At 46.3% G+C, this 70,143-nt stretch overlaps 1 protein-coding gene and 1 long non-coding RNA gene across 2 annotated transcripts; one reads left to right on the forward strand and one right to left on the reverse strand.

Moving 5' to 3' along the window:
- Positions 1-22,693: 22,693 nt before the first annotated feature.
- LOC144612151 (histone-lysine N-methyltransferase PRDM7-like) lies at positions 22,694-50,829 on the reverse strand. Its single transcript, XM_078431712.1, has 8 exons — positions 50,776-50,829; positions 49,792-49,915; positions 39,159-39,281; positions 37,921-38,040; positions 31,879-32,150; positions 30,888-30,955; positions 25,896-26,086; positions 22,694-23,433 (listed from the first exon to the last, which is right to left on the reverse strand). The coding sequence occupies exons 1-8, from the start codon at positions 50,827-50,829 to the stop codon at positions 22,694-22,696; spliced, it is 1,692 nt and encodes a 563-aa protein (XP_078287838.1).
- Positions 50,830-61,870: 11,041 nt separating this feature from the next.
- Positions 61,871-65,246, forward strand: LOC144612179 (uncharacterized). Its single transcript, XR_013549639.1, has 3 exons — positions 61,871-61,970; positions 63,062-63,101; positions 64,955-65,246. It is a non-coding gene; the product is annotated as an uncharacterized LOC144612179 (long non-coding RNA).
- Positions 65,247-70,143: the final 4,897 nt, after the last annotated feature.

A 70,143-nucleotide genomic window follows, 5' to 3' on the forward strand; every position in this document is an offset into this window, starting at 1 on the left:
ATTGTGAAAAGAATATGGGAGGCAACAGTAATTGATCGGAGAAATTTGATCCTACTGATAGAGGGAGGGTTGAGGAAAAGAAACAGGTGCTCCAGGAGGGAATGATGCAGATAAGAGAAAACATTGCCAAGGTGATTAAAAAAAGACCACAAGGCACCGGGAAAAGGTAGGAGATCCCATTGTTCTACCGGGATCGCCAGCAGATCTGGTAATAAAAAACAACGGAGATGACCAATGTCCGGTAAATTTTTGCGGTAATCTAGCTGATCGATCAAATGGAGATTGGCCGGATGGGGGAAGTTATAAGCTATCTCTGTCCTCCTCATTTCTAAAAAAGAAATGGTTTGGCGAGATGGGAGCACAATTAATATTTGCAGTGGTAGTGTTATTAGTTATAGTTGGAGTGATGTGTATACCTTTAAAATTGATGGAAATAAAAGAAATTGGCGAGGATGGAGAAAAGACACCAGCCCCTGAAGGAGGGAAAAGCTGTTAAGCTAAAGAGGGAAATGAGGGACCTGTGCCTATAATACCAAAGCAAGTGGCAGCAATATATCCCCGACTCCCTGTGGAGAAGGCACCCCCAGTAGAGGATGATTTTGATGATCTGTTGATGATGGCGGCTGCATTTCGCTCGCGACAACCTGCGTATAACCCGGCCTATATAGAAAGAGAACAGGCCGCTGCCCCGTCAGGTGCTGAGGCTCTGTTTCTACCTTTGGCGTCTCTGGTGGATCAGTCCACCGGTAAAGGAGCCACAGCTCCTCAGGCAGGTCTGGCAGAAGCAGATAGTACCTCTGAGAGGGACCTGATACACGATCTTGGAGATATCAAAAAGATATCATGAAGGATGAGCAAACAAAGTTCCAGATGATGAACGTTCAGGAAGAGTCTGAGTCCGAGTCACTGATGTAGTCCCCCCCCCCCGTACTATGATAGGAGAAGTCCCCGTGTTGAAACCCTGGACCCCAGCTGAAGTTAGAGCCATAGTTGCCGAAGCTCCAGATCCCTTAAGAAAGCCCAATGCATTTCTTAATTGGTTAATGGAGAATGGGAAAATAAGCCATGGGATAACTTGATAACAGCGCTTGTGATCATGGAGAGGGAATGGCTGTTTGCCCAAGCGAGAGAGCCGAAACCAAACCATCGGGCCAGTATTACACGGGGAGAGGGGGCTGGGGAAGAGGAGGAAGTTGTAGAGGTAGGGGCCGAGGAAGGGGACAATGGCAAATAAAAGATACAACACGAGGCAAATGCTGGAGATGTGGTAAGATGGGGCATTGGGCTCGAGATTGCAGATGTTCCCCACAGCAACAGGGAAGGGATCCAGGCCCTGCCCCCTTCTCATTCAGTAACCCCTTCATATCCGGTAATCCCAATCCATCACCACAGGGATGCTGTGGATGTAAGGCGGTACAGGCGGCTGTGATCAGATTGTCTAAATCAGAATAAGAACCCATAGCTGCAGGCAAGATAGGTGACTGCCATTTAGACCTTTTGTTCGATACCGGAGACACAATGTTCTCTGTGCCCCCCTCCGTGGACTTCCCCGTCAGTAATTAAAATATTAATACTATTGGGGTTGCCGGTGTCCCCATGATAGAACCTTTATCAGAACCCACTCGTGTGCAGATAAATGGCAAGCCACTTACTGACACTTTAATAATCTCTAGAACAGCGCCACTCCCGTTACTGGGAAGATAGGTTCTGCAAACTGGGAGCGGTTTTACACTGTACTGCAGTCGGCATGTTTATGGAACCCCCTCAAATGCACACACATCAATTGCTAAATTTAATTAAGGAGGAAGAACAAGGGTAAAAATGCCCATCCGATATTGTTGCCAATTGAGTAGCAATCCGTACAGTCAATTGGTTATTCAAATCCATTGTGCTCTGCAAAGAGTGCAGGATTTAAAAGGCCAGTATTTACAGTATCTTGTCGAAACCATCTAAGAACATAAGCGATCACATTGCACTGCATTATACACGCGCCTCCCTAATCACTGGTACCAGGAAATAGTCTCCCCCTGGTTGAATTCAATCGAACAATTAGCGGTCACCACTTATTTGTTTTTTGGGGTCCCGGGTTTAGTAATAATGGTCCACCTCTCTCAAAACTAAAGGGATCGATTGGAGATGGGAGACACTTCTGAGTCACACCTGACCTCCAGCAACAGCGAAGGAAATAGGAGAAATGATAAAAAGGCTGAAGGACAAACAGTCAATTCATGTTTTAAAGTTACCAATGGCAAAAGGAGAGGTCCAGATTGACTTCTTTAATGAAACAGAAGGAACGATCTCATGGGTCAGAAAGGAATGGGACACTATTTTTGAAAAGCAAAAACGGCCTACTGAGGATCCGTCAAGATTCCCAATGGCTCTGGTCCAAGTACCCTCTGAACTACGGGCAAAGCATAAGAATCATGTGGGGCAAGTGTGTTCAGCCCCTGAACATAAAGTGACTTTAAAAAAGGGTACCACAAAATGCTGGAGTAACTCAGCGGGTCAGGCAGCATCTCAGGAGAGCAGGAATAGGTGACATTTCGGGTTGAGACCCTTCTTCAGACTCATGTCAGGGGAGGGGCGGGGAAAAGAAAGGATGTAGTTGGAGGCAGGAAGAGAGCGGGAGAGTTGGGAAGGGGAGGTGAAAGAGAAGGACAGAGGAGCTATCTAAAGTTAGAGAAATCAATGTTCATACAGCTTTAAAAAGGGTGCTGCTTTGCCATGTTTAAAACAGTATCGACTGTCCCCGGAGACTTAAGAAGGGACAGTTATAGTCATCATTTCTTTATTACAACAAGAAGTATTAGTGAAAACGCAAAGTCCGTGTAATACTTCCATTCTGCCAACCAAGGCCTGAGAACTACTAACAGAATGGTGATCCATATTGCTCCTTTAGTACCTGACACCAATATTATTCTGTCATCTATACCGGCGGAAGCCGACACCTTTACAGTAATTGGCCTATGTTCAGTCTTTTTCTCCATACCCTGCATAAAGACAACCAGTTCCTGTTTGCTTTTACCTACAAAGATCAACAATACACCTGGACTAGGCTACCCCAGGGGTATACTGAAAGCCTGGCCGTATGTGCAGCTTTATAATCTTGAGGAATGTCAATTAGCAGCAAGGTCTACTTTGATCCAGTAAGTCAATTACCTTTTGGTAGCCTCCGTGACAGGTCCTGATTGTAAAGAAGACTCAATTAAATTGCTGCAACATTTAGCAGAAAGAGGGCATAAATTATCCCTGGAAAAATTACAGTTCTGTCAGCCTAGAGGACAATATCTGGGATTTCAGCTGCAGGAAGGCAGAAGGAGATTTGAAAAAGATAGAATAAAGGCAATAGAGAACGTCCCGGTCCTGAAAACAAAGAAGGACATTCTCTCCTTCTTTGGCATGGTGGGTTACTGTGGGATCCATGACTACAGGGAACTAGATACAGCATTACGTTCAGCCACCTTGCTCACTGGGCCCTCCGGAGTAGTATGGACTGCAGAAAGTGACCATTCATCTAGAAATCTAAAGAACGATATGGTTACTGCTCTGACCCTTGGATTGCAAAATTATAAAAAGCCCTTTCAACTTTATGTAAATGAATCAAAGGGGTTTGCGACTGGGGTCCTGATTCAAGAACATTTTGGGGGGAAAAGACGGGTAGCCTATTATTCCGTGGCTTTACAAGCTGCAGTAAATGCCATGCCAGCCTGCTCGAGAGCTGTAGCGGCAACGGCTATGATAGAAAACACAATCCCCATCGTTCTTGATCACCCGTGTGTAGTGATTGTTCCTCATGCCATGATGTTATTATTGAACTCTGCACGCAAACAGCATTTCACAGCCGCTAGAAGAACAGGATATGAAGTTATCCGTTTATCACACCCCAACTATACTTATCAGCAATCAACTGCTATAAATCCAGCTACCTTTGTACCACTGGCAGAAGAAGAATGTGACCATGATTGTCTATTGGTTGCAGAAGCCACTGCCACTCTCCGGCTGGACTTGCAGAGTCATCCGATTGATAATCCTGACCTGGTCCTATTTACTGATGGCTCTTCACACCGACCTAGCGATGACAGATTATTAGCAGGATATGCGGTGGTCACACCACACCAAGTGCTGGAGGCATATGCTTCACCATCCGGAACGTCTGCTCAGGTAACTGAGCTGTATGCCCTGACTCGTGCCTGCATATTGGCAAAAGATAAAAGTGCTAATATGTACACCGATTCTCACTAATGCATTTGGGGTTGTACGTAACTTTGGGCAGTTATGGAAAAATATAGGATTCATTACATTAACAAGAAAGACTATTAAGCATGATAAACAGGTCTTAAATTTATGGGATTCTATTCAATTGCCACGGCAGATTACATTTATTAAATGCGAGGCTCATACCATCGGATGATGATGCATCAAAGGGAAACAGATCAGCTGATTATGTAGCCAGATTGCCCTCAGGCAAACCCCGCAATTATAAGCGGCTAAAATTAAGTCTGCAGCACAAAGGATGCTCCCGGTTAGCATTGATGTAGCCCAGTTACAGGATGCCCAGAGCCTAGCATCATTCCAGGATAAGAATTCCTGGAGCAAAGCAGGGTGTTATCAAGACCCTATTGTCTGGGTCCACCCTGATGGTCGTGTAGTTTGCCCCAGGAGCATATTTTTGCCCCTGTCTCGCCTAGCCCATGGACAGGCTCACATGGGAAAAGGGGGGGGGGTGGTGGCATATGCATTGTCCCAACAATGGTATGTACCTTGGATAACAGTCATAATTGATAAAGTTGCAAGAACATGCCTGGTGTGTCAACAAAATAATAGAGGGAAGACGCCTGCAAAATTTGAACACATACCACAACCTGAAATGCCTTTTGAGAATTTACAAATTGATTTTGTACATACGCCCGCAGCAAAGGGTTTTAAGTGCATTCTGGTCATAGCTGATATGTTCTCCAGATGGATGGAAGCACCCCCCACATGGAGGGATGATGCAAATCTGTAGTCAATATTTTAATGAAAGAAATAATACCAAGATCCGGGATACCCATGAGTATGAACAGTGACAGAGGAACTCATTTCACAAGTAAATCAGTTCAGAACTTGTCGAAGGCTCTTGGGTTCTGTAAAAGGACGTCCCTCGTATGCAGAGTCTTTTACTGAATATGTTTATTAATTGCACTACACACATTATGCCCTAGCTGTCCGTGGTCATCACTGGAACTAGAGAGCGAGCTGGAGGTGGGGAAGCTACAGTTATACAAGAGACCATGGGGAGTGGTTAGTAGTGGTGAGGTCACTATGTTAAAGGAACATGCACTGATCTACATCCTTCCTCTTGGAAACAAAAGCGACCACGGCTCATACGCTAGACTTAAACTATAAGCAGGGAGCAGATAGAATGCAGCACCACACAGACTACTCGTACCCACCGTACCGGACAGGCGGATTGACCAGTCGCCCAGAGCGGGTGCGCAACCCCCCATCCCCTTCGGCCGAAGGAAGAGCAGGGACGGGTGCGGGTACCGAGGCAGGGGAACCAGGGGAAGGAGGAGAACGGGGCGGCGATACCCGCAAACGCGCAGGCGAAGGAGGGGAAGGGGGCTGGGGCGAGCCGGGCACAGACAGCCGAGACGGCGAAGGTTGGGGCACGCGAGGATGGACGGGAGCAGGAGGCACATCAGGCACCGGGGACTGGACGGGAGGTGAATACGGGACCGCGGGAGGCGGTGCAGGCTCGTTGACCAGCATCAGGTGCTGGCGGGTACGACGGTACACGGTGCCCTCGTAATTAACCAGGTACGACCGTGGAGAGTCAGCATTGCCGACGACCACGGCCAGCCGGTGGTGACCAGAGGCGGACTCCATCCGGACAACCTGGCCAGCGAACAGAGGGGGAAGGGGACGGGACGATTTGTCAAAGGAGCGCTTCTGAATGACTTGCTTTTCGATGATGCGCTCCTTGACAGCGGCAGGGCTGCGAGCCGTTGGTGTCAGGGATTGCTGGGAGACGGGGATGGGGGGTCTAGTGGTGCGGGACATGAGGCGCTGGGCAGGGGAACCGAGCGCGGGGTCCCGGGAGATGTTGCGGAGGTTGAGGAGGGCAAGGTACAAGTCAGAACTGGTAAGCCGACAACGTTCCATCAGTTCCTTCGCGCTGCGGACAGCGCGCTCTGCAAGTCCATTGCTTTGCGGGTACTCGGGGCTGCTGGTGATGTGGCGAAAGTTCCACAGGGTGGCGAAAGCGGCAAACTCCGCGCTGGTAAACTGGCTGCCGTTGTCGGACTGGAGAGATACCGGGGAACCAAAGGTAGAGAAGTGGCGGCGAAGCTTCCCGATGACGGCAGCAGACGTGAGGGACGGCAGCAGGTCCACCTCGAACCAGGTAGTGTTTGCCACGCCACTCGAAAATGTCGGCGGCAACAGTCATCCACGGCAGCTCGGGAGCCGGCTGCTGCAGGAGAGGCTGGCGCTGCTGATGAGGTAGTAGGCGGTTGCAGGCAGCGCAGGCGGAGACCCTGTCCCGGATGTCCCGAACCATGCCAGGCCAGTAAAATTGTGCTTGGGCCTGGGATAAAGTGGCCTCCACCCCGGGGTGTCCGTTGTGGGCAGTCTGAAAGTAGTGATCTCGCAGCGCGGCCGGCACCACGACCTTGTGACCCTTCACCACCACGCCCGCGTGCAGCACCAGTTCATCCTGAACCAGGAAGTAGGGCACGGCACCAGCCGGCAGGGAAGACCGTCGGTCAGGCCAGCCACGGCGGATGACGCTCTCAAGCTGTTGCAGGGCAGGATCAGCGGCAGTGTGTGTGACCAGGGACTGCATCTGCCAAGATGGAACGATGTTGACGTTCAACACCATCAGGTCAGCCGATTCGTACGGATGGCGGGAAATGGAAGGTAGTGGGGCACGGGACAAAGTGTCTGCCACGAACATCTCCTTGCCCTTGCGGTACACGATATCAAAGGTAAAGCGCTGAAGCTGCAGCATCATTCGCTGCAAACGGGACGAGGCTGCGTGGATGGGCTTGTTCAAGATAGAGACCAGCGGTTGGTGGTCAGTTTCGATGGTGAAGGTGTTGCCCAGAACGTAGTCTTTGAATTTGGAGCACGCGAATACCACGGCAAGGAGCTCCTTTTCAATTTGGGCGTAGTGCTGTTCAGCAGGGGTCATTGTGCGAGAGGCATAGGAGACGGGCAGCTGCCGGTCGTCATAGAGCTGCAGGCAGGCAGCACCAAGGCCGAACCGAGATGCATCGCAGGTGAGGACGATTGGCCTGTTCAGGTCGAAAAACTGCAAAGTGGGGGTCCTTGCGAGTCTGGACTTCAGGGCCATGAAGGTCGACTGGTGGTGCGGGAGCCAGACCCAGGCATAGTCCTTCTTGGCCAGCTCCCTCAGGGGGGCACTCAGTTCGCTGAGGTCGGGTATGAACTTGCCTAAGTAGTTGACCATGCCCAGGAAGCGCTGCAGGCCGGGCACGTCAGTGGGAGCGGGCATTTCGGTGATCGCCGCCGTCTTCTCGGGGTCTGGCTTCAGGCCCCCCGCCGTGAAAACATGGCCAACGTAGGTGACTTCCTCAACGCGGAATCGACACTTCCGTTGATTAAGTTTGAGATTGATCTCACGAGCCCTGTCCAGGACTTGGCGGAGGTGTCGGTCGTGCTCAGCGACGCCCCTCCCGTACACCAGGATGTCATCCACAATGATGGCGCAGGGCAACCCGGCAAACAGCTGCTCCATTGTACGCTGGAAAACCTCGCTTGCTGAGTTGATCCCAAAAGGCATGCGGAGGAAACGGAACCTGCCAAAAGGTGTGCTGAAGGTGGTCAGGAAGGAGGAACGTGCATCCAAAGGGATCTGCCAAAAGGAGCTCTTGGCATCTAGGACCGAGAAAACTGTGGCTGGACCAACCTGTGCCGCGACGTCCTCCACCGTCCGCATGGGGTAGTGCGGGCGTTTGATAGCCAGGTTCAGGTCTTTTGGGTTGATGCAGATCCTGATCTCGCTCGCATCTTTCTTGGCAGCGACCACCATGGTGGAGACCCACTGGGTGGGGGCACTCACCTCCTTGAGGATGCCCATGTCCACCATGCCACGTAGTGTGGACTCCACGCGGCCCTTCATGGCAAAAGACACACGGTGGGCCGGTCTAACCACCGGGTTGACCCCCGGGTCAACAACGATCTTGTAGGCACAGGGCAGCTTCCCCAGGACGTCATCAAATCGGTCGGGATACTCGATCAGGGGGTCCATGGGGGCCTGCACCAGGTGGATGTCGCGGTGGAATGAAACCAAGCCAAAGTCCTGGCATGCACGGGCGCCCAGCAGGGTGACGTTGTCAGATGCTAGCAGGAGGAACGTGAGGGGCCGAGAGGTCTCCAGAACAGTACAGATAACCGTTGCCTTCCCCACGGCAACCAGAACACCTCCCCCATAGGCATGAAGGCGGGAGTCGTCAGGAGTAACCCTCTCCCCCGAGCTTATCTGCTCGAAGAGGCCAACAGACATAACATTTGCAAAAGCACCAGTATCGACCTTCGCAGGGAAGGAGTGTCCATTGACAGTAACATGCACGGAAGGATCCGTTATCAACGCAGGTGCACCCAAAAGCGAAAACACTGTATCTGGATCGGGGAGTTCCTCGTGTTGGTACTGGGAACCGGTTGCGCTATCACTGTTCGCAAGGTTGTGTAGACTCCTTCTAGGAGCAGGGACAGGTCTCCCACGAGAACGACAAGCTGCAGAAAAGTGGTTCAGTTTCCCGCAGGAATTACAAGTTTTGCCCAGCGCTGGGCAAACGTTAAACTGGTGTGACGAGAAGTTGCAGTTTGGGCATCGGCGAGGGGTGACCGTAGTGGGCGCGGAGGGGGCGACCCTGGCCGGCGGGGCATTTAGCCGCCGGCTGCCGGTGAAATTTATGTCATGGGACGCCGGCCGAGATACTGAGGCAACAGCAGAGGCCATGCGTGCGGCATGCACGGCGTCCTTTAGCGACAGGTCAGGCTTCATCAGGAGCTCGTCACGCAGCTTGGAGTTTAGGAGACCGTTGACCAGGACGTCCCTGATCATCTCGTCGGGTGTGATCGTTTCAAGGCGGCACCGCCGAGCCATATGCCTCAAAGAAGCAATGAAGGCGTCAACGTGCTCCCCTGGAGTCTGACGACGCGTGAAAAAGTTAAAACGCTCAATAATGTTATTGGTGGGTATATCACACAGGGCAGTGAACTTGGCCATGAGACATACCGGGTCGTTGCGGTCCTCCGGAGGGACGAAATCGAACGAAGCATAGCGTTCCATTGCCTCCGGACCAGCCAGGTTGAGGAGCAGGTGGGCCCGTACTGCAGGATTTGCATCAGGATGGGCAATCGCGACATAGTGTTCGTAGTCCCGCTGGAAGACAGTCCAGCGGTGCACTATGTCCCCATCAAAAACGAGCGTGTCCGGACGACGACACGAGGGAGCCATGGCAAAGTGGAAGGAGGGGACACAACTGGGAGGAACAAATAATAAAATAAAACCGATCAACAGGAGACGCAAGTCTACCGCTCTGACACCATGTAAAAGGACGTCCCTCGTACGCAGAGTCTTTTACTGAATATGTTTATTAATTGCACTACACACATTATGCCCTAGCTGTCCGTGGTCATCACTGGAACTAGAGAGCGAGCTGGAGGTGGGGAAGCTACAGTTATACAAGAGACCATGGGGAGTGGTTAGTAGTGGTGAGGTCACTATGTTAAAGGAACATGCACTGATCTACAGGTTCCAATAGAAATCGCACATACCATATCAACCACAGTCCTCATGGATGGTAGAAAGAGTAAATTGAGAGATAAAAGTTACTTTAGCAAAATATGCCAGCTAAAATTGAGGAAGGATATTCTTGTATTGAGGGGGTGCAGCGTAGGTTTACTAGGTTAATTCCCGGAATGGCGGAACTGTCATATGTTGAAAGACTGGAGCGACTGGGCTTGCATACTGGAATTTAGAAGGTTGAAAGGGTATCTTATCGAAACATATAAGATTATTAAGGGGTTGGACACTTTAGAGGCAGGAAACACATTCCCAATGTTGGGGGAGTTCAGAACCAGGGGCCACAGTTTAAGAATAAGGGGTAGGCCATTTAGAACGGAGATGAGGAAAAAAAATTTCAGTCAGAATGTTGTAAATCTGTGGAATTCTCTGCCTCAGAAGGCAGTGGAGGCCAATTCTCTGAATGCATTCAAAAGAGAGCTGGATAGAGCTCTTAAGGATAGCGGAGTCGGGGGGGTATGGGGAGAAGGCAGGAACGGGGTACTGATTGAGAATGATCAGCCATGATCACATTGAATGGCGGTGCTGGCTCGACGGGCCGAATGGCCTACTCCTGCACCTATTGTCTATTGTCTAAAATAGATTGTTGTGGCCAGACGCCATGGCCCATTGTGATGTGTGTCCTGAGAAATCAGAAAAATGGAAACACGGGCCTAACACCTCACGAGATTTTGATGGGGCGACCTATGACAACAGAAACACGACCACCGATGACTCCTGAGCAGGTAGCACTAATTTCGATAAGAAATGCTCAAGCCATGTGTGATACGATTGATAAAATCTAAGAGAAAAGCAGCCGTTTAAATCCGGAGATCAGATTTATGTACGAGCAATAAACAAAGATTCTTTCTCTCCTAGATGGAAAGGACAATATGTGGTGCTGCTAACAACATGAACAGCAGTAAAAGTAAAACCTGATTGGATACATGCCACCAGATGTAAACTGCATCACTCAGACAGAACCCTCCAGGAGAAGGAAACGCAAGAACCGTAAAATTTTGCAGTGATAAAAAAAAATGTCGAAATGTAGACATGTTCTTTATTAACTGTCTTTAGAGTATTAAATACTTATGAATATAGTAACATTATATGGGGTCGTAGAGGACATGAGAGCGAAGAGAGGCATCTAGTTATGAGAAACAGGATGAAGGTAGAAGTTGGAGTATGAAATTCAACTAACAACTTTCACACAGAACACAGTGAACTCGCACCTGCAAGAAAACTGGCTTCCTTATCTGATTAGAATGTTGGGTTTGTGCTCATATCCCTTCGCCTGCAGAAGAAGGAATCCCTTTGCAAGCTCAAGGACGGGTTCCAACCAAAATTATATTCGGACACGTATGCCTCCATTTTTGCAACTGATTAATGAGAGAAAATATTAAAATCCTTTCTTATAATAATATAAGTGTTGATCATAAAGATCAACAAGGAAGGAACTGTGGAAGAAAATATTAATATCCTTTCTTACTTAATTTTGATTGGAATTGAACAAAGAAACGAAAGGGTGCTTGGATGTGACAATTGGCAACTCTCGTTGACCAGGTGCAGAAGAGGTTCGTGGGTTTCGGCAAAGTAAAATTAGACGTGTCTAGGAATATGTTGAAGGGTGGATGGTAAATGTAAATATGAAATAGTAGACGGAGATAAGAAAGCTTGTTTCTCTCAGCAGTGTGTTACAGTAGATTACCCGCCCCCCCCCCCCCCCCCCCCACCGCTAGTAGCATAGAAATGTTACTGTAAATAGGGGGCCTATGATTGGCTCGGAGAGGGGAAGGTGGCGCGGTCCGCCTAAAGAATAATGCCAAGATGCCCTTTTATTGTGTTTGACTTGTATTAACCATCTGTTGTTGAATAAGATTAACATAAACATAAAGTATGTTATGACGAATGAAATAATTGGTACCCATGTAGTAGATAGTATATTTTCCTAAAGTTGTATCTAACAAAAAAAACAAAATTTGCTTACTGTTCAGTATAACTGTCGGCTAATTCTGCTGTGAAGTCAAAGAACTGGTGAGCAGCTTACTGCCGCCATCTCTCCATGATATTATGCAATAAAGTCTCTTGAAGCAAACCTGCGAAGTCTGTTGCTTTTCATTTTCCTTTAATTTCCCTTTAAATTAATTTCTCCACACCACTGGTTCTTTCTTCATGACCCTTTGTTCAGCGTTCACACCCACCGCTGTGGTCGGGGCCAAGCAGGGGCCGGGCTCCGCGGTTTCCCTCAACCGGTTCTGCAGCAGGCGAGCCAGGCGTGCTGTCGGGGGTGAGGGATCAACTTCGTACCGATGTCAGCTCTTTTCCAGCTTCCACCACGCGCTACAATCAGTCTGAAGGGTCCCAACCAGAAACGTCACCTCCCAATGTTCCCAGATTGCTGGCTCACTTATTACTCCAGCAATTAGTGTCTATTTTTCCCAAGACATAGTAAATCTATTTTGTTTGATATGTTCTTCATAACGGTAGTTTGACAATGCATAAGCAATAAAAATATATATTTTCCGTAAATCAAAATCCCAACTATTGAGAATTTGTACACATGTTATTTCCTCTAGTGTGTCAAAACATCCAATTCTTCTTAATAATAATAATAATAATAATATATTTATTTTATATAGCGCCTTAACACATGCACAAAGCGCTTTACAAATACAATTAACATAGAAACAAACAGACAAACAGACAAACTATCCTGACGGAAAAGCAAACTTTTCTAGTTTTGCTGAATTTGGAAACGGATTCTTTTAAAAATGCAGGATTTGACTGGCAGTGGAAGCTATAGAGCATTTTTAAAAATCGTAGCCAAACGAACTTGCACGATAGTACGGCTTCAGCATGTATATAGAAACAAGCACGGGTTTTCAGTGCATGCTGTTGCCAGTGTGGGTCGGCTTTACTTCACAAAGGTACACTGCGCGTACTCACACATATTCACGAGACTGATAAAATATAGAACATATCGCATGACGCAAATCATATCATTCTAGTACAGTTCTTTTTTTTTGATAAATATTTTTATTAAACATATGTACATATTAATAAAATTTACTTATCACATACATTCGTAATATTATTAATATTAACAATTATGTCTTACATATTTCTATACTTTTTTTCCAGAGAGGGAAAGATAGAGAAAAATAAAATAAAAATAAGAAATCCAAATTGGAGAAATGAATGGAGTATTAAAAAAGTTATCTATCATTGGAGATATATCCATGATTTATTATACATAATTCTTCCTCCATTCCATTATTCAGGCCACGGTCAGGTCCTCGCACCAAGCCATTTTGACCCTTTAGATATGCAATAAATGGAGACCATATTCCTCTGAAAAGATTCAACCTGTCCATTAGTACAAGTCTCAATCTTTCCAGATGAAGTGTCTCCGACATTCCTGTAATCCACATTTTAATTGTGGGGGATGTAGGACCTTTCCAGAATTTCAGTATTATTTTTTTCCCAATTATTAAACTATAATCAATAAAAATTCTTTGATTCATTGTTATTAATTGATCTGTTTCTAATATTCCCAGTATTATTAAGTTTGAGTCAGGGATCAGCTTCATATTAACAACATTCGAAATTATTTTAAATATTTCTGTCCAGAATTTAGTGATTTTTTCACAGTTTGTGAATATGTGCGTTAAGTTAGCTTCCAATTGCTGACATTTATCACAAATGGCAGATATATTTGGAAAAATACTATGTAATTTAGCTTTTGAATAATGTAGTCTATGTAATATTTTAAATTGTATAAGAGAGTGTCTAGCATTTAGCGAACAGTGATGTATGTGTTGTAAACTTTCATCCCATATATCAGGTCTAATAATTTGACCTAATTCATTTTCCCATGATTGTCTATATATTTCTGTCCTTGGAGCGTCGTTTTCCAGTAAAATATTATAAATATATGATATCAATTTTTCTGTATTTGGGTGTTTATTCAGACATTCATCTAAAATCTCTGTCTTTCTATTTCTAATTTCATGTGTATTTGCTTTTACATAATCTCTAATTTGTAAATATCTAAAGTAATCTTTTGAATGTAATCCATAAATTTGTTGTAATTCTTGAAATGAAAGGAAATTTTTTTCCCTATAGAGATCTCCCATCTTATTAATTCCACAGTTTTTCCATTGTAAAAAACCTTTATCTATCATTGAAGGTTTAAATGTGATGTTATTTACAATAGTAAGAGCTAGTGGTATACATTCCAATTTTAATGTACAGTTCTCAAAGTTACAGTTACCATTATATGCACTGCACTGCTCTCCCCTTAGAAAGTGAACTAACTTGTAAATTAGACAAACAAGAATAATTTTAGAAATTTAATCTAACGACTGGTTTACACACTCTTTCTGATCGCCTGAGTAGTTTAGGGGGAGTGTCAGGTTGTGGTTCTAAAGGAAAGTCAAGTTCAGGATCATTTATCTTTGTCTCTATTTTCTTTGGAGATGCTGATTTTACTTCTGAACGGAATAATATCAAAGTCTGACAGATCTACTTCGCCTAGGCTTTGCTCTCGTCTATCCCATCCCTTGTTGGGATCATGTGGTTTATGTGCACACTTCTAACACGTCCTCCAATTTCTACCAAGTGCCTCCTAGTACCACATACTTCAACTGCTGTTCCCACCTCCCATTTGTTTGCTTTGTAAGGGGGGCTGAGAACACAAACCTGATCAAGGGTATTGAGCCTACTTTTTTTTTAACTTCCACCATAATGACGTTTCTGATCAGATTATTTGTTCAACCTTAGGAGATAGGTTAGGTAGAACCGAACAGTCTAGTTCTGAACCTTCTTTTCATAAGTTCAGCTGGCATATACCCTGTGGTAGATTGTGGCATGCTACGATATTTCAGTAAGAAACTAGCTAGCCGCTGTGACATACTGAATATTGAATCCACTTCAAGAACATGTTTCTGGAGAGCTCCTTTGACTTTCCCAACTGACGTTGCGGCTGCACCTATAGATGCCGGATGATAAGTTGATACCATTTAGCTCCATGAAAGTTTGGAACAGTGCAGCATGAAATTGGGGGCCCTTGTTAGAGACAAGCTCTTCAGGTAATCCATGACATGCAAAGATAGACCACAATGCGTCTATTGTTCTTTCTGTTGTTGCGTTTGTACCCAAATGTACCACCTCAATCCACTTTGAGTGGCAATCTACCAAAAAAAGAAAATTATCATTCCCGTGTTCACAGAAATCCACATGAACCCTCTGAAAGAGTCTAGTAGGCCAAGATCATGTTGACAAATGGATTTGGGCAGGCCTACTTCTACACAACTGACGGGTACTACATTTGCTTGCCATTGCTTCTATGTCATTGTCCAATCCTGGCCAATACATGCAACCTCTGGCTGAGGACTTCATTCCCACAATACGTGTGTGTTCACTATGGAGTTCTATAAGTAATCTTTGTCTTAAAGAATTGGGTACTACTACTCTGTGACACGATTTAATACACCCTTGCTCACATGACAGTTCATGCCGTCTATTGTGATCAGTTTTTAGTTCATTTGTACATGGTTTTATTTCTGACCATCCACACAAAGTTCAAGGTTCAAGTTTTCAAGGTCAGTTTATTGTCATATGTACCAGTTAAGGTACAGTGAAATTTGAATTACCATACAGCCATACTAAACAAAACACAACAAGACACACATCTAAATAAAAGTTAACATAAACATAAGTTAACATAAAGTTTGTTCATAGACTTGTTTTAGCACGGTGTCCTTTTGAGTTTCAGCAGCAATTTCAGCTGCTGTGACTGGAAAGTCATAGTCCTCTGCTTCTGTGATGTAGATAGCACCTTCAGTGCCCACATCTGATTCCTCATGAGGCAAACGCGACAATGCATCAGCGATAGATTTTCTTTTGAGCTCTAGTTATAGTGTGACAGGAGAACTGCCCATCGCTGCATCCTCGAGGCTGCCATTGCTAACTTTAACTCATGATTTGTAACGTAGTAAACAGGTAATGCATCACTGGTCAAGTTCTTCTTAAATGCATCATAAGCATTTTGTTGCTGTTTGGACCATTGCCATTTTTTATCCTTGTTCAACAACTTGTGAAGAGGAGCTAGCTTTGTGGCTCACTCGGGTAAGAAGCATGAGTAATACTGTACCATACCCAGGAAGGAGCGGAGTTGAGACACATTCTGTGGTGTTGGTGCATTTGCTGCAGCTTCAATCTTTTCCTTCACTGGTTCCAGAGACGTAAATGAGTTTGCGGAAGTGGTTACGGACTTCATTGCCACAATAGCCGATACCATCATCCCCACGGTAAGGGTCAGTATCTTCCCTAACCAAAAACCCTGGGTGGACAGGTCTATTCGCGTGGCCTTGAATGCTCGCACCGCTGCTTACAACTCCGGCCTGGCATCCGGCAACATGGACGACTACAAGGGAGAGTCCTACCGACTGCGAGGGGCAGTGAAGGATGCAAAAAAGAGGTACCGGGACAAGATGGAGTCACAGATGGAGCAGCAGGACACCAGGCGCCTTTGGCAGGGGCTACGGACTATAACTAGCTACAGGTCCAGCACCCCCTCAACCGGAAGTGCCGGCTCCTCCTTAGCTGATGACCTGAACTCTTTTTACGCACGGTTTGAGACGGGTAACACCACCAGCTCGCCGTCTAAAAACAGCACCGAAGGGGCACTGGCTAGCGAGGCTGGAGGGGGATCCACCGCCGGGGATGTGCACACATTCTCGGTGTCCGAGCATGAGGTGAGGTGGGCTCTGACGCGTGTGAACACAAGGAAAGCTGGAGGCCCAGATGGTATATCTGGGCGAGTACTAAAGTCTTGTGCAACTCAGCTTGCTCCAGTGCTCACCACAATATTCAACCTCTCCTTGGCAAAGTCCGTGGTCCCTGCATGCTTCAAAAGATCCATCATTGTACCGGTGCCAAAGAATGCCTCTCCAGCGTGTTTAAATGACTACCGACCGGTGGCCCTCACCTCGGTTGTCATGAAATGCTTTGAGAGGCTAGTTAAGAAGCACATCTGCGCCCTCCTTCCTTCCTTGCAACATGGACCCACTACAGTTCGCATACCGTCCGAACAGGTCCACGGATGATGCGGTCTCCCAGGTTCTACACACCGCTCTCTCTCATCTGGACAGCCAGGGGGGCTATGTGAGGATGCTGTTCATTGACTTTAGTTCAGCATTCAACACAATAGTCCCCAGCAGATTGGTTGAGAAGCTGCTGGAACTGGGGCTTAGCACCCCTCTGTGTGCCTGGGTCCTGGACTTTCTCACTGCCAGGCCCCAAGTGGTCAGGATGGGGGAACACACATCTAGCTCCCTCACCCTGAACATAGGATCCCCCCAGGGCTGCGTCCTTAGCCCCCTACTGTACTCCCTGTACACACATGACTGTGGGGCCAGGTTCAGCTCAAACTCCATCATCAAGTTTGCTGATGACACTGTGGTCACTGACGACGCTCTATGTTCCAACAGTATAGGTCCCGACACTCTAGGTTTCCGACATTTTCGCTCCGGACAGTGTAGGTCTGGAGGCCCGGGCGACCGCCATTGGTGGAGCTGGAGCACGTGGCCGCCGCTGGCTGGGTGATGTCACGTGGGGCGCGGGGCGGTGACGTCATCGTGTCCTGTATTTGGGAGTGAGATAGTTGGCAACCCTACGATACACCCAGTCCTTTCCCCATTCACTCCCATGTATCAATGGGTCCCCAGAATTCCCCCTCCACAGAGTTTCAGTGGAGCCAAACCCCTTCCCAGAGAGATGATCCGAGGACAATTACAATGGGAGAAAAGGTGAATAAGGTCATAAGTGACAGGAGGATTATGAGGCCATTCGGCCCATCAAGTTCACTCCACCATTCAATCATGGGTGATCTATCTCTCACTCCTAACCCCATTCTCCTGCCTTCTCCCCGTAACCTCTGACACCCGTATTAATCAATGGGAAAAGACATGGAAAAGAGGAGAAGGAGGGAAGTGGAAGCTGTGTGTCAGAGAATTAATGAGGGAGGGAGGGAGGGATGGAGGGAGGGATTGAGGCACGATGGTGTGAAAGAGGTTGAATGAGAAAGACGGATACGGGGAAAGAATGATGAAAGGAATGAGGAAGAGTGAGAGGGAGAGAGAAGGATGAATGAAAGAATTCCCGAAGAAAGAGAGAAGGGAGACAGAGGCAAAGAGGAAAGTGAGCGGTCTGAATAAAATTTTGTCTTCCAGAAAGTTCCGTGGCACATCCGAAGGAGCAGAGAGCTGAAGATGGGCCGGTGGAGTCGCCCTATCAGGTTGGCACTGTTGTGGCAAAGAGGCAGGTCGGCGTTTGTCTCCTTGTTGTCCCTCCACACCAGCACTGCCCCTCAGATACTAACTCCATGACCGCGGCCATCTGCACCTCACGCTGCCTCAGCAAGGCCAGCAGCACAATCAAGGACCAGTCTCACCCCGGCCACTCCCTCTTCACCCCTCTCCCATCAGGCAAGAGGTACAGAAGTGTGAAAACGCACACCTCCTGATTCAGGGACAGTTTCTTCCCGGCTGTTATCAGGCAACTGAACCATCCTACTACAACCAGAGGGCAGTGCTGAACTACTATCTACCTCATTGGTGACCCTCGGACTATCCTTGCTGGCTTTACCTTGCACTAAACATTATTCCCTTATCATGCGTCTATACACAGTAAATGGCTCGATTGTCATCATGCATTGTCTTTCCGCTGACTGGTTAGCACGAAACAAAAGCCTTTCACCGTACCTCAGTACTCGTGACAATAAACTAAACTGAACTAAATTCTCTCCCCCCTCCCAGTGTTGGGCACCAACCACCTCCCCCACTCCTGCCCACCGAACCCACGCCTCCCAAATCACCGTCCCCACCCCCCCGTCACCGTCTGCCCCAGGATACTGACCCCCGCACCCACCACCACCACACTGAATCCTTACGTCACATCCCACTCTGCCCACTGAGACTGGCCCACGGTGTTCATAAGTGATGGGAGCAGAATTAGTCCATTCGGCCCATCAAGTCCACTCTGCCGTTCAGTCATGGCTGATCTATGTCTCACTCCTAACCCCATTCTCCTGCCTTCTCCCCGTAACCCCTGACACGCGCACTAGTCAAGAAATAATTTAAAATGTCCACTGATTTGGCCTCCACAGCCTTCTGAGGCAATTATTCCCACAGATTCACCACCCTCTGACAAAAGAAATTCCTCCTCATCTCGTTCCTGAAGGAACGTCCTTTAATTCTGAGGCTGTGGCCTCTGGTCCCAGACTCCCCCACTAGTGGAAACATCCTCGTAACCCACTCCCCCGCTCCGTCCCGTTCCACGTACTGAACATCACCAACCCTGTCCCTGCCCCACTCCCCCGCGGCTAGAACCTTATCCTGTGCCTCCACACCCCAACATTCACTCCCCTGTAAACCTCCCCCCCCCCCCTTAGCTCAGTGAAAGTCCATCCACCCCCAGACTGTGTAACCACCTCTGTCCCCTACACCCCTCCCTGTCTCTGTAACCCCCTCCCCTCCGGCCCCTACACCCCTCCCTGTCTCTGTAACCCCCTCCCCTCCGGCCCCTACACCCCTCCCTGTCTCTGTAACTCCCTCCCCTCCGGCCCCTACACCCCTCCCTGTCTCTGTAACCCCCTCCCCTCCGGCCCCTACACCCCTCCCTGTCTCTGTAACCCCTTCCCCTCCGTCCCCGACACCGTGGGCTGTTTATTCTGTTCCTGTAACCGGTGTTTCTCTCCTCACAGGAGCTGGGTCTCGGCGAGCGGGATCTGTACAGCGACCTCAACCTCAGACACAAATGAGCCGCTGCTCAACCCCTCTCAGTGTGTACCCTGCCTCCACCCACTTTTTCTGTTGTTTCTCTCTGCCCATCTCTCTCTCTCTCTCTCTCTCTCTCTCTCTGTCTCTCTCTCTCTCTCTCTCTTCCCTCACTTTCTCCAACCAACCTCCCTTCCATTGACTTAAGGAGACGAACAGGGAAAGTTTTCTTTACACAGAGAGTGGGTGTCCAGAACGTGCTGTCAGGGGTGCACGGTGATGCAGCGGTAGAGTCGCTGCCTTACAGCGAATGCAGCGCCGGAGACCCGGCTTCGATCACAACTAAGGGGGCTGTCTGTATGGAGTTTGTACGTTCTCCCCGTGACCTGTGTAGGTTCTCTCCGGTTTACTCCGACACTCCAAAGACATACAGGTTTGTAGGTTAATTGCTTGGTAAATGTAAAAAGTGTCCCTAGCGTGTGTATGATAGTGTTAGTGTGTGGGGATCGCTGGTCGGCGCGAACTCGGTGGGCCGAAGGGCCTGTTTCTGCGCTGTATCTATAAACTAAATTAAGCTAAAAGGTGGTGGTGGAAGCAGACACCAGTAGTGACATTTAAGAAGCTTTTTACGTGGATATGGAGGGATACGAGTTGTTCAGGTAGAGATTAGTTTAACTTGGTATCATGTTCAGCACGGGCATTGTGGGCCAAAGGGCCTGTTCCTGTGCGGCACTGTTTTACGTTCTATGAGTGCATGCGTCTCCACAGACGCTGCCTGACCCGCTGAGTTGCAGCATTTAGTGTTTTTATTTCAGATTTCCAGAGTCTGCAGTTTGTTGATGTTTGATTTGCATCTTATTCAGAGTTTAATCCCCAGCTGGGCTACACAAGTGGCCCACAGACCGTACCCCATCCAGCAGCGCTCCCTGTTCACACACGGGACGCCAGCCAACACCGCAGAGCCTCAGTGACCCAGATACTGACCCGTCGGGGTGACCGAGAAATCCGTGCCGGGTTATCGCAGTTTCACTGTGTGTGGGAGGGGAAAGGGGCAAGTCAAGAATTTAGGGCCAGAATGATCTGCAAAGTGGCACAGAGTCAGAGAGCATCGTTACTGCTCCCTCCCCGTCTTCCCCCTCTCCCCCGTGTACTGTCACTCCCACTCCCCCTCTCTCTGTGCACTGTTACCCCCACTCCCCCACTCGCCCTGTTCTGTTACTCTCACTCCCCCTCTCCCCCTGTACTGTTATTGTGGGAAGAACTGACCTGTTGTGTCTTTTGATGAACATGGGCAGCACGGTACTGTGGGAATAGAGTGGCACGGTGGCGCGGTGGTAGAGTTGCTGCCTCACAGATAACTTCTGCGGTGAGGAAGAGACCGTGTACCATTTGTACTTACGGTGTGAGAGGTTGCAGCCCGTGTTCGAGTGTCTAAAGGGGCTGCTCCCCAAGTTTTGGCTCCATTTTAGTCCTGTGCTCCTGATATTTGGGCACCCGGTACAGAGGGGGGGAGGGTCGGGAGGGACGGTGGGGTCTCCCTGTCGGTCTGCTCCTGGGTCTGGCCAAGATGGCCATTTGCGGGTCCAGGCAGCGGGTAGTCGACGGCCGCACCGGGGTCGGCTGCCTGCCCATCTTCTGGGCTAACGTCCGTGCCCGTGTGTCCCTGGAGAGGGAACACGTGGTGTCCACGGGGTCGCTGGAGGCCTTCCGTGAAGGCTGGTCACCGCGGGACGTCGAGTGTATTATTGATAAAGTTGGCGATGTATTAGTTTGATATTTGTTTGTTTGTAAACTGCCAATATCGGCAGCCTTTGATCGTGTTACCCTTTTGTATGTTTGTTTTGTTTTCTGAATAAAAGCTTTTGTATATATTTTAAAAAAGAGACCCGGGTTTGATCCTGACTACAGGTGCTGTCTGTACGGGGTTTATACGCTATCTCTGTGACCGCGTGGGTTTTCTCCGGGTGCTCCGGTTTCCTCCCACACTCCAAAAACATGCAGGTTTGTAGGTTAATTGGCTGCAGTAAATTGCCCCTCATGGTGTAGGATAGTGTTTGTGTGTGGGGTGATACATGGTGATCGCTGGTCAGCGTGGACTCGTTGAGACAAAGGGCCTGTTTCCACGCTCCATCTCTAAAGCCTAAAATAAAGATGACTTAATTCCAGTGAAGTTTCCTATCAGTGCAAGACTAAACTGTTTAAATGTTGGGATAGTACCTGCCTCAACTACCTCCTCTGGCAGCTTGTTCCACACATCCGTGGGCTGAATGGCCTAATTCTGCTCCTATCACTTATGACCATCGTCAGCTTGACGGCAGCTGAATCCAATCCCCTCCATTAGAGTCGGAAGACGGGTCCCGACCCGAACCGTCGCCTATCCATGTCCCCCACAGATGCTGCCTGACCCGCTGAGTTACTCCGGCGCTGTGTATTTTATTTGTAATCCAGCATCTGCAGTTCCTTGTGTCTCCCCTCCATTTCCCGACGCTGCCCTCGCCCTCCCTCCCGCCCGCACTCACCAGGGTCCCACACACACACACACGCACTCGTCGCCCACCGCGGGAACCTCACGGCGGCCGGAGGAGCAGGGACCAGGTCACAAGCGCATCGGACACAGACTGGGGAAACAGCTTGCATGAGCCGCGTGTGTATTGATGCAGCGCTGCAGAGGGTGAAGCCGGCCGGCTGAACAAAGAGCATAAATACTGGACGGTGCATGTGTGCAGGCGCTGCAGCGGCAGGGGTGGAGCGCCGAGCGCTGGGAAGGTTTGATGATGAGGCAGGAGGGGATTACACAGTGACCAGCGCCGTGCTTCCACTGAGCCGCTGCACTTCCCATCAGCAACAACAGGGAACATGATGCACGGAGCTCTCAGGTAGTTGGTGCAACCGCCATTAAAAATACAATCACATTGATTCACAACACAATTACTTTAATAACATGAGAATAACATGAACAGATTTAGCCGGGACAACGCGGGTGCTGGTCAATCGCCTCACACAGAAATATTTTAAATACAACGCCGAATAATACAAATAAAAACACATTTCGGGTAATAATTGAAATAATATAAAATAAAATAATATAAAGGAAATGATAACACTGATAATTGGTGAACTTTTACTGTTCCACACAGGCTCTCAGGTGAACAGTGAAAGCTGCTGTGTCCTTAAAAACATTCCCACACACGGGGCACGTTTCACGGCAGGTGTGAGCTTTCTGCTGAGAGAGATTAAAAAAGCTCTTCCCACAGACAGAACATGTGTACGGCCTCTCTCCGGTGTGGGTCCGCTGGTGTTTCCGGAGGTCCCCTGAGTATGCAAAGCCCTTCCCACAGTCTGAACATGTGTACGGCCTCTCTCCGGTGTGGGTCCGCTGGTGTCGGTGGAGGTTCCCTGCCAGTGTAAAGCCCTTCCCACAGACAGAACATGTGTACGGCCTCTCTCCGGTGTGGGTCCGCTGGTGTCGGTGGAGAGTCCCTGAGTGTGCAAAGCCCTTCCCACAGACAGAACATGTGTACGGCCTCTCTCCGGTGTGGGTCCGCTGGTGTTGGTGGAGGTTCCCTGCCCGCGTGAAACACTTCCCACATTCAGCACATTCATGCCGTCTCTCCGTTATTCGTCCTGGAATATCACCTGACTTCCATATTGCCCTCCTTCCGTCAGATGGTGTCAACGGACTCTGCTCACGTTTACTTTGTGGATCTGTGTCCACTCTGGGAGTAGAAGGTTGACCAGCTGGCGTTGGTATGGAGGCTTCAGGATGCCTTCTTAAGTGTCTTGTAAGGTACTCCACCGTGGTGAATGCTATAGTGCAGTGAGGGCAGGGATGACAGTCTCCTTGGGTCACGCCATCTACCGCTGGAGAAGGAAACAGAAATGATCACATTCAGCAAACAATCCACGCTCTGATTTGGAAGACAGATTAGTAAATGCTTCAGTGTTAATGGAGCTGCTCGGAGATGTTAATTGAAATAATTTACAGGCGTGACTAGTGAAAGATTGTGGGGAGGAGGGATTTATCAATCACCAGATGATTCTGATAAAGACTCGAGGGGGATGGATTCTGTCTTTGATATCCCCCAAGGAACAAGGTACACGTCAGTAAGCTTTTAAGAATTCTTCTAACCCAGTGTGATAACTGGTTTGTTAAAATGGGCAAGTGAAAAGCAAAGTGCAGATGTCAAATAACATCATGAGCTGGGAGTTGCTGAGGACGACAGCAGGGCAAAGGGGCTGACTGCATCTTTGTAAATGCTCAGTGATTCAGCGTGAGTTGCTCCAAGGATGTTTTGAATAAAATCAGTGCATCCACGAAGTTTTTGTGCTGACACCTGCGACATCATTCAGCACAATTCTCTGCACTTCACTATTCTGCAAATTTCTCATCCTTACTACAACTGCTGCTTTGTTTTTGATCACAGTTTCTGACGTGCCACTTTAAACATCCGTAATTATTTTACAGTAAATTAGTTAAAGTTTGATTGTGTTGAACAATCCCTGTTCCAGGCGTACACTGGCCCTATCCCTGACCTCTATCTCCGTCACATTGACAAGTGCATCGGTACTACCTCCTGCACCCATCCAGAACTCATGGACTTCATTAACTTCACCACCAATTTCCATCCTGCACTCAAATTCACTTGGACCATCTTTGACACCACCCTCGCCTTTCTTGATCTCAGTCTCCATCACAGGCTGACATCTATTACAAACCCACTGACAGTCCACAACTACCTTGTCTACACTTCTTCCCACCCTGCTTCCTGCAAAGACTCCATCCCCTACTCCTAATTCCTTCGTCTACGCCACATCAAGATGAGGGGTTCCCTACCAGGACATCTGACATGTCCTGATTCTTTAGGGAATGGAGGTTCCCCTCTCCCATCAGAGATGAGGCCTCACTGCTGTTTCCTCGGTACCCCACAGCTCTGCCTTCCTCCCCCTCTCCCTATTCGTAACAGAGACAGAGTCCCGCTAAATATGAGGTCCTGTTCCTCTAATTTCCGGTGGGCCTCACTATGGCACTGGAGGAGGCCCATGACAGGGCGGCACGGTAGCGCAGCGGTAGAGTTGCTGCTTTACAGCGAATGCAGCGCCGGAGACTCAGGTTCGATCCTGACTACGGGTGCTGCACTGTAAGGAGTTTGTACGTTCTCCCCTTGACCTGCATGGGTTTTCTCCGAGATCTTCGGTTTCCTCCCACACTCCAAAGACGTACAGGTATGTAGGTTAATTGGCTGGGTAAATGTAAAAAATTGTCCCTAGTGGGTGTAGGATAGTGTTAATGTACGGGGATCGCTGGGCGGCGCGGGCTTGGTGGGCCGAAAAGGCCTGTTTCCGCGCTGTATATATATGATATGATGATGATGACAGAAAGGTCATACTGGAAGTGGAAGTTGAAGTGCTCAGCCACCGGGAGATCAGGTTGGTTAAGGCGGACTGAGTGAAGGTGTTGAATGAAACGATCGCCGATCCTGCGTTCGGTTTCGCCAATGTAAAGAAATTGACATTTAGAGCAGCGGATGCAATGGATGAGGTTGGAGGAAGTGCAGGTGAACCTCTGTCTCACCTGGAAAGACTGTTTCGGTCCTTGGATGGAGTTGAGGGGGGAGGTAAAGGGATAGGTGTTGCATCTCCTGCGGTTGCAGGGGAAAATGCCTGGGGATGGGGTGGTTTGGGTAGGAAGGGACGAGTGGACCAGGGAGTTACGGAGGGAACGGTCTCTGTGGAACGCAGAAAGGGGAGGGGATGGGAAGATGTGGCCAGTAGTGGGGTCCCGTTGGAGGTGACGGAAATGTTGGAGGATGATTTGTTGGATACTCTGGCTGATGGGGTGGGACATCTCTGATGTCCTAGTGTGAAACACCTCATCCCAGGCGCAGATGCAGCGTAGACGGAGGAATTGGGAGTAGGGGATAGGCTTTTTGCAGGAGACAGGGTGGGATGAAGTGTAGTCCAGATAGCTGTGCGAGTCAGTCACTAGTCTGTCTCCTGTGATGGAGATGGTGAGGTCCAGAAACGGTAGGGAGATGTCGGAGATAGTCCAGAAATGGTAGGTTTCCTTTATTATTTTTACTTTTTTGCATATCTTTCATTCATTGTTCTTTATCTCTCCACATCGTTGTTTAATATCTCTCGTTTCCCTCTTCCCTAACTAGTCGGAAGGGTCTCGACCCAAAACATCACCCATCCCTTCTCTCACGAGATGCTGCCTGTACCGCTGAGTAAATCCAGCATTTTATGTCTATCTGCAGCATCTGCAGTTCCTTCCCACACAATTAAAGTTGCCTGCAGTTCCCCGATTTGTGCAGAATCCTCACGTTTTGGGTCTTGGTTTGACATCCACATTGTGGTCCATGTGATTCCCAGCTCCTTGGCATAGTCATCACCGTACCAGACCAACAACTCGCAGAGAGGAGGAACCGGCTTGCAGGTCCTGTAGTAAATGTTGCCCCGGTGCTGGAAGGCAACAAGGTTCTGTTCCTCCTCCTTTCTGGCACAGTTCACAAATCTGCAACACAACAAGCACAGATAGAAGGTACAACAGTCACTTAAAATTATAAGTGAACACAGAACGTAAAGTATATCAGCAAAGTCTGTTGAATGGGAGATGTCCCCAGCCATGGCCCAAATTCAACCTGAAATATTGTACACCCTTTCTCAGCACACTGCTGAAGGAAACTTGAACTTTGTTTCCCTTCCCACAGATGCGGCCTGACCTACGCAGTATTTCCAGTCTTTTCTGTTTTTATGTCTACCTGGTATTACTGTTGTTGGTATTGTATTGATTACTTTCTATTTATCTGCATGTTATTGCGTTAACAGACTTGTTAAGCTGCAGGAAGTTAGAATTTCATTGTGGAACAATTAAACACTGTTGACCCTGGCTGTGTTATTTACAGGGAGGCAAAGACAGAGCAGCTGTGATGCAGCGTGGCGTGAATTGAGTTATTCTTCTCTTGGAATATTGGTTTCACGGAGATACCCCAGATTTTAACATCAAGACCTGATTTTAAACTGTGGCATCAGTGCCCCATGACAGGCTGAATATTTGATGCAAAGTTTTGCAGCATCAGGTGACATTCCAAGAGCACGAGGCTTGAGATAAGAGTTGTGGGTCATGGAGTGATTCAAGGAGAAAGGCTGGTTTAGGCAAGGAAAGCATCGCCCAGACAGAATGCTGATTCTTTCTGGATTAATGAGTAAAATGGACCATTTTCCTTCCCCGACTCATGTATTTCCCATTCATCCCCTCTTTTAAACTAAATAGTGGGGGGAGGGGGGATGTCAAATGGGATAAACAAAGATGGAGTTGAAGGGAAAGAGAGTATAGGAAAAGTTAAGACCCCAGAATTAACGGGACAGAAAGCTCACGAAAGGATAGGAGAGAATGGCCAAGTGTAATAGGAATCGATGTGAAAGGTGAGATGAGTAATGGATTAAAAGTGTTATATATGAATGTGCAAAGTATAAGAAGTAAAGAGGATGAGCTTGAGGCTCAGTTAGAGATTGGTAGATATGACATTGTGGGGATTACAGAGACATGGCTGCAGTAGGATCGCGACTGGGAACTGAATATTCAGGGTTATACGTCCTATAGAAAGGACAGGCAGGTGGGCAGAGGAGGTGGGGTAGCTCTGTTGGGAAGGGATGAAATTGAGTCCTTTGTGAGAGATGACATAGGGTCTGACGATATAGAGTCACTGTGGATAGAGTTGAGGAATTGTAAAGGTAAGAAGACACTAATGGGAGTTATCTACAGACCCCCAAACAATAGCGTAGATATAGGGTTTAAGTTGCAGCAGGTGTTAAAACTGGCATGTAACAAAGGTTTGTGGTTATGGGAGATTTCAATATGCAGGCAGACAATAGACAATAGGTGCAGGATGAGGCCATTCGGCCCTTTGAGCCAGCACCGCCATTCAATGTGATCATGGCTGATTATTCTCAATCAGTACCCCATTCTGATTATTCTCAATCAGTACCCCGTTCCTGCCCGTTCCTGCCTTCTCCCCATACCCCCTGACTCTGCTATCCTTAAGAGCTCTATCTAGCTCTCTCTTGAATGCATTCAGAGCATTGGCCGCCACTGCCTTCTGAGGCAGAGAATTCCACAGATTTACAACTCTGACTGATTTTTTTTTTTCCTCATCTCAGTTCTAAATGGCCTACCCCTTATTCTTAAACTGTGGCCCCTTGTTCTGGACTCCCCCAACATTGGGAACATGTTTCCTGCCTCTAACGTGTCCAACCCCTTAATAATCTTATACGTTTCGATAAGACCTCCTCTCATCCTTCTAAATTCCAGTGTATACAAGCCTAGTCGATCCAGTCTTTCAACATACGACAGTCCCGCCATTCCGGGAATTAACCTAGCAATTAAATACCAATAATATCCTTCCTCAAATTTGGAGACCAAAACTGCACACAGTACTCCAGGTGCGGTCGCACTAGGGCCCTGTACAACTGCAGAAGGACCTCTTTGCTCCTATACTCAACTCCTCTTGTTATGAAGGCCAACATTCCATTGGCTTTCTTCACTGCCTGCTGTACCTGCATGCTTCCTTTCAGTGACTGATGCACTAGGACACCCAGATCTCGTTGTACGTCCCCTTTTCCTAACTTGACACCATTCAGATAATACTCTGCCTTCCTATTCTTACCACCAACGTGGATAACCTCACACTTATCCACATTAAACTACATCTGCCATGCATCCACCCACTCACACAACCTGTCCAAGTCACCCTGCAACCTCATTGCACCTTCCTCACAGTTCACAGGGAGACAGGGAAAATCAGGTTGGTTCTGGACCCCAAGAAAGGGAGTTTGTAGTGTGCCTTCGAGATGGATTCTTAGAGCAGTTTGTACTCCAGCCTACCAGAGAGATGGCAATTCTGGATTCAGTGTTGTCCAACAAACCAGATTTAATAAGGGAACTCGAGGAAAAGGAACCGCTTGGAGGTAGTGACCATAATATGAATAGTTTTAATCTGCAATTTGAGAGGGAGAAGGTTAAATCAGAAATGTCAGTGTTGCAGTTGAACAAAGGGGACGATGAAGGCATGATAGAGGAGCTGGCCAAGGTCGAATGGAAAAGGATCCTAGCAGGAATGTCGGTGGAACAGCAATGGCAGGAATTTCTGGGCATAATCCAGAAGATGCAGGATCATTTCTTTCCAAAGAAGAAGAAAGATTCTAAGGGGAGTAAGCCAAAGGTTTGGGGAACTTTCAAAGGATAACAGAAGGTAACAAAAAGGGCAATACGGGCTGAAAAGATGAAGTACGAGGGGAAGCTGGCCAGGAATATAAAGAAGGCCAGTAAAAGCTTCTTTCAGTATGTTAAGAGAAAGAGATTAGTTGGGACAAATGTGGGTCCGTTGAAGGCAGAAACGGGTGAAATTATTGTGGGTAACAAGGAAATGGTGGAAGAGTTGAACAGGTACTTCGGATCTGTCTTCACTAAGGAAGACGTAAACAATCTCCCACATGTACTAGAGGACAGAGGATCTAGGGAGACAGAGGAATTGAAAGAAATTTGCATTAGGCGAGAAATAGTATTGCGTAGACTGATGGGACTGAAGGTTGATAAATCCCCAGGGCATGATGGTCTGCAACCCAGGGTATTCAAGGAGGCGGCTCGAGAAATCGTGGACGTATTGGTGACCATTTTCCAATGTTCAATAGATTCACGATCAGTTCCTGTGGATTGGAGGGTCGCTAATGTTATCCCACTTTTCAAGAAAGGAGCGGGAGAGAAAACGGGGAATTGTAGACCAGTTAGCCTGAGTCAATTATTAAAATGCTTGAGTCAATTATTAAAGAGGCAATAACGGCACATTTGACAATAATGGCAGTAAAAGGATAAGTCCAAGTCAGCATGGATTTATGAAGGGGAAATCTTGCTTGACTAATCTTCTGGAATTCTTTGATGTGACAAGTAAAATGGATGAAGGAGAGCCAGTGGATGTAGTGTACGTAGACTTTCAGAAAGCTTTTGATAAGGTCCCACACGGGAGGTTGGTGAGCAAAATTAGAGCACACAGTATTGGGGGTAGGGTACTGACATGGATAGAGAATTGGAAGGCAGACAGGAAGCAAAGAGTAGGAATAAACGGGTCCTTTTCGGAATGGCAGGCAGTTGCGAGTGGAGTGCCGCAAGGCTCAGTGTTGGGGCCGCAACTATTCACCATATAAATTAATGGTTTGGATGATGGAATTACAAGTAACACTAGCAAGTTTACAGATGACACAAAGCATGAGGTTATCCACTTTAGTGGCAAAAACAAGGCGGCAGATTATTATCTCAATGGTGTCAGATTAGGTAAAGGGGAAGTGCAGCGAGACCTGGGTGTCTTTGTACACCAGGCACTGAAAGTAAGTGTGCAGGTACAGCAAGCAGTGAAGAAACCCAATGGCATGTTGGTCTTCATAACGAGAAGATTTAAGTATAGGAGCAAAGAGGTCCTTTTGCAGTTGTATAGGGCCCTGGTAAAACCACACTGGAGTATTATGTGCAGTTTTGGTCTCCTAATTTGAGGAAGGACGTCCTTGCTATTGAGGCAGCGCAGCGTAGATTCACCAGGTTAATCCCTGGGATGGCGGGACTGTCATATGAGGAAAGATTGGAAAGATTGGACCTGTATTCACTGGAGTTTAGAAAGATGAGAGGGGATCTTATAGAGACGTATAAAATTATAAAAGGACTGTACAAGTTAGATACAGGAAAAATGTTCCCAATGTTGGGGATGTCCAGAACCAGGGACTACAATCTAAGAATAAAGGAGAGGCCATTTAAAACTGAGGTGAGAAGAAGCATTTTCACCCTGAGAGTTGTGAATTTGTGGAATTCTCCGACACAGAAGGCAGTGGAGGCCAATTCACTGGATGGATTTAAAAGAGTCAGATAGAGCTCTTGGGGCTAGTGGAATCAAGGGATATGGGGAGAAGGCAGGCACAGGTTACTGATTGTGGATGATCAGCCATGATCACAGTGCATGGCGGTGCCGGCTCAAAGGGCCAAATGGCCTCCTCCTGCACCTATTTTCTATGTTTCTTTCCCCTCACTTGCCCACCTTTGTCCCACCCCACCTCTCGTTTCCAGCTTTATTCCCTTGTACTCCATCAGTCTGAAAAAAGTCCCACCCGAAACGTTGTCTGTCGATTCCCTGCACAGATGCTGCCTGACCCACTGAATTCCTCTCACACTTTGCTTTTACTCCAAGAATCCAGCATCTGCAGTCTCTTGTGTCTCCTTTCTTAAATAACCCAGTTATTGCTTATTATTATGATAAGCATTAGTCTTTCCTTACCTCATCCAGTTCGATTTAGATTCATCCTGTGCATCAATGTATTCAGTGTCATTGTTTGCCTTACAGATCTATAAAAGAGATATTTGGTTAAAAAAAAACACATTGATAAAGAAAACAAACGTGAAGCTTACAGTTCCCAGTTCCCTTCAACTAACTACCACTTCACCTATTTTACTTGATTACACTTTTATATCAGAGCACTCGAAAATCCCTGCGAATTAAATCACATGGCAAAGAAACCCCAAGAATATAATAAACATTTTGCACAATTTTAAGGAGCTTTGTCGGGTTGTAATAGTTTCTTTAATTTTGGTAATGTCACTGTGCTAATGATTTCTGATTAGTCAGAAACATTCAATGTATTCTCAAACAAGGAGGTCGGAAATCAGGGTGAAAGTCAAGTCAAGTCAATTTTATTTGTATAGCACATTTAAAAACAACCCACGTTGACCAAAATGCTGTACATCTGATTAGGTACTAAGGAAAAAAAATTTTTTTTAAATGAAACATACAGTAGCACGCAAGCAGTTCACAGCGCCTCCTCAGGGGCAGCAGAGCAGGAAGGAGATGGGGCACTGAGTCAGCTCAGAGATTGGGTGAGGGAGAGGGATGCCAGTCTGAGCAGTGAAGTGGGAATCACTGGAACAGAAGAGAAAGACAAAGAGCACAGACCCTTCAGTCTCTAATCACATTGACAACCAAATTAAAATGGAAACATGTAATTAAGAATCTAAGTTACAGAAATTATTTTCAGTTAGCTTAAAACTGTTTCTTTATTGGTAAGAAACTTGATGACTTTGATTAGAATATAAAATAATTCAGCTACAAAAAAATTGTAATAAAAACAAGAGAATTCAGGACATACCCAGCAAGGCAGGCAGCATTCGTGGAGGATAAAACACAGCTCACATTTCAGGATGATGATCTTTCTTCAACAAATGTTATCAAACCTGCTGAGCATTTTCCATGATGAACTATTGGAACCACTTACCGCCCATGAATAACCACTGATAGCAGCTTCTTCTTCATTTGAAACTTCTCCTTCATAGGGTCCAAAATGAATGCCCCTGGGAATAACCTTCCCTTCATTCCAGACACCAAGACCGGCTTTACGAATTTTGGACGTGGCAATGCTGAGGCCCTCTGGTAGAGTTAAATGAGCTCTATCGGTGCGATTGCAATCAATGACAGTGTCCTTCATGAAGATTGGTGGGCCATGCACAGGGCATTCTTCAATAAAAAATGTCTCACAGGCTTCACAAACTATAACGGAAAATATAAAATTAAGAAATGATCAGGGTGTTGGCGTTATTGAAAATGGCTGCACTTGGTACTGAAAATGCTTGTTGATCCACAAAAGATGTTATCTTATTAAAAGTATTTCAGAATATAATACGACCATGATGTAGATGTTGTGCAGAAGATCTTGGAAAAATCACTCTTTCCAAAATTACTCTTCTGAGGAAGCATTGAAAATGTGAAAGATTAATAGTGGCCGATTTGTGAAGAATCCCTTCGTGATGTTTGTCGGTCACCATGAATATCTTCGGGGTAAGATGCCGCTATTTAATTCAAAATGGCTGCCGTGTTGAACTGTATGGATATTTATAAACATCAAGAGAAAAATCATGACCATGGAATATAATTTTGCATTTAGTAATACCAAGCATGATGTAATACAGAGTATGTTTAACGGTAACAAGTGACCGTGCTGTAGTGCATGGAGTCAACTCCAAGAAAAGTGTTTTGAAGGATAAAAGTAACAGTCTATTATGTGAACTTATGAAGCATTTGTAACAAGGCAGATGAATTAAGACCATTGACATAGGTGCAGGAGTAAGCCATTCGGCCCTTCAAGCCAGCACCACCATTCGATGTGATCATGGCTAATCATCCACAATCAGTTCCCTGTTCCTGCCTTCTCCCCATATCCCTCGATTCCGCTAGCCCCAAGAGCTCTATCTAACTCTCTTTTGAATGCAGCCAGTGAATTGGCCTCCACTGCCTTCTGAGGCAGAGAATTACACAAATTCACAACTCTCTGGGTGAAAATGTTTTTCCTCATCTCGGTTCTAAATGGCCTACCCCTTATTCTTAAACTGTGGTCCCTGGTTTTGGACTCCCCCAACATCATAGAAACATCTAAAATAGGTGCAGGAGGAGGCCATTTGGCCCTTCGAGCCATTTGGCCCTTCACAGTGCTCATGGCTGATCATCCACAATCAGTAACCTGTACCTGCCTTCTCCCCATATCTCTGGATTCCACTAGCTCCAAGAGCTCTACCGAACTCTTAAATTCATTCAGTGAATTGGCCTCCATTGCCTGCTGTGGCAGAGAATTCTACAAATTCACAATTCTGGGTGAAAAAGTTACTTCTCACCTCAGTTTTAAATGGCCTCCCCTTTATTCTTAGAATGTGTCCCCTGGTTCTGGACTCCCCCAACATTGGGAATATTTTTCCTGCATCTGCCTTGTCCAGTCCCTTTATAATTTTATGTCTCTATAAGATCCCCTCTCATCATTCTAAACTCCAGTGAATATAACCATAGTCTTTCCAATCTTTCCTCATATGACAGTCCCTTCATCCCAGGGATTAACCTCGTGAATCTACACTGCACTGCCTAAATAGCAAGGTCGTCCTACCTCACATTAGGAGACAAAAACGGCACACAATACTCCAAATGTGGTCTCACCAGGGCCTTATACAACTGCATAAAGACCTCTTTACTCTTATACTCAAATCCTGTTGTTATGAAGGCTTTCTTCACAGCCTGCTGTACCTGCACGCTTACTTTCAGTGACTGGTGTACAAGGATACCAAGGTCTCGTTGCACTTCCCCTTTACCTAATCTGACACCATTGATATAATAATCTGCTTCCTTATTTTTGCCGCCAAAGTGGATAACCTCACAGTTATCTACATTATACTGCATCTGCCATGCACCTGCCCACTCGCTCAACCTGTCCAATTCACCTAGCAACCTCCTAACATTATCCTCACAGTTCCCACTGCCACCCAGCTTTGTGTCATCCTCAAACGTGCTAGTGTTACTTCTACTTCCATCATCCAAATCACTTATATCGTAAATAGTTGCGGCCCCAGCACTGAGCCTTGCGGCACTCCACTCTCCACTGCCTGCCATTCTGAAAAGGACCCGTTTATTCGTACTTTTGCTTCCTGTCTGCCAACCAATTCTCTATCCATGTCCATACCCTACCATGTGATTTAATTTTGCTCACCAACCTCCCGTGTGGTACCTAATCAAACAACGGCTTTCTGAAAGTCTAGAAACACTACATCCACTTGCTCTCCTTCATCCATTTTACTTGTCATGTCCTCAAAAAATTCCAGATGATTAGTCAAGCAGGATTTCCCCTTCATAAATCCATGCTGACTTGGACCAATCGTTTTACCACTATCCAGATGTGCCGTTATTACCTATTTAATAATTGACTCCAGCATCTTCCCCACCACCAGGCTAACTGGTCTATAATTCCCCGTTTCCTCTCTCGCTCCTTTCTTGAAAAGTGGGATAACATTAGCTACCCTCCAATCCACAGGAACTGATCCTGAATATATTGAACATTGGAAAATAATCACTAATGCGTCCACGATTTCTAGAGCCATCTCCTTGAGTACCCTGGGATGCAGACCATCAGGCCCTGGGGATTTATCAGCCTTCAGTCCCATCAGTTTACCCAATCCTATTTCTCGCCTAATGCAAATTTCTTTTAGTTCCTCCGACTCCCTTGATACTCTGTCCACTTGTGCATCTGGAAGATTGTTAGTGCCTTCATTAGTGAAGACAGGTCCATTAGTGAAGACAGTTCTGCAATTTCCTTGTTACCCATAATCATTTCACCCGTTTCTGCCTTCAAGGGACCCACATTTGTCTTTACTAATCTTTTTCCCTTAACATACCTAAAGAAGCTTTTACTATCCTTCTTTATATTCTTGGCCAGCTTCGCTTCCTACCTCATCTTTTCAGCCCGTATTGCCCTTTTTGCCATCTTCTGTTGTCCTTTGAAAGTTGCCCACTCCTCTGGCTTCCCGCTACTCTTTGCTATCTTATACATCTTTTCTTTTCGTTTTATTCCATCTCTAACTTCCCTTGTCAGCTACGGTTGCCTCCTACTCCCCTTAGAATCTATCTTCGCCTTTGGAATGAAATGATCCTGCATCCTCTGGATTATGCCCAGAAATTCCTGCCATTGCTGTTCCACCGTCATTCCTGCTAGGATCCCTTTCTATTTCACCTTGGCCAGCTCTTCTCTCATGCCTTCATAGTCCCCTTTGGTCAACTGTAACACTGACACTTCTGATTTAACCTTCTCCCGCTCAAATTGCATATTAAAACTAATTATATTACAGTCACTACCTCCAAGCGGTTCCTTTACCTTGAGTTCCCTTATTAAATCTGGTTCAATGGACAACACGAAATCCAGAATTGCCTTCTTCCTGGTAGGCTCCAATACAAGCTGTTCAAAAAATCCATCTTGGAGGCAATCTACAAACTCCCTTTCTTGGGGTCCTGTATCATACTGATTTTCCCAGTCTGCCTGCACATTGAAATCTCTTTAACCACCCTAGCATTACCTTTGTTACATGCCAATATTAACTCCTGATGCAACTTGCACCCTATATCCAGGCTACTGTACCTTTATTACTTGCCAATTTTAACTCCTGATGCAACTTGCACGCTATAACTATGCAAAAAGAAAAGAGATTTAATAAAGTATACAATGTAGAAAAGTAATTGCATGGTTTGTATCTAAACTGAACTTTACCAAATGCAAGACAAAATTGAGTTGGCCGGACTAATATAATTTTACATGAGTGCAACTGTGATGAACAGATTTGGCTCAGGGAATGATGTGGTGGAATAAGAGAGAAGGTTAATCAAAAATGTCAAAGAAAGAGAGCATTTCACAAAAGGGAAATCAAATATTTGTGTTGTCAAATTCAATCTTCATATAGAAAGGGAAAAAATGCTGAATTCGTGGGAAAATGAATTTGAAACTGAAATGAGTCTGGAAATGTTCTATCCAAGACAAATGCTGGTAATCCCAGCAAGTCAGAGAAGAATTATGGAAATAAAAACAGTGTTAGCATCTCACATTGAAGTTCCAACAAAGGGTCTTCCTCCTCAAACATTAGTTGTGTTTCTCTTTCCACAGATGATGCTGGATATCTTGTGCAGCATGACAGAATTAACTGGTAGCTTTGCAATAAAGAATCCTTTGGGACTCCTTGTTTAAATGACAGGAACGTACATTGATCTTATGAGTGATGAAGTGAAAACAGAACATAGAGAATTATATTAAGCCATTTACTGATATATTAAGGTCAGATTACTTAGATTAGGAAATTAGATGGAAAGTTATGACAGTTGCCAAATTGTAACTATTTAAAGGCAAGGATTAGTCAAAGATAATATCTTAGAACAAGGCACCTGCAATGTTTCCACGATTATTGCTGACAAGAAGGTAGATGGCAAAATAACTCACAAAATGACATAGATACCCACAAAATGACATAGATAGATAGATAGCTTTATTTGTCATCCAATATTGGACGAAATTCGGTCACCCACAGTCCAACAATAAAAGCATTAAATAGGCATTCAAATTACACAACCCCAAAAACCCCCAAAACACAGTCCAACAATAAAAGCATTAAATAGGCATTAAAATTACCCAACCCCAAAAACACACAAAAAAAGAAACATCCATCAAAGAAACATCCATCACAGTGAGTCTCCTCCAGTCCTCTCCTCACTGTGATGGAAGGCCACAATGTCTTTCCCTTCTCCTGCCGTCCTCGCCCGCAGTCAGGTTGTTGTGGTTGCAGGCCGCGCCGGACGGTCCGCAGCGGGCCGAGCCTAAGGCGAGTCGCAGCCGCTCCCGCAGCCGCTCCCGCAGCCTCCGAAGACGGCCGGCTCCGCCGATGATAAGTCCGATCCGGGGCGGGCGAACACGCTGCCGCTGTTGCTGCACGTCGGGGCGGTCGTGGCTCCCGACATTGAAGCCCCCGCCCAGCAGAGAAATATCCCGCGGCATATCTTAGGCCGAGCCGGACGGTGAAATGTCCTCGACCCAAGCCCCGCGACCCGGGGCGGTCGAACCCGCTGCCGCTGCTGGAGCTCCCGATGTCGGCATCCACGCAGCCCGAGCCTAAGGCGAGTCGCAGCTGCTCCCGCAGCCTCGGAAGACGGCCGGCTCCGGTGATGGTAAGTCCGATCCGCGGGCTCTGCGAACCAGAGCCCTGGTGGCCGACAGCTCCAGGAGTTGGGCCGATGGTAGGCCGCAGCAGGAACGGAGACACGGCCCAGAACACAAAGGTCGGGTCTCCGTTCGGAAGGGATACATATTTACAATGTTACAGTTCCCCCCCTCCCCCCCACATACACACATAGTACACAAACACAAAAACACGACATCACAACTACAATTAAGACAAAAAAAAACAACAAAAACACAAAGACAAATGGACCGCAGGTGAGCCGCAGCTGCTAGGGCAGCGCCGCCATTTTGCAAGGAAAGTTAAAAGACAAGAAGATAAAGAAAGATTAACAATTCATTGCTCTTCCCACAATGTATCACAACAGTTTGATTAATATTTTTGGTAACGTCAGTTGGTCATACTGCACATAGCCCTATATTAATAATACACAAAGCAATACTCTTACATTCACATCCTTTATGATGCCCACAGTTACCAGGAATGTGCCTACATAAATTGGACATGAACCACACTTTCTTTAAACAGTCACTGTCAGTTTACTGGGGAATCAATGTCAGATTCCAATGTCTGACAAAATTCCAGAAGTTAACATCAAATGGTACGGAAAGTACCAGTGATTAATGTTAAAATAAAAAATTTCTTCATGAGTGAACACAATTTTGTGCTCTTGAACCAAAGCCCGCATTGTTCCACCATTGCACTGGCTACCAATGCACCATGCCATCACTTCAATGCTCCTAATGAAATATGGTTGCTTTGAAGAAATAAATTGGTTCCTTTGGACATACACAGGTAATCGTCATCATGGAGCTCCTGTTCTTCCGTATAGATGATCCTCTCTTTATTTCGTAAATTATAAATTATTTTGCCTGTCTGTTTGGTCGGTTCCTCGCTTGTAGATCCCAAAACTGAAAATAGAAAGCCAAAAATAACCTAATTACATTGTTTCAAGTCAGGTAAGTGGTTGAACTGTAAAATATAGAAGTTAGTTACATAATATGCAACATGTTCTATGAATTGAATTTACATGGTGGTAGTCAGATGGTCATTATATCATCTCCATCATTTACTGGAATGCACAGGAGTTACTCATTTTGAGTTTTACTTTTACAAACAGAATTACCTGTTGCTCTTTTGATTCTTTTCACCAACACTGTGCCTTCCTTCGTTTCCTCAGTGGCTCCTCCCAAATCTCTTTTGCCCTCCCCTGTATATGACATGACCTGTAATGAGACATTTTGGTGCAAACTGTGATTCATAAGGACACAAATAGATTGGCTCTACTTCTTCTCGATTATTTCTTCCATCGCATTATTAACTGGGATACTCAACTAAGCTACTAATAAAAGCAGTAACTGCCTTGTGTGCAATATTTCAGTGAACTCTCGTCTTTCGTACTCTACTCTAAAAGGAAGTATGATATTGTCAGCAAATATGGGAAAATGTGGGAACAATTGTTCCTCTTTCAACAATAAAAACTTATTTGCGAATGTTAGCACCTGACTCCAACAGCAGTGACGAAGATTTGTCTAAAAAGCAGTAATTTCTATCTTGTAGAAAATAAAATGCCAATGTAGAGCCACTCTGTTAATTCTCACTTGTCCTTTATCCTGGGAATAATTTCTGTTCTTACCTTTACGACGGGCTTTCTTTTCGTATTCTTGCCATTTTCATTCTTAAAAGGAGGCCTAAAGATTTTGACTCCTTCGGAAAAAAAGTGCCACATCAGTGCTGCTTTGGAAAAGCACAGACTGTATCTCAATAGTTTGGCAATTCTGGATATATCTAATGTTTTTGAGTTAAAAATGGAAGCAACATATCACAAAAGTAAAAATTAGGAAAAGTAAATTTACACTTCATAAATAACATATTGGGAAAAACATTTCCATTTTAACGAGTATCCTACCACTCCAAAGATAAGAATAAAATCACCCTTGCACCAGATTCCATAGGCTAATGGCCCAATTGATTAGAATCAATTATAGTTGAAAAACTGCATTTAATATTTCAAACAGATTTAAATTACGTTTTGCATTTTTTGTCAGAAGTTTAGGTGTCCAATCCTCATCTGATTCGCTAGATTCGTAGACTTGGGTTTGACGCCTTCTCCTCCGATTTGTCATGAATTCTGGCTTTGGTACATCCAATCCTGTGAAAAATAAAAATGCTCATCATCTGTTATGGCCAACCTCAAGTATTTATCTTCACTGAACTTAACTGCAAATATCTGTGGAAATATCACTTTGCAATGTTATCATTATTTCCTCCAGAGTATTCATGCTATTATTCAATTGTCACGTCTATTTGACAAAGACAGCAACGAACCTTACAATTATTTTTCAGTTAAAGAAAAATCAACCAGCATGAAGAATATGACGGATGAGAATGTGTATATTTCCAGGTCATAAATCGCAAGGACCACTCGTCCATGTGGTAAGTGAAATCGATCAGAATTCTTCTTTCCATTCCTCCAGGTTTAAAGTAATGGCTTATTCTAGCTGCCTGTACTCACAGTGACACTTTGTGCCATGGTTGAGTAAATGGATTGAATAATGAACAACTAGGGCAACCCACCTCTTCATTAATGGGAACATTGACCTTTGCCCAATTTCTGATTTCAGGACTGTGACAAGTTGCAACATCAAAAAGCATAACTGTGCCCCAATGTCTATGGGTTTCTGCTATCCATGGTCACCATCTTCTAAATGACATAAAGCTTTGGTATTGATTGTAAAGTTAGTTCAATTTGAAATCACTGATGGAATTTTTGAATGTTGGTAAGGAACCTCTCCTGGAGGAAATAGTCATTAAAAGCAAAACTGTACATATCCTGCTGCCAATAATCTGGGACTAATCACAAGTCTGCTGGGTGTACTCATTTCATCAAAAGTCATAAGACAAATCTTACGGTTTGGCACACGTAACCTGCCTGATATATTATTATTAACTCCTGCCTGATATATTAATGCCTTGCAAAGTCAATAAATTTGCAAGGCATTAATATATCAGGCAGGAGTTTCTCCCTTGGGACCTTTCAAATTTTCCAATGACCAGTGGGCACAGCGGTTAAGTTGCTGCCTTACAGCGAATGCAGCGCCGGAGACTCGGGTTCGATCCTGACTACAGGTGGTGTCTGTACGGAATTTGTACGTTCTCCCCGTGACCTGCGTGGGTTTTCTCCAAGATCTTCAGTTTCCTCCCACACTCCAAAGATGTCCAGGTATGTAGGTTAACTGGCTTGGTAAATGTAAAAAGAAATTGTTCCTAGAAGTGTATAGGATAGTGTTAATGTGGGGATCGCTGGTCGGCACGGACCCAGTGGGCCGAAAGGGCCTGTTTCCGCACTGTATCTCAAAAACTAACTAAAAAAGTGTGTGTGCACATAAAAATGAGGGCAGGAACAGATTCCGCAACATTTAATTCTAAACATTATCTTTCAGACATTTGTTTATTGATTGAAAGAATGAGGGCATCACAGGCAGAGCTGGCATTTCTTGTTCTTTGCAAATTGCCCCTTGTGTGACATGGTGCAGAATGTGGAGGTTGTGGTGCTCCCAAGCACCCATTGCCCTCAACCTTTATGATGTAGAGGCTGCAGGTTTGGGACATGTTGTTATAGAAGTCTTACACGACTTCCGGTGGCGCTATGCTCTGATAAAGCCACGCGTCAACTAGCTCCGAAGAAAATCCGATCTTAAAAGGGGAAAGAACGGGACGGGTCCACTGAAATTTGCCGATAATTTTCAACGAAGGGTGAGTGAAGTAATCAGACCGTGACTCCTACCGTTTATATGTCGATAAGTCGCACTCCCCCATTAAAAATTGCTGCAAAACGAGCTGGCAAGCCCAGGCTGCCGGAAGAGGAATCAGGCCCGATGGAAGCATCAGCCTCAGCCTCAATTCCAGTGTCGACCCAAGAAGAAATTCCCAAACAGTCCCAAAAGCCACAGCCTAAAAAAATTGGATTGGAGGAATTTCGAACCATAGTTGGTGAGGAGCTTTCAAGTATGAAGGACGATTTTCAGGAAATGAAAGATGAATTAATATCGTTGAAAGGATTGAAGGGAGAAATATCATCTATCATCAGTGAGAAGTTATCATCAGCAAAGAAACGAATATGTGATAGTATGAACGAACATATGGTGGAAGTAAACTCTAAACTACAAAAGCTGGATTGCGACTTTACCAGTAAGTTGGAGCATATTACTACTACGGTACATCAACATGACGAGGCTATACGCGAGTTGGAAGTTCTAGCTGAGACAAGCATTGAAACAACAAAAAGGGTATTAACGGAGACTCAACGCCTATCTGATCTACTAGCGAAAGTAACCAAAAAATGCATTGACTTAGAGGGTCGCTCTAAACGTCAGAACCTAAGGATTGTTGGAGTTAAAGAAGGCCAAGAGAAAGATAAAAACCTCTGATTTCACTGCTGAACTCCTCCGTGATGTTTTGAAACTGGACACAAAACCTTTGCTGGATCGAGCCCACAGAGCACTGAGAGCTCGGCCAGCTGCTGGCGCTCCCCCAAGGCATCTGATATTAAAGGTACACTACTCTCACGTCTTAGAAGATATTTTGTCGAGAATCGCTATCAACAGAAACTTATCATTCCAAGACGACAATATCCGTATTTTTAGAGATTATCCTGCTGAGGTGGTTAAGAAAAGAGCACTTTTTAATGAGATAAGATCAATTTTGAGGAAGATCCCATCGCTCAGATTCGGAATGTTGTACCCGGCCAAACTGCGAGTCACCTACAAGCAGACAGAAACCTTTTATACTGATCACAATAAAGCATTCGAATTCGCACAAGAGATTGAAAACTCGCTGAAAGGATGAATACCACTCCACGGCTGTAATCACTGGCAGAGAACTGATTGGGCTATAGGGCGTTATAATTTAATGTTCCAAGACCAGTGAATAAGCTATATGACTATTAATCTTTACTACTACTAATAAAAAATATTATTAATCACTACCAATAAGAAGTTCAAGTAACACCTGACTCATGTAAATTTTACTTTTAACATTTAACTAATAAACCCTAGGGGGGAAAACTGGCCTATTTTGGATTAAATTGATTTGGGCTTCCCCTGTTTATTTCCCCTTGCTTCTAAAAATATATATATTTAAAAACTGGAGCTAGTATTAATTTTGTCACAAGCTACGGAAGTCCTTCATTTTTTTGCCACCATAGGGTGGCTTTCACTAACTGCACTAATTGTAGTTGTAGTTTTAGATGTTTCTTTTCTTTTCCTGCTCTCTTTTAACTCTCTACGTTCTTATCTTACTTCTAATTTTTTTCACTATGTTATTATTAAGTATTTATATCATTTTGGGAGATACTTTCGGGTGAAAGGCAAATGGATTGACAAATTATTTCATTCATCATTCTCCTTTAAATCAAGAGGTGTAGCCATTTTAATCCGTAAGTATACCATTCAAACATACCTCTTCTATTGTTGATACTGAAGGTAGATATGTCATATTAGTGGGTGAACTGTATTCTACAAAACTGATATTGGTGAATATCTATGCACCAAACTTTGACAACCCGCTATTTTTTAAGAAAATATTTAATACTATTCCAGAATTTGGACAATACAATTTGATAATTGGAGGAGATATAAATTATACATTAGATCCTTATTTGGATAGATCGTCAACTCAAAGGAAAATAAAATCCAAGTCATGTGAATTATTAAATTCATATATAAACAGTGCAAATATAAAAGACGTTTGGAGAATTGAAAACCCCTCAGGCCGTGAGTATTCTTTTTATTCACCAGTGCACAAAACATATTCAAGAATGTACTACTTCTTAGTGGACTCCAAACTCATTCCTTATACGTATAATTCAAAATATCATAACATTATTATATCCGATCATTCCCCTCTAACATTTAGGGTAAAACTACAAGGAGTAACGGAGAAACAGACTAATTGGAGATTCAACCCACAAATCTTAAACGAAACAGCATGTTACGACTATCTCAACTTGCAGATTAAAACCTTTTTTCAGACAAATGACCTCCCTGAAACATCTGCCTCCCTGCTCTGGGAAACATTCAAAGCGTTTGTGAGAGGATGTATTATTGCCTTTCAGGCTTCCCAAAACAAGAAGAACCGAGCTGGACAACATGAGCTAGAAAAACAGATAAAACAGCTAGACACAACAAACGCGATCGCTCCTTCTATTACAATACATAATAAAATTGCTGCTCTTAAATATAGGTTAAATCATACTTTCAACTCAAATCTTAAGGCTTTTTCAGCATACTAAACAAATACATTTTGAATTTGGAGATAAGCCACAGAAATTGCTAGCTCGACAACTCCGTAAATTAGAAGACAAATCCACAATTCATAAAATCAGATCAGAAAACGGAGACTTGCTTAAATTACCCAAGGACATTAACGAGAGATTTTTGCAATTTTATCAGGCATTATACTCATCAAACATAATAGATAGCCCTGTGAATATGCAAAACTTTCTGCAGAAATGTAACCTCTCTGGTTTAAATGACGATGAGAGAAATTTACTGGGCGCAGAAATAACTACGAATGACATTGAAGAGGTCAATAAGTCCTTGAAAAATGGGAAGACTCCTGGTCCTGATGGCTTAAATAATGAATTTTATAAAAAATTTAGTGACTTGATCTCCCCACGCTTACAAACTGTATATAGTTACGCCTTTAAACAACAGATATTACCACAAACTTTGACTGAATCAACAATAATACTTATCGCTAAAAAAGATAAGGATTCTGAAGATCCTGGTTCGTATAGAGCCATAACTCTTTTAAATACTGATCAGAAGATATTAGCTAAAGTTTTAGCCCACAGATTAAGTTTAGTCATTGATAAATTAATACACCCTGACCAATCAGACTTTATATCTAAACGATATTCTTTCTATAACCTAAGACGCTTGTTCAATATAATATACTCAAATAGAATATTAAACGAAAACTTAGCAATCATTTCGCTAGATGCTGAAAAAGCATTTGATCAAGTGGAATGGCCCTATCTTTTCTCCGTGATGGAAAAATTCCAACTCGGTGAAAACTTTTGCTCATGGGTGAAACTTTTATATAAAACTCCAACAGCTAGAATACTGACAAACCAAATGTTGTCACCAAAATTTCACTTATCCAGAGGTTGTAGACAAGGATGTCCATTATCTCCGCTCTTTTTGCCCTCGTTATAGAACCACTCGCCGAGAGTATCAGATCACACCCAGACATTCACGGCTATAACACTAAACATACAATTAACAAAATTTCCTTATATGCGGATGATGTACATCACAAATCCTGAAATTAGCATTCCGAATTTACTAAATCTCATAACTCAATTTGGCTCATTCACCGGATATAGAATTAATTGGTACAAAAGCGAAATCATGCCAATTACAGAACAAAATCCGGCTATACTTCAACAATTCACTTTTAAAATTGCCTATGAAAAGTTCAAATACCTTGGAATCTACGTGACTAGGAAATATACTTCTTTATTTAAATCAAATTTTCCTTCTTTAGTTACTAAATTACATAGAAATATCCAATTTTGGAAAACACTCCTCATTTCACTAGCTGGTCGAATTAACGCTATAAAGATTATCTTCCTCCCACAGCTACTATACTTATTTCAAGCAATCCCGATACACCTTCCAAAAAATTTTTTCAAAAAAATTGATTCAATTATTGCTAATTTTATTTGGGATTATAATACCCATAGAATAAATAAAAGACATTGATGCAAGTCTAAAACTAATGGAGGATTCGCTTTACCAAACTTCCTATTTTATTACTGGGCGGTTAATATAAAAAATATAACCTTCTGGCTGGACGACATTGATCGGCAACCAGATTGGTTAAGGTTGGAGAAGGAGGATTGCTTACCATTTGACATTGGTGCGATCTTATTCGCCCCAATAACTTTGAATAAAAAAACATATGGAGGAAAACCGATTATACATAGTGTTATCCGTATTTGGAAACAATTAAAACTCACTTTAAAATTGAGTAATTTATCGTTCTTCCTACCCATTGCAAATAACCCTTCTTTCAAACCGTCTGTCTCAGATAGAGGATTCATTCAATGGAAAAGTTATGGAATTAAAATGGTGGAAGACCTCTATCATAAGGGAACTTTTCTCTGTTTTCAGGAATTACAACAGAAGTATGGATTACATGCTAATAATTTTTTTAGATATTTACAACTCAGAGATTATGTAAAATCACATACGCAAGAATATAGATTTAGAGGCCCAGGAATTCTTGATGAATGCTTGAACCGTCACTACAATACAAATAAATTAATATCTTATATTTATAACACTCTTTTAGATACTGACATTCCGTCATCAGAATCATATAGACAAGGACCAATTGGCTCAACCCATAACGCAAGACATATGGGACGAAAGTTTACAACACGTACATCAATGCTCGTTAAACACTAGACACTCATTAATACAATTTAAAATATTACACAGACTACATTATTCGAAGACAAAATGAAACAGGATCTTCCCAAGTATCTCTCCTATTTGTGATAAATGTCAATTTTAAGAAGCCAATTTAACTCACACTTTTGTGACTTGTACAAATATGCAAAATTTTTGGATCGATATTTTAAAAATAATTTCCAAAGTTATCGATAACCAACTGGATTTAGATCCAAAATTAATAATTTTAGGATTATCAGAACACATTACAAACTTTACGTTAAGTCAGAGACGCTTTCTTGACTACAGTCGAAAAAATTAACACTTAAATTTTGGAAAAAAACAGTAACCCCCACAACTAAAATGTGGATTACGGAAATGACTGAGACCTTGCATTTGGAAAAAAATAAGGTTTGCCTTAATTAACAAACCAGATCTATTTTTTTAAATATGGTCTCCATTTATTGAATTTTTAAAAAAGTAAATGGGTTTGTCACAAAACTAAAATTAAAACTTGAGTTTAGGGTTGGATATACAACTATACTCACTAACTCCCAGATCTATCCCCATAATTTTTATGTTTGTAATTCTCTTTTTTCTTTGCTTTCTCTCTATTAGTTTAGTCTTTTTTTTTCAGTCTCTTTTCATCTTTATTTTTTCTTTAAAAATTTAAAATTGAAGTTATGTAAGAACTCTATAACCAGTTTGTCGTTTATTATTATTTGTACATATGCTTTAAATTTTTTTTTTTTTAAATAAAATAAAAATAAAAAGAAGTCTTACCACAAAGACTCCAGTGCATTATGGAGAGAGTAAACAGTGCATTTCAGGTTAGGAAACCAAAACTGCACACAATACTCCAGGTGCGGTCTCACCAAGGCCCTGTACAACTGCAGCAGAACCTCCCTGCTGCTAAACTCAAATCCTCTTGCTATGAATGCCAAAATACCATTCGCTTTCTTCACTGCCTGCTGCACCTGCATGCTTGCTTTCAATGACTGGTGCACCATGACACCCAGGTCTCGTTGCATCTCCCCTTCTCCCAATCGGTCACCATTCAGGTAATACTCTGCTTTCCTGTTCTTGCCACCAAAGTGGATAACCTCACATTTATCCACATTATATTGCATCTGCCATGCATTTGCCCACTCGCCTAATCTATCCAAGTCACACGTGTTGTTATAGAAGTCTTACCACAAAGACTCCAGTGCATTATGGAGAGAGTAAACAGTGCATTTCAGGTTGGAGAAACCAGTGTACTTTGGAATGAAGAGTGCCAGGCTTCTTGAGTGTTGTGGATGATCTCTTCCAGGGATGTTGAGATATATTTCAATGTCCACATTGATATCCCTTGTTTATTGGCAATCCCTTGTTGTAGAGGATCACTACTCCCATTCCAGCTCTGTCAGTTTTGAGAGAATTGATTCTGTAGGTCTTTGAGTAAGCTAAAGATTCTGCTGCTGATGTGTATATGAGTGAATGGCTTATGAGGTTGGGATCATGATATTTTTGAGACTCTTTGATTTCCTGAAGAGGTCAAAAGGCCTTCCAGGTTGTTCTCCTCCATCTTGAACAGCCACATATCAAGGATTCCCACAAATTAATTATGCTGTTACATTTTCACAAAGGGCAGCCATAAAGCATTTTCTGCATTCTGCAAGATCTGGAGCCTTGATGCCACTTTGTTCATCTGGGAGAAACCAATGCCTATGGTTTACGTAATCCTGTCAATTAATTTGCAGAATTTTACAAAGAGAGCAGTTGGTTTATGTTTATTGTTGTCACGTGTTTGCAATACTGGGAAAAGCTTTAACTTGCATGCTATCCAATCAAATCACATAATACATCACAAGTAGAAAAGGTAGAGTGAAGGGAAAGATGGCAGACTGCAAAATATATTTCTCAGTATTGTCATGCAACAGTTCCAGAGAAAATGAACTAGGTTGGAGAATCGGGACTGTATCTAGCTTATCGAAGGACCATTCAGTAGTCTGTTAACTGTGGGAAACAGTGGCTGTTGTTTCAATGAGATTGGTCCACAAAGAATTGTTGGTAATCTTACGCCCAAGAATCATTTGAACTTTGGCACTATTGATGATGATTGGGGCATGTATTCTATCCTGAAGTCGTGAACTAGCTTTTCATCTTGTGACATTGAAGGGGATGTTGTTAATTTGACACTAAGTTACAAGGTACTCTTTCTCCTTCCTGTACTCTGTCTCCTCATTGTTCATGACCAGACAGCGGTGTCATCTGCAAACTTATAGATGCGTCATTAATGACACATTTGATTAAGCATCTACAAACTTGTGGAGCCTGTTGCAAGTAGTACCTGTCTCTGAGACATTAAGGAGGGCAGGAATTACTGTTGCACAGTGGACCAAACAGTTAGTCTCAGATTGGAGTTTGTATCTTCAATTACTCATTCCTTCACACAACAGAAATCACTGCCTGTGTTTTCCTCCAATGGGTTTTTCCACATATGGTAATATATTCCCATTTTCCAAGGCTCATTATGGAAATGTTTTGCAGGAGTGTGCTGTACTTGAGGGAGTACATGTTAAGAGAGGAACTTCAAGGATAAAACACAAAGTGTTGGAATAACTCAGTCTCTGGCATGCACAAGTGATGACACAGGTTTGTTTGATCCCGATCCCAATTTTTCCAAATTATGTCAAGTTTATTGTTGTATGCATGTACGATGTAGATACAATGAAAGGCTACTTTGCAGAAGCATAACAGGTTTAGAGACGGATATACATAAAACTAATTATGTAGAAATTCTGTAAGACTGCTGCGAGAAGACTGTGCAACTCTACAAGACATCAGTCAAATTACGTTGTTATGAAAAGTCTATGGTTGTGCAATAGGAATCACGGTTGCATTAGGATTGCACATATGGTTTCAAGAATATAGTTGTCAGAAAGTAGCAGATCCTGATCCTGGTGGTGAGACTTCAGGCTTCAGTGTCTCCTACCTGATTGTAGCAGCAAGATGAGAGAACAGCCCGGATGAATGGGAACCTTGATGACCGATGCCGCCTTCTTGAGGTGGGTTCTCATGTAGATGCTATTGATGGTGGGGAGGTGTGTGCCTGTGATGGACTGGGTCGAGTCCACCACACCATGCAGCCTCTTGCATTCCTCTGCATTGGATTGCCTTAGCAGGCCATGATGCAACCAGTCAGGATACTTTCTACAGTACATCTGCACAAGTTTGTTAAGAGTTCAGCTAGAGGTTATTGTTGCAGCACCACTCAACCAATTTCCCTCTCTCTCACATCCAGTTGCAAAGGAAGGCACAGAGAACCAGGTACTGGGCCTTACTGGTAATTTGGAGGGGATGATAGTGTTGAATGCCAAGCTGTAGTTGATGAATAACTGTCTGACATGTATTCTCGATGGTCTACAGCAGAGTGCAGAGCCAGTGAGATAGCATCTACTGTTGACCAGCTTTGACAGTTCACAAACTGAAGTGGATCCAAGTCGCAGAACATAGAAAATAGATGCAGGAGGAGGCCATTTGGCCCTTCGAGCCAGCACCACCATTCATTGTGATCATGGCTGATCATCTACAATCAGTAACCTGTGCCTGCCTTCTCCCCATATCCCTTGATTCCACTATCCCCTAGAGCTCTGTCTAACATTTGTGAGGCAAGTGGATTTGCACCCTAGCCAACCTCTGTAGGCACTTTATTACCGTGAATCTAAGTGCTACCAGATGGAAGTCAGTGAGGTAGATCACAGTGGCCTTCTTAAACATGGGAACGATAAATACAATGTTGGATCAGGTGGGAACCTTGAGCACAGATGCAAGAGGTTGAGGATATTCCTGAATTCTCAAAGTAGTTACTCAACACAGGTTTTTCGTACTCAGCCATGAACACTGTCTGGACTGGATGCTTGATGTGAACTCACTTTCTTGAAGGAAAATCTGCCAATGACTTCAGAGACCAAGATCACAAGGAAGAAGCCAACAGCAAGTATGTTATCAAAGAACAGGAATGTTCAATATCCTCAGACATATTGTCAAAGTATACCTGTGGAGTGAAATGGTGAAAAGGAAGGATCTCACCAAGGACCTGGTCTCAGAAACCACAGATCTATTTAGTTTTCATGTGGGGAAAAAAACCTCATGTCAGAATGCATCATTAGAAAAGGGCAAAAAGGAAAAAAAAAGTAGACAAAATTTTGTACAAACCAACAGCAAGCATGGCTTCATAATTCCGCTTCACATTCTTATAACGGAGCTTCTCCCAGTCACTTATTTCTTGAAACTCTTCCTTGGAAAAATAGCCAGCAATGTCTTTGAACTTGTCAGCATCCTGGAAAAACAAACATTGTATCTGAGACACTTTGGTGCATAATCTGTAATCATCAGATATTAATTCCAAAACAGATTTGAAAATATAATTTTTTTACTTATTACAGGACAATTCCAGGATAAAGAATCACAACTTAAAATTAAACGGTAACTTCTTCAGGATAGAAGTGACATATTTCTTCACTCAGAATATAGTGTTTTTTTCTACAGTTGAAAGAAATCAGCTGTTAATTACATTCCAGCAACATCAACACATTATTTATTCAAAGAAGTAATAAACCATATCACAGTAAGAGAGGAAACTGCATTTAGAGTGCAGGTCTGGCATGATCTGCCTGAAAGGTCCAGACCCAAAATGTTGCCTGTCAAGATTCAAGATTGCAGCTTCCAGCCAACAGACATCAGTGTCTACATTTCTGGCAATGAAGACAGTGACAATCATGGACTTCCCCCACACTGAAGTCAGGAGCAGCACACAGTGGCTCCTGTAAAAACACTGTTGTAAAAAAATAAATTGCCCGAGATAATAATCAGCAAGCCAGGCAGCATCTGTGGAGGTAGAAACAGAGTGAATGTTTCAGGTTAATATTCTTTCCTCACATCTGGGGAAAGTTTGCCAGATGGAGACAGACAACTAGAAGGATGAGGGAGATGGTCTGAATGGCCTTCCAGACCAATTATTAATGTCTGTGATCCACTTCAGAGACCAAGGATCTCATCCGATTCTCATTGACACCAATTCCTGGGGTGGTGATGGTCTGAGAAGGAGCAGCAGCATTTTCCCCGTTCCCAGGCCCCTGAGAGGACATTTATCCGGCATCTTCTGCCCACTCTCCATGTCAAAGCTCCCTGGAGTCTCACCTCTGAGCCCTGCATCCCAGACATGGTCTCGTCTCCTTCAACAGCGTCACCCATCCTGAGCTCAGCCACTCACTTCACACCTAATCTCGACTAAATCTCACCTCGGCAACACCCCACCTCGACTAAACCCTTCCTTCACTAAACCCCACCTCGACTAAACCCCACCTTGACTAAACCCCACCTCGATGAAACCCCACCTCGACTAAACCTGACACCTCGACTAAATCCTCGCCTTGACTAAACTTTACCTCAATAAACGTCGCCCCTCAACTAAACACACCTCACTACTATATTTCACCTCACACCTAAACCCCTCACCTCCACTAAATCTCACACCTCACGACTAATCTACTTCTCACTCTTAAACCTCGCCTCGACTAAACCTCATCTCGACTAAACCCTTGCCTCGACTAAACTTTACCTCAAACCCCACTAAACCCTACCTCACTAAACCGCCTTGGCTAAACCCCTCACCTCAACTAAACCTCACCTTGTCTAAACCTCGCCTCAACTAAATCTCAATTAACTAAATTTCACTAAACCTCAAAACTCACTGAATCTCACCTCACTAAACTGCACAAGACTAAACTTTACCTCAACTAAACCTCCCACCTCACGACTAAACTTTACCTCAACTAAACCTCCCGCCTCACGACTAAACTTTAACTCAACTAAATCTCACCTCAACCCAAACCTCACCTTGACTCAACCCCACACCTCAACAAAACCCTCTCCTCCACTAAACTTTACCTCAACTAAACCTCACCTCACTAAACCGCCTTGGCTAAACCCCATCTCACCTCAACTAAACCTCCCACCTCACGACTAAAATTTACCTCAACTAAACCTCACCTCGTCTAATCCTCACCTCAACTAAATCTCAATTAACTAAATTTCATTAATGCGCAAAACTCACTGAATCTCACCTCACTAAACTGAGCAAGACTAAACTTTACCTCAACTAAACCTCCCACCTCACCACTAAACTCCACCTCACACCTAATCCCCGCCTCACCACTAAACTCCGCCTCACCACTAAACTCCGCCTCACCACTAAACTCCGCCTCACCACTAAACTCCGCCTCACCACTAAACTCCGCCTCACCACTAAACTCCGCCTCACCACTAAACTCCGCCTCACCACTAAACTCCGCCTCACCACTAAACTCCGCCTCACCACTAAACTCCGCCTCACCACTAAACTCCGCCTCACCACTAAACTCCGCCTCACCACTAAACTCCGCCTCACCACTAAACTCCGCCTCACCACTAAACTCCGCCTCACCACTAAACTCCGCCTCACCACTAAACTCCGCCTCACCACTAAACTCCCCCTCACCACTAAACTCCCCCTCACCACTAAACTCCACCTCACCACTAAACTCCGCCTCACCACTAAACTCCACCTCACACCTAATCCCCGCCTCGACAAATCGCCGCCTCTCTCCCGCTCCCGCTATTTATAGCCCCCCCCCCCCCCCACCGGCCGTTGGCGGCGCGTCACGTGAGTGGCTCCAACCAGAGCGCGGGTCACGTGGACAGCTCGAGCCCTCGCCGGCAAAAGCCGTTGCGAGTCGCCCGCCGTCCTCGCTTTCCCGCCGCCGAGAGAGAGGGGGGGGGGGGCTGCAGCCGCGGGCGGGCGGGCGGCGCGGCAGGGGCTCGACGTCATCGTTAGCGTCAGCGCACTGCGCCCCTCCCCCCCGGCTCTCTCGGGGAGTGCGCCTGCGCCGCTCTCCGCGCTCGCCCCGCACCCCACTGCTCCGCCCGCGGCCGCAGCCACTCCTCCCCCCACCGGCGGCGCGGCGTCGGCGGGAAAGCGAGGACAGCGGGCGACCTGTGACGGATTTTGGCGTCTTTTGCAGCCGAGGGCTCGAGCTGTCCACGTGACCCGCGCTCTGTTTGGAGCCGCTCCGCTCACGTGACGCGCCGCCAACGGCCCCCGGGGGGGGGGCTATAAATAGCGGGAGCGGGAGAGAGGCGGCGATTAGTGGAGAGGTTCAGTCCCCGAGACGGGAGGTTCGGTCGGGATCAAAGATACTGGAGGAACAAGATGAACCACTCCGTTGAAATCGCCCGTACTGAAGTGTAGTGCGCAAAGGGGCCATTTTAGTGGGCACCCCCGCCCCCCCCCCCGCTCTGCCTCTCGCAGTGTAATCAGTGTTGTGGGGGAACAGTGTGTGTGATGATACCATTAAAATGCAGAATATGTCTCATCTATCAATGCACAGATTTTTGATATTTTTCTTTTTAAATGATTTCCGCAAGTTTCTGCCCACTAAAATGGCGTCATGACGTACTACGGTTTTTAGGGTCGAGTGGTCAACCTTGTTCCTCTAGTATCTTTGGTTGAGGTAACGTTCAGTGGAGGCTAGGATTGGGTGTGAGGTGAACATTAGTTGAGGCTGTGGTTTAGTCGAGGTGAGGGGTTTAGTCAAGGTGTGGGGTTTAGTCGAGGCGAGGGAATTAGTCAAGGCGAGGGGTTTAGATGAGGTTGGGGTTTAGTCGAGGCGAGGGGTTTAGTCGAGGAGGGGTTTAGTCAAGGCGGGTTTAGACGAGGCGAAGGGGCTTGGTCAAGGTGAGGAATTTAGTCAAGGCGAGGGGTTTAGATGAGGCGAGGGGTTTAGTCGAGGCGAGGGGTTTAGTCAAGGCGAGGGGTTTAGACGAGGCGAGGGGTTTAGTGGAGGCGAGGGGCTTAATCGAGGCGAGGGGTTTAGTCGAGGCGAGGGGCTTAGTCGAGGCGAGGGGTTTAGTCGAGGCGAGGGGTTTAGTCGAGGCGAGGGGTTTAGTCGAGGCGAGGGGTTTAGTCGAGGCGCGGGGTTTAGTCGAGGCGCGGGGTTTAGTCGAGGCGAGGGGTTTAGTCGAGGCGAGGGGCTTAATCGAGGTGGTTTAGGTTGAGGCGAGGTTTAGGAGTGAGGAGAAGTTTAGTCGTGAAGTGTGGTTTAGTGGAGGTGAAAGGTTTAGTTGGTTTAGGTATGAGGTGTATATAGTAGTGAGGTGTGTTTAGTTGAGGGGTGACGTTTAGTGAGGTAAAGTTTAGTTGAGGTGAGGATTTAGTTGAGATGTGAGATTTAGTCGAGTTGTGAGATTTAGTCGAGTTGTGAGGTTTAGTCGAGGTGTGAGGTTTAGCTGAGGTGAGGTTTAGTCATGAGGTAGGAGGTTTAGTCGAGGCGGGGATTAGATGTGAGGTGTAATTTAGTCGAGTTTAAGGTTTAGTGGGTTGTAAAATTTAGCTGAGTTGGGAGGTTTAACTGAGGTGAGGTTTGGTCAAGGGGAAGGGTTTCGGTGTGAGGTGGTTTGGTAGTAAAGTCATGTTTAGTTGAGGGGCGAAGTTTAGTTGAGGGGAGGTTTAGTTGTGTGAAATTTAGCTGAGGCAAGGTTTAGTTGAGGTGAGGGGTTTAGTCAAGGCAAAGTGTTTTGTCGAGGGGAGGTTTAGTCGAGCCGAGGTTTAGTTGAGGTGAGGTTTAAGTCGTGAGGCGAAGGGTTTAGTCGAGGTGTGAGCTTTAGTCGTGGCAAAGTTCAGGTGTGAGGTGGTTTGGTTGTGAGGTGGGAGGTTTAGTGAAATTTAGTTAATTGAGTTTTAGTTGAGGTGCGGTTTAGTCATGCGGTTTAGGTGTGAGGTGAATTTTAGTCAAGGCAAGGGTTTATCGTTGAGGGGCGAGTTTTTGTTGAGGTAAAGTTTAGTTGTGGTAAGATTTATGTTGAGACGAGGTTTAGGAGTGAGAAGTTTAGTCGTGAGGTGTGAGGTTTAGTCCAGGCAAGGGGTTTTGTTGGTTTAGGTGTGAAATTTAGTAGTGAGGTGTGTTTAGTTGAGGGGCGACGTTTAGTGAGATAAAGTTGAGTCGAGGCAAGGATTTATTCGGGTGATGTTTAGCTGAGGTGAGGTTTAGCCGAGGTGAGGTTTAGTTGAGGTGAGGTGTGAAGTGGTTATCTGAGCTCAGGAAGGGAGCCGAAGTGCTGCTGAAGGAGACGAGACCATGTCTGGGATGCAAGGCTCAGAGGTGAGACTCCAGGGAGCTTTGACATGGAGAGTGGGCAGAAGATGCCGGATAAATGTCCTCTCAGGGGCCTGGGAACAGGGGAAATGCTGCTGCTCCTTCTCAGACCATCCCAACCCCAGGAATTGGTGTCAATGAGGAGTGGATGGGCGGCACGGTAGCGCAGCGGTAGAGTTGCTGCTTTACAGCGAATGCAGCGCCGGAGACTCAGGTTCGATCCTGACTACGGGTGCTGCACTGTAAGGAGTTTGTACGTTCTCCCCGTGACCTGCGTGGGTTTTCTCCGAGATCTTCGGTTTCCTGCCACACTCCAAAGACGTACTGGTATGTAGGTTAATTGGCTGGGTAAATGTAAAAATTGTCCCTAATGGGTGTAGGATAGTGTTAATGTGCGGGGATCGCTGGGCGGCACGGACTTGGTGGGCCGAAAAGGCCTGTTTCCGGCTGTATATATATATGATGATGATGATGATGGATGAGCTCCCTGGGCTCTGGAGTGGATCACTGACATTAATATTGATCTGGGAGGCCATTCAGACCATCTCCCTCATCCTTTTAGTTGTCTGTCTCCATCTGGCAACTTTCCCCATCTGTGAGGAAAGAATATTAACCTGAAACATTCACTCCGTTTCTACCTCCACAGATGCTGCCTGAGTAGCTGATTATCTCTGACAATTTATTCTTTTTTACAATAGTGGTTTTGCAGCAGCCACTGTGTGCTGCTCCTGACTTCAGTGTGGGGGAAGCCCATGATTGTCACTGTCTTCGTTGCCAGAAATGTAGACACTGATGTCTGTTGGCTGGAAGCTGCAACCTTGAATCTTGACAGGCAACATTTTGGGTCTGGACCTTTCAGGCAGATCACGCCTGACCTGCACTCTAAATGCAGTTTCCTCTCTTACTGTGATATGGTTTATTACTTCTTGGAATAAATAATGTGTTGATCTTGCTGGAATGTAATTAACAGCTGATTTCTTTCAACCGTAGGAAAAAAACTCACAATATTCTGAGTGAAGAAATATATAATTTCTATCCTGAAGAAGTTACCCTTTAATTTTAAGTTGTGATTCTTTATCCTGGAATTGTCCTGTATTAAGTAAAAAAATGATATTTTCAAATCTGTTTTGGAATTAATATCTGATGATTACAGATTATGCACCAAAGTGAATCAGATACAATGTTTGTTTTTCCAGGATGCTGACCAGTTCAAAGACATTGCGGGCTATTTTTCCAAGGAAGAGTTTGAAGAAATAAATGACTTGGAGAAGCTCCGTTATAACAACGTGAAGCGGAATTATGAGGCCGTGCTTGCCAATGGTTTGTACAAAATATCATTGACCTTTTTTTTTCCTTTTTGCCCTTTTCTAATGATGCATGCTGACATGAGTTTTTTTCCCCACATGAAATGTAAATGCTTTCTGAGACCAGATCCTTGGTTCGATCCTTCCATTTCACTCCACTGGTACACTTTGAGAATGTGTGTGTGGCCGGCCGGCTTCACCCTCTGCAGCGCTGCATCAATACACACGCGGCTCATGCGAGCTGTTTCCCCAGTCTGTCTGTGTCCGATGCGCTTGTGACCTGGTCCCTGCTCCTCCGGCCGCCGTGAGGTTCCCGCGGTGGGCGACGAGTGCGTGTGTGTGTGGGACCCGGTGAGTGCGGGCGGGAGGGAGGGCGAGGGCAGCGTCGGGAAATGGAGGGGAGACACAAGGAACTGCAGATGCTGGATTACAAATAAAAAACACAGAGCACTGGAGTAACTCAGCGGGTCAGGCAGCATCTGTGGAGGACATGGATAGGTGACGTTTCAGCCCGGGACCCTGGGAAGGGGGGCTGTTGTGAGGGACCGAGGGCAGGAGGGTCTGAGTTGTGAGGGAGTAGGGTCTGTGAGGGAGGATGGTTTGAGGGGAACAGGAGAGACTCAGGGACAGGGGATGTCTGCGGGGAAGGATTGAACACTTCCTCTCATAGAACAGCGCTTCCTCATCATCAGCCCTTCCACAACACGGCGCTCCCTCCTCACTGTCTCTGCCACAGCGCAGCGCTCCCTCCTCACTGCCCCTCCCACAGCACAGTGCTCCCTCCTCACTGCCCCTTCCACAGCACAGTGCTCCCTCCTCACTGCCCCTCCCACAGCAGTGCTCCCTCCTCACCGCCCCTCCCACAGTGTAGTGCTCACTCCTCACTGCCTCTCCCACAGTGTAGTGCTCCCTCCTCACCGCCCCTCCCACAGTGTAGTGCTCCCTCCTCACCGCCCCTCCCACAGTGTAGTGCTCCCTCCTCACCGCCCCTCCCACAGTGTAGTGCTCCCTCCTCACCGCCCCTCCCACAGTGTAGTGCTCCCTCCTCACCGCCCCTCCCAGTGTAGTGCTCCCTCCTCACTGCCCCTCCCATAGTGTAGTGCTCCCTCCTCACTGCCCCTCCCACAGCAGTGCTTTCTCCTCACAGCCCCTCCCACAGCGTGGTGCTCCCTCCTCCCCCAGTGCTGCCTCCTCACTGTCCCTCCTCCACAGTGCTCCCTCCTCACCGCCCCTCCCACAGTGTAGTGCTCCCTCCTCACCGCCCGTCCCACAGCACAGTGCTCCCTCCTCACCACCCCGCCCACAGCGCAGTGCTCCCTCCTCACTGCCCCTCCCACAGCACAGTGCTCCCTCCTCACCGCCCCTCCCACAGTGCAGTGCTCCAATAGGCAATAGACAAGAGGTGCAGGAGTAGGCCATTCGGCCCTTCGAGCCAGGACTGCTATTCAATGTGATCATGGCTGGTCATTCACAATCAGTACCCCGTTCCTGCCCTCTCCCCATACTCTCTGACTCCGCTATCATTATCTAGCTCTTTCTTGAAAGCATCCAGAGAATTGGCCTCCACTGCCTTCTGAGGCATAGAATTCCACAGATTTACAACTCTCTGAGTGAAAAAGTTTTTCCTCATCTCCGTTCTAAATGGCCTACCCTTTATTCTTAAACTGTAGCCCCTGGTTCTGGACTCCCAAAACATTAGGAACATGTTTCCTGCCTCTAACGTGTCCAATTTCTTAATAATAGAAACGTAGAAAATAGGTGCTGGAGGAGGCCATTTGGCCCTTCGAACCAGTACCAGCACTGCCATTCATTGTGATCATGGCTGATCATCCACAGTCAGTAACCTGTGCCTGCCTTTTCCCCATATCCCTTGATTCCACTAGCCCCTATCTAACTGTCTCTTAAATCCATCCAGTGATTTGGATACCACTGGCATCTGTGGCAGAGAATGGATAACCTCACACTTATCCACATTAAACTGCATCTGCCATGCATCCGCCCACTCACACAACCTGTCCAAGTCACCCTGCAACCTCATAGCATCTTCCTCACAGTTCACACTACCACCCAGCTTTGTATCATTTGCAAATTTGCTAATGGTACTTTTAATCCCTTCATCCAAGTCATTAATGTATATTGTAAATAGCTGCGGTCCCAGCACCGAGCCTTGCGGTACCCCACTAGTTACTGCCTGCCATTCTGAAAGGGACCCATTTATCCCCACTCTTTGCTTTCTGTCTGTCAACCAATTTTCTATCCATGTCAGTACCCTACCTCCAATACCATGTGTTCTAATTTTGCCCACTAATCTCCTATGTGGAACCTTGTCAAAGACTTTCTGAAAGTCAAGGTACACCACATCCACCGGCTCTCCCCTGTCAATTTTCCTGGGTACATCCTCAAAGAATTCCAGAAGATTAGTCAAGCATGATTTCCCCTTCGTAAATCCATGCTGACTCGGAACAATGCTGTTACTACTATCCAAATGCTCCGCAATTTTGTCTTTTATAATTGACTCCAGCATCTTCCCCACCACTGATGTCAGACTAACTGGTCTATAATTTCCTGTTTTCTCTCTCCTTCCTTTGTTAAAAAGTGGGACAACATTAGCTACCCTCCAATCCACAGGAACTGATCCTGAATCTATAGAACATTGGAAAATGATCACCAATGCGTCCACAATTTCTAGCGCCACCTCCTTAAGTACTCTGGGATGCAGACCATCAGGCCCTGGGGATTTATCAGCCTTCAGTCCCATCAGTCTACCCAACACCATTTCCTGCCTAATGTGGATTTCCTTCAGTTCCTCCGTCACCCTAGGATCTCTGGCCACCAGAACATCTGGGAGATTGCTTGTATCTTCCTTAGTGAAGACAGATCCAAAGTACCGGTTCAACTCGTCTGCCATTTCCTTGTTTCCCATAATAAATTCCCCCGCTTCTGTCTTCAAGGGATCCACATTTGCCTTGACTATTTTTTTCCTCTTTACATACCTAAAAAAGCTTTTACTATCCTCCTTTATATTATTGGCTAATTTACCCTCGTACCTCATCTTTTCTCCCCGTATTGCCTTCTTAGTCATCTCCTGTTGCTTGCCTTCTTAGTCATCTTCTGTTGCTGTGGTTTATATCGCAACAAATAAATAATATTCAAGTTTTAAAAAGAGCTTGAAATATTGGAATATATATATATCGTAGGTGTACAATTATTTATAAAACAGAAAAATACAGTGACCATCACTGGGAGAGGGGTGGGAGAGAGTTGGGGGGGGGAGAGAGTGAGGGAGTGGGGGGGAGAGAGATAGTGGGGGGGTGGGGAGAGTGAGGGTGCGGTGAGAGTGGGGGGGAGAGAGTCAGGGCAGAGGGAGCAGTGGGTGAGATGCTGACTGACCTGCTGAGTTACTCCAGCATTTTGTGATACTGACATGCATTAGCACAATCCTTACCCACTACCCAACAACCTGTAAACATTTCATGTTTAAATTTGACCGATAAGTTGGTCAAATAACATAGGCACCTTCTTGTATTTTTTGTGATTTATGGATTTTTCAAATGTGAATATCTCATAACGACACATTAGTGGGTTAGCAGTATATTGCACCAATCCCCCTACAATTTTACATCATTCAAAAATGAACTTCACAAACACTTTTTATTTCTGTCATTCATGGTAAAATGTACATCATTTTGTGTGCGAGATATACAGGGTTGCACCGTTTTGCATATCGGCTAACCAATGAAAAGATCGGGTCCTGATTCATACCAGCTCTTCACCTCCCCCCCCCCCCCCCCCCCCTTGTCTGAAGAAGGGTCCACACTTGAAACATCACCCATCCTTTTTCTCTAGTATCTTTGGCTCTGACGGTGAGGGACAGCGCCCCCATGTGGTCCTGGACATTTATGCTGCTGTGAATAGAATAAAGCAACCGAGTTCACCGTGTTACTGTGGATGTCGGAGTGGTCACTGCCGAACCCAGCATTCTCTCAACGCCACACACCCTCTCTGCTCATGCTGCCTCCTTCAGTGAGCTGTGAACCTGGACTCCAACATCCCACTGCACATCAATGCTGTCAATGAAGAAAGGACTCGACCCGAAACATAACCCATTCCTTCTCGGTCCAGGATGAATATTGATTTCGCTAACTTCAAGTAACCCGTGCATTCCCTCACTCTCCATCCCTCCCCACCCAACTCGCACCAGCTTCTCGTTCTCAGCTAGCACACAGCCAACATTCAAGTCAAGTCAAGTCAATTTTATTTGTATAGCACATTTAAAAACAATCCACGTTGACCAACGTGCTGTACATCAGTGCAGGTACTAAGAATGAACATACAATGGCACACAAACATAACAGCACATACATAAACAGTTCACAGCGCCCCCTCAGAGGGCCTCAAACGCTGGGAGTAGAAATAGGTTTTGAGCCTGGACTTAAAGGAGTCGATGGAGGGGGCAGTTCTGATGGGGAGAGGGATGCTGTTCCACAGTCTAGGAGCTGCAACTGCAAAAGTGCGGTCACCCCTGAGCATAAGCCTACACCGCGGGATAGTCAGTAGCCTCAAGTCGGCCGACCTGAGGGACCTGGAGATAGAGTGGTGGGTTAGAAGATTTTTGATATAGGGGGGCAAGCCTGTTTAGGGCTTTGTATGTGAATAGGAGGAGCTTGAAGTTGATTCTGTACTGTATTGGGAGCCAGTGGAGAGAGGCCAGAATCGGGGTGATGTGGTCCCTTTTATGGGTACCCCTCAGGAGTCTCGCTGCGGCGTTTTGGACCAATTGAAGGCGGGACAGGGATGATTGGCTGATCCCAGTGTATAGGGAGTTGCAGTAGTCTAGGCGGGAGGAAATGAATGCGTGAATGATTTTTTCAATGTCGTCAAATTGGAGGAATGGTTTGATTTTAGCTATGGTACGAAGCTGGAAGAAGCTGGCTTTTACCACAGCGTTGACTTGCTTGTCAAACTTTAATGCAGAGTCAAATATCACGCCACGGTTTTGACATGTGGTTTGACTAGGGAGGATAGGCTTCCAAGGCTGCCTGTTATCGTTTTGATGGTATAAATGTAAATTGTCCCTACTGTGTGTAGGATAGTGCTGGGATCGATGGTCGGCGCAGACTCGGTGGGACGAAGAGCCTGTTTCCACGCTGTATCTTTAAACTAAATTAAACTAAATTTATAACATTAAATATATATGTTTTTGGTGTCCATGTATAAATATGAGAGCAATTTGTTTGTGTTATTTGTTAGTTTAGTTTAGCTTAGAGATACAGCACGTAAACAGACCCTTCGGCCCGAGTCCATGGCGACCTGCGATCCCTGCACATTAACACTGCCCCACGCACACTGGGGACAATTAACCCACAAACCTGTACTTCTTTGGAGTGTGGGAGGAAACCCAAGCACCCGGAGAAATCCCACGCAGTCATGGGGAAATCGTGCAAACTCCGTACAGATAGCACCCGTAGCCAGGATCGAACCTGGGACTCTCGCGCTCTAAGGCAGTAGTTCTATTGCTACGCTACCGCGCTATCGCCGCACTAATGCAGAGAATCTTTGCTGGTCATCGTGAACACGATGGGCCGAAGGGCCTGTTTCTGCGATGTATCTCTAAACTAAACACATATACCTAGTGTGAACGGGTGATCACTGGTCAGCACGGACTCGGTGGGCTGAAGGGCCTGTTTACACGCTGTATCTCTAAACTAACAAAACTGACCCATTGAGTTACTCCAACTTTTTGTGTCCATCTTTGGTTTCAGCCAGTATCTGCTGTTCCATCCTCAACTAAATTCACCCTCTCAACCGTAAACCCTCGTGATGGCAGACCTCTTTATTACAGATTTTTGTTCTGTCGGACGATGCTTTTCCACCGCCTCCCTTGCCGCCTCTTGGTTTGGTATGAATATTGATTTCTCTCTCTTCAAGTAACCCCTGCATTGCCTCTCTCTCCATCCCTCCCCCACCCAACCCGCACCAGCTTCTCGTTCTCACCTAGCAAACCGCTAACAGTGGCCTGTCTCTTTTACCATCGTTACTTTTTTCGCACAAATTTCATTCATTTGTTCTGTATCTCTACATCACCGTCGATATCTCTTGTTTCCCTCTCCCCTGACTCTCAGTCTGAAGAAGGGTCTCAACCCGAAACATCACCCATTCCTTCTCTCCAGAGATGCTGCCCGTCCCACTGAGTTCAGGCATGTGAATTTTCCGCCGATTTCTGCATTTTAAATATCCATTTACTGTGCTTTTTGCATGGTTTCCGCATTTTTCACTTTGCCAAATAAAGGGAGAAATCGGATCGAAAGAAAGAAAAAAACTATATATATATGTAATGAACACTAGGGTTCCACTAGAGGTTGCTCGGGATTCCGCAAGAATTCCTCCCCCCGGTGCGCCCTGGAAGTCTTCCCGAAAATGTGGCTCCTTGGCTGGGCAAGGCAGCCAATCTTGACCCCATCGGGACTTCCACGGTCGATCGGTGGGTTGAATTTGTAACCTGCGGCCGGGGCTCTGGAACTCCAGCCCAGCTGGAGCCAGTAAATCTATCCCCATAGGCGACTTCCTTGGCCTGCTGGATAAACCAGCCAAGCTCTGGAACCAAGAGTGCCAGAAAATCAGTGGTGGAACTGTAATGGGTAAATATTAAATTTAAGTGCAAGATTACATAACTAAATTAATTAAGACAGGGTTAAAATATAAAACAAAGCAGAAAAGCCAATCACCTCTTTGGGCTGATTATCAATTAATGTACAAATTTACTGAAAATGTTATTAGTGTGCAGTGACATATTCACATTATTTTGTAATGCTTGTTTTTACTTTGAAATGCACTAAAAGAGGCTTGAAACTGGTAACTTTGTGTGTAATTTTGCGTTGTACGCCTCGTGCAAGCGCTCGGCTCTTTTCTTCCTTTTTTGTTGACCTCACTCACATGCCTGTGAGTTGCTCCAGCACTTTGTGTCTAATCTATCTACCCTTCGATTTGCAGTGTCGAAGGTGATGAGAAAACTGACCTGTGTTCGGCCTACGTAAGTCAACTCTGGAATCAAAATGAAGAAAGGAATTTTTGTGAGATATGAATCGGGGTGAGGGGTGGAGGGGAGAGGTTTACAGAGATGGGGAGAGGGTGTGTAGGGGGCGGAGGGGAGGGGGTTAAAGAGACGGGGAGAGGAGGTGTAAGGGCCGGAGGGGAGGAGGTTACAGAGATGGGGAGAGGGTGTGTAGGGGGCAGAGGGGAGGGGGTTAAAGAGACGGGGAGAGGAGGTGTAAGGGCCGGAGGGGAGGGGATTACAGAGGAGGGGAGAGGAGGTGTAGGGGCCGGAAGGGAGGGGGTTGCAGAGACGGGGAGAGGTGCAGGTGCTGGAGGGGAGTGGGTTACAGAGACAGGGAGAGAGGGTGTTGGGGCTGGAGGGGAGGAGGTTACAGAGGAGGGGAGAGAGGGTGTAGGGGCTGGAGGGGAGAGGAGGGAATTACAGAGAGGGGGTGTCGGTGCCAGAGGGGAGGGGGTTAGAGAGACAGGGAGAGGGGGTGTAGGGGTCGGAGGGGAGAGAGTCACAGAGACAGGTGGGGAGGGCACAAACACACAGGCAGACACACAAACACAATCCTGAGAGAGAGAGACAATGAGAGAGGGAGAGAGAGCGAGGGAGGGAGGGAAGGAGGCATGCACACACAGAAGGGTCTCTACCCGAAACGTCACCCATTCCTTCCCTCTAGTGGTGTTGCCCATCCCGCTGATTTCCTCCTGCACTTTTGTCTAACCCCCACAGATCCGCTGAGCTCCTCCAGCATTTTGTTTTCTCGATGAATAAAGGGAGTGTTTTGCACAATCAGCTTTGGGGAACTGTATGATACATTTCCCATCATTTTGTGAAAGAACATTTTCATTTTTAGCACTAAATTTCCTGTTACAACTTCTGTCTACTTCCTCATATATCAAGAGGTCGTTGGGCCTCTCGAGTCTCTGCCACTTCAAAAGTTATAATGATAACGGTAGTAAAGAGAGCAAACTCAATGCTAGCATTTATACAATCAGGCTTGTATACAAAAACAGGGATGTAATGCTGAGCCTCTGTCAGGCGCTGGTAAGGCCGTATTTGGAATATGGTGAGCAATTTTGTGCCCTGTATCTGAGGAAGGATGTGCTGGCTCTGGAGAGGGTCCAGAGGAGGTTTACAACAATGATCCCAGGAATGACTAGGTTAACCTATGATGAGAGTTTGTTGGCACTGGGCCTGTACTCGCTGAAGTTTAGAAGAATAATGGGGGACTGCATTGAAACATACAGAATAGTGAAAGGCCTGGATAGAGTGGATGTGGAGAGGATGTTTCCACCAGTGGGAGAGTCTAGGACCAGAGGTCAAAGCCTCACAATTAAAGGCCATTTTTCTACTCCTATTCCTTCTGACCTTATGATAGGAGCAGAATTAGGCCATTCGGCTCATCGTCTACACTGTCATCCAATCAAGGCTGGTCTATCTTATCCTCCCAACCCAATTCTCCTGCCTTCTCCCCATAACCCCTGACACCTGTACTAATTAAGATTCTATCCATCTCTACCTCAAAAGTATCCATTGGCTTGGCCTCCACAGCCTTCTGTGGCAAAGAATTCCACAGATTCGCCACCCTTTGTCAGGCTCGAACTCTCGTGTGGACCGGACGTGATCTGGGCCGACCAATCACGCGGTCAGGGGTCGGGCCATCGTGTGTCAGGACAATAAAGGATTTGGCAATTGGAGATTAAACTCGGGCAGGCGTGGGTGAGCGACGGAACTGTATTCGGGTAATGATTAAACAGAGTGTTTACATGACGTGTGGACGTCCTCAGTGGTGACCCCGTCGATCCAAAATGGCTTATTGTGGATTATTGCCATGTTTGCAGCCGGCAACCTGGACCAGCAGAATGCAGTTTTGGTTTAACTCCACATTTTCTGGACATCACAGCCCCAAGTGTGGTTCGAACAGGCTGAGGCCCAGTACCACATTCGACAGATCGCTGCCGATGCTACAAAATATTACCATGTGGTCAGAGCGCTAGACCAGGACACCACCACGAGCTCAGGGGTGACCGCGCTTTTGCGGTTGCAGCTCCTAGACTGTGGAACAGCATCCCTCTCCCCATCAGAACTGCCCCCTCCATCGACTCCTTTAAGTCCAGGCTCAAAACCTATTTCTACTCCCTAGCGTTTGAGGCTCATTGAGGAGGCGCTGTGAACTGTTTGCGTGCTACCGTATGTTTCATTTTTTTTCCTTAGTACCTAATCAGATGTACAGCACTTTGGTCAACGTGGGTTGTTTTTAAATGTGCTATACAAATAAAATTGACTTGACTTGACTTGACTAATCAATTACCTTCGCCAGCCACCAGCTGCGGGCACGTACAAGGGCCTTAATGCGCTCCTTTTGTGCACTTTCGGTCTCAGCCTCTGCGACAGGGCCGACAAACTCCTGCACATGGACGGCCTCGGCGACCGCAAGCCGTCTGTGCTCATGAGCGAAATGTTCGCCATGCTGAACGGCCACGCGCCCTGCCTCCTGTTCAAACAGATTTTCCTCGAACAAACGCCTGATGACATTCGCCTGCTCCTCGTGAACGAGGATTTCACCGTCCCCCGTTGGGTAGCTGCCCGTGCGGACGTGCTTTGGCAGGTTAAACAGCCGGGTGGCGCCACCATCAACGGGGTGGTGGCGCGGCCTCGGCGGGTCAAGCGGCCGATCCCAGCCTCCACCGAAGATGCGCCGGTGAAGCTGGACACGAGCGATGCCAGCAAAAGTACGTGGTGCTACGACCACCAAAGGTGGGGTTCCGAGGCTCGCAGATGCCGACCACCCTGCGCACATTCCGGGAAACGCCTCGGCCGGCCGCCAGTAGTGGCTACTGTGGCCGGCCAGAGGCATCGCCTCCTCTGCACATGGGACCGGGCGGCGTTTTCTGGTGGACACGTGAGCGGAGGTCAGCGTTTTGCCCCCATCTGGAACGGACAATCTCTCGGGAGCCGTCTCGATCTCGGATACCTCATCAGGAGCCGCCCTGATCTCAGATACGTCTGTTGCAATGTGTCCACGTGCCCTCACTGCCACTGGATCGACCGTTTTGCTGTGTCAGTGGACAGAGGTGTGCAGTTCACCTCCGAGTTGTGGTCAGCAGTGGCCTGGCTGTTTGGCGCTCAGCTGCACCACACTACAGCCCACCACCCGCAAGCCAACGGCCTAGTGGAGCGTTTTCACCGGCACCTGAAGACATCCTTAAAGGCACAGCTCGCGGGCCTAGACTGGATGGTTGCCGTGGGTACTGCTGGGAATATGCACTGCCCCGAAGGAGGATCTGGCAATTTCCTCATCCGAGCTGTTGTACGGCGCCCCGCTTACTGTCCCAGGGGATTTCATCCCAGCAGCACGTGGACATCAGGAACCATCCTTGACCATGCTGACGTGCCTCCGGGAGATGGTGGGCACGCTCTCTGCCGTCCCGACGTCCCACCACGGACTCGCCCCCACGTACGAACCACCGGCCCTCACAAACTACCAGTATGTTTTCATTCGCCGCGATTCCCACCGTACGCCACTGCAAAGGGCTTACGAGGGACCCTTCCAGGTACTGCAGCATGGCACCACGACTTGTGTCATCAACACGGGAGGCAGGCACGAGACTTTCTCTGTGGACCGTCTTAAGCCGGCACACTTGGACGTTGACCAACCAGTGCAGGTGGCACAACCCCGCCACACAGGGCGTCCACCCGCCCTTATCTCTGCCAGCTGAGACCCTGAACACAGGAGACGCGTACATGCGACCAGCAGCCTCACTCGTCAGCCTACCCGCCTCCAGTACTCTGGTTCGGGGGGAGGGGGGTCATGTAGCGGGCCAAGCCAATTTGGTATCGAACCATCGTTTGTCGGGCGGGACTCTCATGTGGACCGGGCGTGATCTGGGCCGAACAGCCACACGGTCAGAGGGTCGGGCATTCGTGTGCCAGGAGAACAAAGGATTTGGCAATTGGAGTTTGAACTCGGGCACGTGCGGGTGAGTGACGGAACGCGGGCACGTGCGGGTGAGCGACGGAACGCGGGCATGCGCGGGTGAGCGACGGAACGCGGGCACGTGCGGGCGAGCGACGGAACGCGGTAACGCATAGGTGAACGATGGAACGCGGGCATGCGCGGGTAAGCGACGGAACGCGGGCATGCGCGGGTAAGCGACGGAACTCGGGCTTGCGTGGGTGAGCGTCGGAACTGTATTCGGTTAATGATTAAACAGAGTGTTTACACGACGAGTGGACCTCCTCAACATCTTCGATTTAAACCAGCAACTGCAGTTCTTTCCTACAATTCTTGAATCAGTGCAGTCTTGTCCAAATGAGCAACCTAACCATGGCACAGTGGAACAGGAGACTGTCACACCCATTAGATTAAATAGCTCCAATTTGCCAGGGAGGGGTGGAGGGGAGGGAGTTAACAGAGAGGGGTGTAGAGACTGGAGGGGAGGGGTTTACAGAGACAGGGAGAGGGTTGTAGGGGCCGGCGGGGAGGGAAGGAAGTTACAGAAACGGGGGGATGTAGGGGTGGGATGGGAGGGGGTTACAGAGACGGGGAGAGTGGTGTAGGGGCCCGTGGGGAGGGGGTTACAGTGACGGGGAGAGGTGTGAAGGGGAGCCGAGGGGTTTACAGAGACTGGGAGAGTGGTGTAGGGGCCGAAGGGGAGGGGGTTACAGAGACGGGGAGAGGGGTGTAGGTGCTGGATGGATGGGAGGGGGTTACAGGGACGGGGAGAGGGGTGAAGGGGCCAGAGGGGAGGGGAGGGGGTTACAGAGAAGGGGAGAGGGGTTTGTGTTTGGGTTTGTGTTTGGGTCTCCCCCAGCTCTCTCTCTCTCTCTCTCTCTCTCTCTCTCTCTCTCTCTCTCCCCCAGCTCTCTCTCTCTCCCCCAGCTCTCTCTCTCTCCCCCCCCCCCCCCCCCAGCTCTCTCTCTCCTCTCTCTCTCTCCCCCAGCTCTCTCTCTCCCCCAGCTCTCTCTCTCTCCCCCAGCTCTCTCTCTCTCCCCCAGCTCTCTCTCTCTCTCTCTCTCTCTCTCTCTCTCTCTCTCTCTCTCTCCTCTCCCTCTCTCTCTCCCTCTCTCGCTCCCTCCCTCTCTCCCTCTCTCCCTCTCTCCCTCTCTCTGTGTGTGCTTGTGTTACAGTTCTTGGCATTGTAATAAAAAACAGACATCACCCTAATTGTGTGTGTGCGTGTGTGTGTGTGCGTGTGTGTGTGTGTGAGCTGACTGACTTACCCCAGTCTAGTAGACACTCCGACACTCCAGCAGTTGTGACCAAGCTTGCGATGGCCGTCTTTTATCTGCCTGCCTGCCTGGCCGCCACCCGCGCCAACCGCGGGCGGCACGGTAGCGCAGCGGTAGAGTTGCTGCTTTACAGCGAATGCAGCGCCGGAGACACAGGTTCGATCCTGACTACGGGTGCTGCACTGTAAGGAGTTTGTACGTTCTCCCCGTGACCTGCGTGGGTTTTCTCCGAGATCTTCGGTTTCCTCCCACACTCCAAAGACGTACAGGTATGTAGGTTAATTGACTGGGTAAATGTAAAAATTGTCCCTAGTGGGTGTAGGATAGTGTTAATGTGCGGGGATCGCTGGGCGGCACGGACTTGGAGGGCCGAAAAGGCCTGTTTCCGGCTGTAGATATATGATATGATATGATATAACCTGAAGGGCCCAAACACTTGTCTTACACTCAGCCCATAACAGATATTGATTAACCCCGTACATACATACATACTTATACGAACAGGGATAAAGAATAAACAGGTGTCGTGGGTGTGTGCGCGCGTTATAAACAAGTGCTGTCTGTGAAAAAATCTTTATTGGTGTACGGTTCCTCCTGACATCCACCCACCCACCGATCGCCAATCAATCAATCTTTGATTAATTCTTATTATTAATAATGTTAATTTAGTATTATTACTGTATTACTGTATTATTGTATGCTCTCTCTCTCGCTCTCTCCCTCTCCCTCTCTCTCTCTCTCTGTTAAATCTCAAATGTTAAATGCAACAAATGCATCGCATTAGGATGACTTTTCAGGTTGCTGCAATGTTAAATGCAGTGATCGCCTTGCATTAAAGAAATATTGCAACACCCTGCGATGTGAAATGCAATAGAATTAATTGCAATAATCCTGCAAAACCTCTCAAATGTTAAATGCGACTAATGCATCGTATTAGGATAAATTTGCAGGCTGCTGCAATGTTAAATGCAGTGATGGCCTTGCATTAAAGTCATCTAGCGACCCCCCTCTCTCTCTCTTTCCCCTCTCTCTCTCTCTCTCTTTCCCCTCTCTCTCTCTCTTTCCACTCTCTCTCTCTCTTTCCCCTCTCTCTCTCTTTCCCCTCTCTCTCTCTTTCCCCTCTCTCTCTCTTTCCCCTCTCTCTCTCTTTCCCCTCTCTCTCTCTTTCCCTCTCTCTCTCTCTTTCCCCTCTCTCTCTCTCTTTCCCCTCTCTCTCTTTCCCCCTCTCTCTCTCTCTCTCTCCCCTTCTCTCTCAATCTCTCACTATTTCCGCTCCTTTCTCTAATTCCTTCTCTCTTTCATAGAAACATACAGTAGGTGCAGGAGTAGGCCATTCGGCCCTTCGATCCTGTACGCACCGCCATTCAATATGATCATGGCTGATCATCCAACTCAGTATCCCGTACCTGCCTCCTCTCCATACCCCCTGATCCTCTAGCCACAAGGGCCACATCTCTCTCTCTCTCTCTCTCTCTCTCTCTCTCTCTCCCTCTCTCACTTTCCCAAAACTTTCCAAATCTCTCTCTCTCTCCCTCTCTCTCTCTCAAACTTTCTCAAAACTTTCCAAATCTCTCTCTCTCTCTCTCTCTCTCTCTCTCTCTCTCTCTCTCTCTCTCTCTCTCTCTCTCTCTCTCTCTCTCTCTCTCTCTCTCTCTCTCTCTCTCTCTCTCTCTCTCTCTCTCTCCCTTCTCTCTCTCTCTCTCTCTCTCTCTCTCCCTCTCAAACTTTCTCAAAACTTTCCAAAACACTCTCTCTCTTTCTCTCTCTCCCCTCTCTCTCTTTCTCTCTCTCCCTCTCT

This window comes from Rhinoraja longicauda, chromosome 43, assembly GCF_053455715.1.
Source record: "Rhinoraja longicauda isolate Sanriku21f chromosome 43, sRhiLon1.1, whole genome shotgun sequence".
NCBI classification, from domain to species: Eukaryota; Metazoa; Chordata; class Chondrichthyes; order Rajiformes; family Arhynchobatidae; genus Rhinoraja; species Rhinoraja longicauda.

Coding starts and splice junctions, on each gene's coding strand:
- LOC144612151 (XM_078431712.1), bottom strand. CDS start 50,829: ATGGGTGACGCTGTTGAAGGAGACGAGACCATGTCTGGGATGCAGGGC. Junction 38,041..39,158: donor TCTGACAAAAAATGCAAAAC/GTAATTTAAATC, acceptor TTCTATTTTCAG/TTTTGGGATCTACAAGCGAG. Junction 32,151..37,920: donor CCATGATGACGATTACCTGT/GTATGTCCAAAG, acceptor TTTCCGTTATAG/TTTGTGAAGCCTGTGAGACA.